This window comes from Ahaetulla prasina, chromosome 5 (genome assembly GCF_028640845.1).
Source record: "Ahaetulla prasina isolate Xishuangbanna chromosome 5, ASM2864084v1, whole genome shotgun sequence".
In the NCBI taxonomy this organism is placed as follows: domain Eukaryota; kingdom Metazoa; phylum Chordata; class Lepidosauria; order Squamata; family Colubridae; genus Ahaetulla; species Ahaetulla prasina.
The window spans coordinates 100,216,044-100,288,132 of record NC_080543.1 but is presented as its reverse complement, the minus strand read 5'-3'; the positions used below and the strand labels follow the sequence as shown (position 1 = coordinate 100,288,132).

Sequence of the window (72,089 nt, the reverse complement as noted above, 5' to 3'; positions counted from 1 at the left end):
CCTAACAACATAGCATTCAAATTTGGTAGGACTGAGTTGAAGATTCTTTCTCCTCATCCAGGTCCACACATTCTCAAGGTACTGGGGTAGAAACTTGACACTCACTTAGGTACCAAATCCAAACCAATGGCTGACCTTATTCAATGGCTTCATGCACATATTGAATAGGAAGGGACAGAAAATCAAACTTTGTGGCACTATGGTGGAAGATGATTATTTGTAATAATTTTTTTTGTCCAGAGGTAATTTTTAAAATGTGCTTCTTTTGCTAATTGCTATTACAAATGCAGAACACCAGAGTATATCTTTTCACCTTGCCTACAGCAAATAAAGCTGATTATTCATGCTTTGGGAAGTGGGATGATCTTATAACTATTATATTTAAGCTAATGCTGTACAATAAGACTGAACATGTATTTCACTGTATTTCAGATATCAATACATTAGAGAGGGTCCAGAGATATTTTACTAGAAGAGTACTCAAATCTTCTGCTCGAAATAAAATTCCCTATACCACCAGGCTTGAAATTTTAGGTCTGGATAGCCTCGAACGACACCATCTATATTCCGACTTATGCTTAGTTCATAAGATTATTTACCAAAATATCCTACCTGTAAATGAATACTTTAATTTCAACCATAATAACACAAGGGCTATCAATAGATTCAAACTCAATGTAATTTGCTCTAATCTTGATTGTAGGAAATATGACTTCTGCAATAGAGTAGTAAATGTCTGGAACACTCTACCTGATCCTGTTGTTAGTTTCGCTAATCCCCATACCTTTTACCTTAAACTGTCTACTATGGACCTTTCATGTTTCTTAAGAGGTCCTTAAGGGGGCATGCATAAGCGCACCAGCGTGCCTACCATCCCTGTCCTACTGTCCCCATTTATATGTAATCATTCTATGTGTTTATGGCTATGTTTTGCCTATTTATATCCTTTTATTTGTGCCAATTTTTTTTCATGTGTCCATGTCCATGTCTATACTATTACTTGTTTCCTTGTACTAGTTGACAAATAAATAAATAAATAATAAATAAAATAAATTGTAAATAGGCACCATATACTTTCCAGACTTTTTGGCAAGGTTGGAAAATAAATGGATTGTGCAAGTTTTAAAAAAACAAAAACAAAACAAAACATGGAATTTAACATGTGCAAGAATTACTTTTCCTCCTAATAGGACCCATTGTCTTATAATTAATAGCAAGAAATTAGTGAAAAATGGTTTTCATGAATGTCAATAATTCATTGAATCACAATGGATAATGCCAGCATCAATCTAAGTGCAATTACTGAACAAACAAAATGAATCACAAAGAATTATGCAGATTTTTCTACAGGTTTCTTTTAAAAATGTAAATGGTTTATATTGCCCATTAGGACTTTTGTTGTTGATTAAACTGTTATTTAAGACTGTTGCCCAACAGCATTAATAATATAATCCATTTTCTTCATAAAGTCAACTGATTTGATTTCTAAAAATATATTTCTATTAGCAAATTAGTCATTTGCTCAGAAAGCAATGGAACCAAAAATAGCTGAAGTTGCAAGACTCACACAATGCTTATGCAATGTATAACTCATCAAAGTGATTACAACTTTCTAGCTGAATGGCTGATCAGGGGATGATACATATTCCCTCTTGGTCTTGCTGAGCCCATGTTTCAGGATTTGGTATACTATATGTCAAGTGAGAATTTTAAATTCTTAGAGCTTTACTTTTTGATCAGGGATTTGTGATTCTCCCCCCTCCAATATTAAAAAAAATTGGAAAACTCAGGATCTAGAGTCTCTACTCTGCCTTCCGCCATTCTTTGTTGTATTTGCTTTAGCAACAAGGGAGAAAAAGAGTGACTGTGCAGGGGGAATTATAAAGCTGCCCCTCCAATTGCCCTGAGGATAAAAACTGAAAGGGTGGCCAGGTGCCATGTGACTTGCTTTGGAAGAAAAGAGGGACAATCCAGGAGGCAATAATGGTAGAGCTCCCAATTTGTGAGAAACTGTTTGCTTCACATAACTTTAGAGAAAACATGTACAACTTCTTTGCAGGGTTTCCTTTAGAGCAGGGGTGTCAAACTTGATTTCATTGAGGGCCATATCAGGGTTGTGTTTGACCTCAGAGGGCTGGGGGCGTCGTCATGGCTGGGGAGGGCATGGTCACAGTGGGTGTGACACAGGACTTGTGTTGGGGGGGCACCTGCAGTAGCCAAGTGCTAAGGCAGGACTTCCCTGAGAACCTCCCTCCCTCACCCTCGAGGTAATCTTCAAGTTATGAATGTAATAGAGCCTGCCAATTACGTTCGTAACCTGAGGATTTGTTTGTTTGAATCACGTTAAATGAACATGATCGCTCCCTGCTTTCCCCAATGCATTTGTTAATCGACTGTGCAGGTCATTAAATGCACATGAGCTATCTCAGAATGGGGAAGAACATGCAGGGCCTAGTGCTGCAGCAGACAACCCAAGGCCTTCCCCAATCCACTGAGATACTTCATGCTGCCCTGGGGTCCCCACAATTGCTCCCCCCCAATCCTGCCTTGCCGGGTCTCCACAGACTGTGCCTGTTTTGCTAGCATCCAGTATTTCACTTACTCCTCCACACCCCATTTCCCATGGATTACTTACTTTTTGAAGATCTCCAGAATGCCAGAAGAGGCTGACCCACTGGTAGAGAAGCCAAAGTGGGTCAGATGATGGCGAAGCTGTAAGAAAATAAAATCTAAGGAAAACATTTTTGCCAGCTTCTGATAAAAGACTTCCGCTTGGGGCCATGTGACCAGCTGGCCTCTGGTAGTAGACAAGGCCTGGGTGGGGCCACAGCAGCCTCAGGACAGGGAAGTAGTAGCAGCAGCCAATCAACAAGGAATTTGCTTCCTTTGTCTCATCGGGCTGAACTGCAAGTCCCTTGTTGAGTGGCTGCTACACCCCAATTCCTGAAGCTGCCAATTCAAACTAGCCAGTCAACAGCAAGCAGGAGGCTACTTGTCACCCCCCAGTCTGGGCCCAAACTAAGCCTGCAGGCCCTCATGGTGGAGAAGCTTATCTTTTATTCAGATGGGGAAAGCTGTTTTCCTTACATCTCACATTCTTACAGCTTCTGAATAAAAGACTTTGGCTTCTCTGCCACACGAGTCAGCCTCTTCTGGAGCTCTTCGAAAAGTAAGTACAGTAAAGCCATGTAAAATGGGGTGGGGAGGAGTAAGTGAAATCCAGGCGCTAGGTAAAGCAGGCACAGTCTGTGGAGAGGGCTGAACGGAGCTATGGAGGGTCGCATACAGCCCATGGAGGGTCCATTTTAGCCAGCAATGGGCCGGGGGAGGCCTCTGGAGGCTCCTGTGCCCCTATTTGACTGGCAGAGTGCAGCAGGAGTCTGTCCTGCACATGCCCCTGCCGCACCCCATTTTCACTAGCAGAGGCACTGCAGGCTGCTCCTTTGCTATTTCCAGGCTAAATCCAAGCATCCCATGGGCCAGATCTGGCCCACAGGCCTTGAGTTTGACATCCTTGTTCTAAAGCAATAAACTCTGTGCCTTGCCCCAGGTCATCACATTCCCTTTTTAGAACCCTCTAATCCCTTAATTTGGAGTCCAAACATTAATTGACTCAGATGGAGAAATGGTACCAGACCCAGATTCATCAGCCTTTCTGTACTGTCCATGTAACTGACCAAGAGTGGAACAAATCAATGCTTCCATACTTTCCTGAGTTTTATATATCTCCAACTGAGTTTTAGTTTTTCCAACTGTGCACACTATAGATTCGTGTGGATTGACGCTTCCAGAATTTTCAGGCCAGGCATTCTGTGCAGATTTTATTTGATTGGGCTTTTTACTGAATACCCAGAATGTTTTTAACACTTTGCATTAAATACATGATCTGTAGACTTTGGTCACATTTGCTTCTCAAATTTGAATGTGATCTTCAGAGTCTAACAGTTGCAATTTAATTGTGCTTTTGAATTAAGTATTAGATGCAATAATTAAATACATCAGGGTAATTGTATTAATTATAATATTTAAATTTATATTAAATTTAGTTTGGATTATCTTGTATTTCATTTTGGTTCAGTCCTCACCCCTTTCTTTGTTCTGACTCCATCCCATCTTTCAGACGAGAGCCATCGCTTAATGTAACTCTTGAACCAGAAAAAGTTACTCGATCTTATACTCCAAAAATCCTGAACATTCCCAATGAGTTTGGCAATGACAGCAACAGCCCTATTTATCATGTCAGCATGTCTCTAAAAGGGTAGTTTTTCAATAGATTTTATGTCAATGTAGAAGACAGAAGAACCACAGATACTATATGATAGATTGATGAAATTATGAAACTTTGATATAAATTTTGTGGGCCAACTTAGAAAGATCACCTACTATATAAAAAAATCAAGTTCCTTTGAAATTCTGTGTCAGATTTTAAGTAACTATTTGTGATTTCTTTATAATAGGGACAATCATTTTATTATTCTATTTTATTATTTAGCCTTACATTCTATGAATTTATGAAATAAATTATCAACAGTACAGCTAACTCAAGTATGGAATGCTTTGCATTGAAGCTCAGATGTTTTGGTTTTTTGTTACTAAAAACTGAAACTTTCTACTTCCTTGCCAAAATAACATGCATAAAATTCACTGTCTGTCATGACATTTGAATAGAATAGAATAGAATAGAATAAAATTTTATTGGCCAAGTGTGATTGGACACACAAGGAATTTGTCTTGGTGCATATCTTGGTACCAAAAGAAAAGATTACTCATCGGGAGTAATTTGTGTATATCATTCATTTCATAGTCTCAACTGTCTACTTTCTAAGGAGAAAACAATAATAGAACTTGAAATAAATCATGGAATGCAGCAGCAGTGGCTTGATGAACAGTCAATAAATCATTTTTGCATAAAGCTGACCGCAAATGAATTTTATTTGTGTTGCATCAGAGATGTTGATTGCCATTATTGTCACAAGCAGCAGTTTTGAAAATAATCATGCAACATGGACACTGACATTCTATAGAATGACCTGTGGAGCCATTCACTGGCTCTGAGGTAGAATTGGGTACTCATGCTATAAATACCTCAGACTAATATTCTTGTGCTGCTGGTAAATCCAAGGTGATTAGAAAGGTTTTCATAGTCAGATTTGATTGCCTTGAGTTTTCCTTCCCCTCCTCCTGTATAATGTGACAAAAATACATTAGATAAAATATATTGAAGGATGATTATGTGTCATCAAGCCAGAGTTCACTTTTAGTGACATAACGTACATATTATTTTTCAAGAACTATATGTCTCAAACCTGACCCATAAAACCTTCCAATTATACACCTATTGTTGCTGCAATTAAGTCCATCCATCTTGCTGCTGATTGTCCTCTTTAACTTTCACAATGTTGAACTTCCCCATATTCTTGTTTTTTATGTTCCATGTTCCCATTGTAATTCTGTCTTTGCAGTTTCAGATTTTTCTTTTCCTGTATTGCCATATCAGCTATTAGACAAGGCTTTACTCTAACTACACCATAAACACCATTACTACTTTGAAAAATCCTAAACTCTTCCTCAGAAGCATGGTGTGTGATCTGACCTGTGGGACCCATTATGTGGTACTGTATTGTCAAATATTTTATATTTTCTATCGATGTGCTGTTCTTGATAAAAAATATAGAGTAATTATCCATTGCCTTTTCCTGTGCAGCATTAAATGATATCTTCATTGGTTGTCACCGATATCAGTATTTCCTTATATCGTTTCTGCCTGATATAAGTGCCTACTTACTTTAACTGGGAGGCTGAGATGACGTTCCTGCCTTGGGTGACCTTGCCAAAAGTATATATTTTTGGCATATATTCTTAATGTTCATTGTTCAACCTTCACAGAACATGTCTTCAATAGTAACATAAAATTACCTAGAACCCTCATTTACAACTACACCTCAACAGGATGTGCAGCATTTCAGACCTGATATTAAAAATGTACCGTGGTAAAAATGGGAGGAGGGAGCCATGCATACACTGTTCTGAGTTCCTGAATGAAGGACGGGATTTAGATCTAACCATAAAAACCAAATAGATAATTTATCCTGGAAGATGATATTCTGAAACATGGACAATATAGTATTATTATGAAAGCAAGTGAAAATAGGGCATTGTGGAATACGTTCAGTGGAAGGACTTCCTTGTTTCTCAGAGTCATTACTGCTAATAAAAATACACATTTGTTACTGGAGACTAAAAGGCTGTCACTTGGCAGATCAGACACTGTGCAGTGTTTGGTGATTTAAATTGTTAATCAGCCAGTAGGGCCATTTTAGTCATTTAATGAGAATGCTCAACTCCCTAGAAGTGCTTTCAAGCCTTGATTTAGAACTTAGTATAAAGCGAAGATGTTCTAATAGAATACTGCAGAGTTTGACACGAAAGACCCAATATTAAAGTCAAGGCAATTTGCCACTGGCAGATACTGCAAAGCATGTGTTCATTTAATAAGTACAGCATTATAATGTTTTAAAATATTTTAAGTTGTAATCACCTTTATAGAAAGAGTCTAGTTTACAGTTTTGTAGAGGTTTATTAGATTTCAAAAGCATAGTATTGAACAGAATTGTACCTCTGATGTATTTGGGTCCCATTATATTGCAACGTTTTCACTATATACGTAGTGCTACACTCATGTACTCTGAGTACTTAGAGTACCCTTGTGTACTTTTTAAATTATAATTTAACAAAGTTGGAAGGGGCCTTGGAGGTCTTCTAGTCCAAACCCCTGCTTAGGCAGGAAACCCTACACGACTTCAGACAAATGGTTATTTAATCTTTTCATAGAAACTTCTAGTGTTGGAGTATTTACAACAAAGGCAAGTTGTTTCACTGATTAATTGTTCTAACTGTCAGGAAATTTCTCCTTAGTTCTAAGTTGATTAGTTTCCACCTATTGCTTCTTGTTCTACCCTCAGGTGCTTTGGAGAATAGGACTCTGAAGATAATATCAGAGTTTGGTCATGAAAGCAGAGTAGTCCTTACTACATGAAATCTTGTTTTAATGTGGAGTTTTCTACATATCTGAAAATAGAGTGATGTTATTTTCTGAGAAAAGAGTCAGTCTATGAGGGAAAACTCATGCCAAACTACAATGCCACATAACATGAGACAGTGGGAGTGGGAGTATAATGGAATATATACTGCAAACATGAATGTTTACCTGATTGCAGATATCAAAAGAAGAAGATTGCATTATTCTTCTTTTCAGAAGAACACAAATTTAAATATTCTGTTTCTGAAGATGTAACTTTTTGGGGAAATATTTCAAGCTGTCAAAATAAAGAATATTGAAACATATATCTAAAAACGTTATTTCAGCAGAATCTCTGTTTCAAAAAGAATATAGCATCCAAGTAAGATATCAAATTGTAAGTACTACTTGCTTACTATGTATACTCAAAGAGTAAGAAAATTGAGAAAATTGCTGAAGACAAAATTGAACGGTGAAAATACCATCAAAGGCATCAATGGCGGGTCCATCCATACCTGTGATAAAATACACTGCCAAAATTAACTGGATACAAGCAGAGCCAGACAGTTTGGACCAAAAACTGATGCATATTCACTATGAATTATATCCCCATGGTATATTATATACCACGGCATTATAGCTGCCCTGTGGAAATGGAGGCAGACGTTTAGTTCAAACAAAATAAACTGTTGAAAAAAATGCATTGGATGATCATGTAAAAGACAGCCCTAAACAAACATCATTGTAAGTAAAAATTTACTGAATGTTCAGAAAACAAATATTGGATAATGTAGGAATATTGAAATAAAAATTTGAAGAGAATACTGGGAAGGAAAAACACTATGTGGTCAATTTTTACAAAAGATTGAAAGGGAAGTGGATAAAAATAAAACCTAGCAATGACGTACAACTAGAATATTAAAAAAAAAAAGAAACTGAAGATTTGATTTTTTGTTGCTCAAGAACAAGTTATTGGAACTAATGCAATCATGGCTGGAACTGAAAAATTCTCAAATGATTCAAAATGCAGATTGCGCGTTGAAACAAAACAAATAGTATATTATATACTCAGCACATGTAAGAAGATTGCACAAACTGATCATATACAACAGTATAATACCAAAATGATTCACTGAAACATCTGTAAACATTGTGTGCCAGTAACAAAAAACTGATGAGAACATAGAGTTTAAAAAGTTGTCAAAATGACTAGATTAAAATATTGTGGGATTTCCTAATGCCTAAGTCTTGGCATATAACACACCAGCTTTAACTGTGGTTCAATTGATGTGACAATACCAGGAGATAATAGAGTAGAAGTTTACAGAAGGAGATTACAAAGTGTCAGGATCTGAAAATCAAAGTTTAAAAATTATGGTATAAATCAATCTTGATGGTGCCAGTAGTTATTGGCACATTAACTGCCACACAAAAATATATTGGGCAGCACTTAGAAAATCTATGTATTGACAAAATTTTCATCTGTCAATTACAAAAGGCAATGTTGCTGAATCTGCACATATACTGCACTGACACATTACAACCACCTAAATTCTTGGGAGGACTTCAGTGTCTATGAAGGCACAATCTAAAGAACTGGCAGCTGGTATTTTCCATTATTATGTATATAATCATAATGATAAAAACATAACATCTCAGACTTAACAATTGTTGAGGAAAACAAAATATCTGGATAATGGATGTTGCAGAACCTGGAAGCAGTAGAACAGAATTGGAGAAAATTACAAAATAAAAAGACCTGCAAATAGAAATAGAATAGAATAGAATAGAATTTGTATTGGCCAAGTGTAATTGGACACACAAGGAATTTGTCTTGGTGCATATGCTCTCAGTGTATATAAAAGAAAAGATACGTTCATCAAGGTACAACATTTACAACACAATTGATGGTCAATATATCAATATAAATCATAAAGATTGCCAGCAACAAAGTTAAAGTCATACAGTCATAAGTGGAAAGAGATTGGTGATGGGAACTATGAGAAGATTAATAGTAGTGCAGATTTAGTAAATAGTTTGACAGTGTTGAGGGAATTATTTGTTTAGCAGAGTGATGGCCTTCGGGAAAAAACTGTTCTTGTGTCTAGTTGTTCTGGTGTGCAGTGCTCTATAGCGTCGTTTTGAGGGTAGGAGTTGAAACAGTTTATGTCCTGGATGTGAGGGATCTGTAAATATTTTCATGGCCCTCTTCTTGATTCGTGCAGTATACAGGTCCTCAATGGAAGGCAGGTTGGTAGCAATTATTTTTTCTGCAGTTCTAATTATCCTCTGAAGTCTGTGTCTTTCTTGTTGGGTTGCAGAACCGAACCAGACAGTTATAGAGGTGCAAATGACAGACTCAATAATTCCTCTGTAGAACTGAATCAGCAGCTCCTTGGGCAGTTTGAGCTTACTGAGTTGGCGCAGAAAGAACATTCTTTGTTGTCCTTTTTTGATGATGTTTTTGATGTTAACTGTCCATTTTAGATCTTGCGATATGATAGAACCTAGAAATGTAAAGGTTTCTACTGTTGATACTGTGTTGTCTAGTATTGTGAGAGGTGGAAGTATGGAAGGGTTTCTCCTAAAGTCTACCACCATTTCTATGGTTTTGAGTGTGTTCAGTTCCAGATTGTTTTGGTTGCACCATAAATAAAATAAATAAAATGAATAAAATGACTGTTGCAAAAGAATGCAAAGATAGTAATAATCTTTGTAATAGGCCCCTTGGCTAGTATTCTGAAGCAATTGCTGTATCACTTGAATACCATTGGCATTGACAAAATCACCATCAATTACTTACAAAAGGCAGCTTTAGTTTACAACCTATGATGACACAATCAAATAATATCTGCCTATTCCAGATCCTTGGGAAGGATTCAGTGGGTGGATAAAATTGCCACGTCCAGTCTAAACATCTGGCTGACTGTGCCACCAACTAAAAGACAACAAATTAAAGTATTAGGTACCTATTTTCTGCCATCTAATATCTGGATTTTGTAGCCAGTCATAACCATATTCTTTGCATTCATCATTTCTGACAATCTGAGCTGGACTGGGCTGGGCTAAGGGAAAAAAAATCATGACCAGTGAAATCAAGAGTACGTAATTAGGTAGATCAATTCATGCTCACTAGGTTCCTTTGCTAAAGCTGAACACTGGAGAAGAACAGATTATATATGATGGGAGTAAAATATATTGTGTGTTCAGTTGACTTATTAGCATAAGTGAATGAGCTGAAAAGCAAAAACCATCTGTGACAATATTATCACATGAAATTTCGTATCTGATATTGGATCAGATACAACTTCTCCTTTGCTAACAGCTGGATCTATCCTTCTGAAAGTTCTAATGCTATTGAGTTAAAGTTCCATGGATGTTCAGCAAAGTTGAAAGCAAAGTTCCATGGATGTTCAGCATCCTTTCTCTGTTTAAGATGGTGAGGCTTTTAGGGGTCATAGGAATGATGAGAAATAGAGTCTAATACATCAAGAAACATCAAGAAAAAGGGCAGATGGCCTTCAATTAGTATAGATTAGTAGTTTTGCTAAGGACGTATTTCCCCAAAAGAAAAAGTTGGCATAAACAGTTTAAGAATGTAGTTTTGATCAGAAATAATCTTTGAATCCCATCACTGAACCAAACAGATTAGAGAAGAAGGGTGGGGGTGTGCCTTTTTCTTGGATCCAGCCTTATTTTTATATGTAATCTTCTTTTCATTTCATACATCAAATTAAATATTCCAAGAAATAATATCAGAACTACCCCATGAGATGTTTGTCTTTCAGCAAACATAGCAAGATTAATTTAATAAAACCCTCAAAGAATAGCAATTCTGTTTATTCAGTGTGAAAAGATCATGAAGGAACATCAATATTTTGACAGTCTTACTGAAGCTGAACGTCACTGCACTTCAGGCTGAGAGAGGAAAAACGAATGTATAATAGTCAATAGAATACATGGGATCATATTTTGGCTTTTATTGCTATTGAGTAAGTAAGTAAAAAGCGTCTTAGTAGCAACAAGACACTCATGTCTACAAGTCAGCATCCCTGCTGAAGTCCAGCAGAATAAAATTTCACTCTTGGCTGATGGAACTTTTCTCTCATCCAGTCTTTGGTGCATGTTTCATTGTCTGGCTGAAATAACAAACAAGCATAACTGAACTTTGGAACATACACTTGAAAAGAAATGCAATTGTAGGATGTCTTTCTATTTGGTTGTCTGACCCCAGGCAGGCTTTCTGCTTTCATAAGTGATTACCTTATTAAGGCTTCTGCTTCCCAACAGCTCCATGGAGAAACATTTGTCTAGGGACACTTACAGTTTGCAATTGCAAAAAAATAAAAATAAAAATCCTGGCCATCAGCATCTTGCACATCATAAAGGATTATTTATAAGCAGACAACAAAATGCTGAGAAGTAAGGTTTTGTCCATTCTGTGATATCTAAGCTGACTGTGAAAACCAATCAATATTGTTGCTTGTTATATTTCGTTTAGAGTTATATTCCTACTTTCCTCTCTGAATTGAAAGCATTTCCCCTTCTGGTTTTATCTCCACTACAACCCTATGATATTGGTCAGGCTGTAATATTGTGAATGGAATGAAGTTAAGTGAGGTTTCCTGGCTGAATGTGAACTTCATCATGGATTTGATCTTCCTGAAGTAGTCCAACACCCATAAATTATTCATAAAAGAAACAATACTTTAATCTTATATTCTGTATAAAACTTTTTAAAAAGAGAAGTGTTAGTTAAGAGTTGCTGCTGAACTTTGGAAAGTTTGGTTGACTGCAAAAATGAGCTAATCATTCCATATGGAATCTGGAGAACGTGACAGACTGGGGTGGGGTCCATTTGATGGGCAAAGTTTGCTGGGTGCTCCTAGCCAGCCTGCAGATGCCGGCACACCTAACCTTGACTCATCTTCTGGAGACTGATGGAGGCACAAAATAAGTGAATTCAGTGCTGGAGCAGTAGTTACAGTGCTTTGAGTGGATCTGTTGGTGCTGGCTGTGCCAGCCGCTGAGGACTTCCTTCAGGAGCTGCAAGCCTTACATCAGTCTTTAAGAGGATTTACATTATGTCTGACTCATCAATTTTACCTCCAAATTCCACCTCAGATAGAAACCTGGTCTGGGAGGGGCCTGGGAGGCCTGGGGGGATTGGTCATCCTGGGGGGGAATAGTGTCATGGATGGTCCCAGTCAGTGTCAAGGTTCCAGAAAAACCTCTTCTGCATAAAAAAAACTCTGAAGCCATTGTCTTTCAAAGTTCTTTACTAGCATAAGGAAACTGGCACACGATGAGTGAAATTCCAAAACTGAAACTTCCAGATTCTTTTCTCAGTTATACAAACCCCAAGAGTCCCACCCCCCTAACCCCTTTGGTCCAACGTTCTTCCACTTTATTCGAAACCTCTTCTTGCCACTTCTTCTGCAGATGCGAACACAATCTGACCTTGACCGCTTGAAGAATGTAACCATACCCATCACCCCCCTTCTTCCCCTCAGGGGATAAATGTGGGAGCGTCTGGAAACCTAAGGCCTAGTACAGTTTCCAGGCCTGACAGTCAGTCAACAAGGAAGAGCCTGCTTCAGGAACTTGGGAGCAGAGTGTGGTAGAGCATCTAGAAGGTGAGGAGAATTCTGAACCAGAAGTGGTTGAGTAAGTAGAGGTGGAGATACCAGGAACTTCAAAAGGGCCACAGGAGTGATTGGATGAGCTGCTGGCTGACAATGGAAAGTCAGAAATGCAGCAGCAGCCAAGAGGCTTGGAAGGCCAGCCAGAAGAAGAGGGTTGAGAAGGGGTACAGCTACAACTGCTGAGCAGGGTTGAGAAGGAACTGCCGCCTCCACCGGGTCTTAGGCAACAGGGCCAAGAGGAGAGAGGTGCAATGGAGGTCAGTGAAGTTACTCATGAGGAGGTGCCTTTTCCCTTCTAACGAGTTGCACTGGCTGGCAGCTATTTATCCCTGCAAGTGGAGCAGAATGATTCTTAGAATAACTCTTCCATTTCAAATTGTGTGTTTGTTCAACCACAATATACCTTGCTTTGGAACTTTGCCTTTGATTCTGTTTCTGGATTTTGGATGTTGCCTTGTGGACCTTGGAATTCATTTTGGTTTGTGGGATTTTTGCTTTGGATCGTGAATTTGTCTTTCCTGGACTTTGTATTTTTTCTGACATGGGAAACTGGTCTCATTGGATTTTGCTCTGGTTCCTTAGAGGGGAATCCTGGAGAAAACTATTTGGGGCTGGTGAAGCTTCAATAAAGACTTCAAACCCTTATGGTGTGTGCATGTGTTAGTGGGACAGGGAAGACATATTTAAATGTAGTTTGCATTATAGAACATGTAGCAAGAAAAAGGTATGAAAGAAGACGATATATTTTAACTTCCATTATTGCTCTTTGGATATTGTAATGTTGACCTCTGACCTTTGGTCTGGGTCTCCAGGAAAATGAAGCTTTTTATTTCCCACAATGTCCTCTGCTTAATATTTGGGACATTAAATGAAAAGATTGACTAGACCAAATTATCTAGTATTGTTTAGGGCATATTCATCACTGTCCTAAGAACTGCCAAGATTATTCTCAAAGGCAAGATAGTCAGGGTCTAGATTTGGGCCTGTGACATGGCAGATTTTTTGTTTATTGTGTGATGTAAAGTGTACATTGACGGGTTGGAAAATGTGGAGTTTTTGCTTAAAATGTCTGATATGTGGGCCAGAAACATGTAACGCTTCACCTCAGGTTTTGTCATAGAACCACCATTAAAATCTAGCCATGATTCAGTTCTCTTGCTTGTTATATAATGGAGATATATACTTAAAGGGTATTGGCTAAAAATGTATGAGAATGTTTAGCCAAGGCCAGTGAAAGAATAATTGGTTGGATAAACAATTTTCTTCATATTACTTATTTATAGCAGGTCATCGCATATCAGTCTTACTGACTAGATTTTCCTGTTCACTTTGCATGACCAATAAGACCTGTAGCACATTAGCACAAGCTTTGCTTCTTTCTCTACCATTTAAATTGTATTTGGTAATAAGTAATATGCAAATGTAGGATATCCTATTTGGTAATATGTAATATGTAAACCCTTTTTTGCAACTAGACTTTTAGGCTTTGTTACTAACATAGTTTCTGGGGTGAGGGTGGGTGCTAGGGAAGTGGATATTTGTATTAATAAGCAAAGGAAGAACAATCTCTTAATCAGCTGAGGCAAAAATTGGAAGGAGTAAATTTAATGTTATCCAGTATTAACTTCATCAATCCTAAAGGAAAGTATCTTGTTTTTGGGTCATTGATTGCGCCACCAAACTGTCAATGAAGTAAACAATTCTTTAGCTTAAACAAGTTTGAACACTTTATCTATGATATGCCTATTTATATTTTCCTGTGCCAGGGAGCTGCTTCACAACAATGGTGGTCACTACAATGTTGCTGAAACATTTCTTAAATCCCTATCTTCCAATCTCATCCTGAAGGTCCAGAGCCATCTGCAAGGTCTTGTCCTTCTGAATAACATCATTAGGTATTTGTTCGGATTTCTGGTACCAATCTTACGTATTTGCTAAGATATTCCTCAGCCTGAGTTGTTTCCTCATGACTGATTAGAAATGCAGTTTATTTACATACAGATACAAATACATGTGTGCAAAATTCTCTCCGTAACATATCAATTTGTTAATGCAGTTAATAGTTGAACTTCTCCAAAATATCTTCAGGAAAAAAGTTAGGCTGCTGCTTCCATTTACTTGGAAAAGAACCCTGGTTATTCGTTGCATGTCTAAAGAGAAGTGCATTAAGAACCTTGTATCTGGTTTGTTCAGGTTCCTGGCTTAGGTATGAGCATTAAATATCCTTGAGCAAATAATAATTTACTATTATTTTTGCAACCTAACACATTTTACTGGATTTTGTAAGACTACAGAATAATCTTGATGAAGATGGTAATTTTAGGAGGTTCTCTTTTTGACATGAAATATGAGTTGTAAGAGCTATTTGTGATACATCCTGGAAAATTACTAATAATCACATCCTAATAACTTTGCAAATATTTTACCAACAGAGCAATTCAGTTCAATATATTGCATTGTAGAAATCATACACAGTGCACACTGCTTAATGTTAAAATAAATGTATATATATTTAAATAACTGGACAAAAATGAAGCCAAAGTAGACAACATTTGATACTTTTTCCTGAATTTGTGGGTATTAATATACTGCTGTACATGCAGAGAGAAACCGAGACATTGTCAACGGAATCCTTATTTGAGTCAAATACCTTTAAAATATATTTATGACAGACAGCATATATTTATAATATATATTTATAAATAATAACTATAACTATTACCCTGTTTAAATAGCAGACTTACAATTATATACTGACACATTTTACTGGATCAAATCAGCACAAAGTGTAGACAGGTAATTGATCATGTTTCTTCCTATGACTTAAAATATTTTAAATGTTAATGATCACTCTGTGAAATTAAATAACTAAAATCCAACTGTTAGAAGTATTTGATTAATATATTTCAAGTTTACATTCACGTCAGTCTCTCATAACACTCATAACATATGAATGACCGGTCTTGTCACTAATGAAACAAAGTAATTTTTTTAAAACTTACTTAGAATTACCTCCCTAAGCATGGAAGCTATGTAACAGGAGTTACAACAGGATGGTTTTATCTACTTCTGTTATTATTGTTGAGCAAGCAAAGCCTTGGAACTTCAAATTTGTGCAAAATTGTACTGCTGTGAGCAGGTACAATGATCTCATTCTGGAGTTTCATGGTAAGTAAAATGAGCAAATGGCATCTTATTTTAATCTCTGATGCTATTTTGATCTGAAGAAGTCTTTTAAAGGAATATTTTACCTGCTTCATGCTGCAGTCCTGGATCAAAAATAGCTTTTCACTTTTGCTAGAATTTTATGTTAACAGCCACATCAGAATCATGACAAATTTCTATTAATAAATATAGAAATAATGCTGATGAATAAATTTAAGGACACGATCCAATCTTATTATGAGTACAAGTCCAATACAGAAAAAGTTCATAGCTTTAATAGAATTTTGTTTGCTCCCTCCATTTTTCTATTAAACCTCTGAGTTTTCATGCTTGGGTGAATTGAGAACATGTACATACTTGATATAGAATGATGGTCACCTACCAGTAAAAGTTACAGACTTTTCCATCATATGAAACAATAACCCAGTGTTTAATATTACTTTGTTTCTGTGACCCTGACTCTTTTTCCCACCCAATGATCATAGATATGGTATAAGGATCATAAAGATTGCAAATTTTTCTTTTAATGGAAAATTCTGCTTGGACATTTTGACGAGATGTTTCTCCTAAAATTATCTAGTGCAATAATAGATGCTGAGAAATTATATTAAGTGAGAAGTGTGAATAATATGCTGAACCCTCTCCTTTAGGAGATCAATAAGGATATTTAAAACATTGAATATACACTTCCTATACACAAATTTGGTTTATCCTATTTTACAATGCAGTATTGTGTGATGAATTCACAATATGTTCTTCTTTCTTATCTTGAAATCTGAAAATGATATTTAGAAGGTGATCAATGTTAGCTGAGTCATAAAACTTGAATATGAAATATAGATCTGCTGTTGACTATGAAGTGCTACCTGGGTTCCGCAAGATGCAAAATATAAATATTTAAAAGGAACATGTATATACACTATCACTAATTCCTTGCAGAAATTAATATTAGAAGTTGTAACAATATAGCTTGCAGAATACACTTCAGGAAATCTCTCTCTCTCTCTCTCTCTCTCTCTCTCTCTCTCTCTCTCTCTCTCTCTCTCTCTCTCTCTCTCTATATATATATATATATATATATATATATATATATATATATATATGTATGTATGTATGTACACACACACACACACAAAGGTAAAGAAAGGAATACTTTGGGATATTGACCTTTAAACCTAAAAAATAGAAACATATTTCATTAACTGGATACAGTCAGAATAACCCACATGTTACACTGAAAACACTGGATTTAAAAAAAAAATCCAAAATAAAATTTATTTTAAAAAGGCATAACAATATGCTGTATACCAATCATATAATTAGCTTCGGCAAAGGAAAATAGAAATAGAGAAATTTTACATTTCTCCCTCTGTAACCGATGACAGATTACTGGAACTGATTTAAGTGAGGAGCGAAATACAATAAGAGATTAATGCATCTTTTCCTTTGTAAAATCAGGTCATACTACTGTTGTATTTGATAAATTTCATTTCTTGTCCTACCATTTTCCCATGTCTAGCAGTACAGGACTGGAAATAATACAATTAACTAGCTTCACTAGTTAAATACCTAACAAATATGTTGTAATGCCAATCTATGGCTTGTAGCAATCTCTGATTTATAATTTGTTTAATTTGGTAGTCTTGGAAATAAGGCTATATTTTTCTAAACCAATAGAACATATGGTGAGAATGTTTGTTGGAGGCAGTTTGCCAATAATGGTTCAGTTCATAGACAGAAATAAAATTAGTTTTTTAAAAAAAAATCAAATATAAATAGAGCCAATTAAATTTGTTATTTTATATATGTATTAGATTAGTATTAAAGAAAATCTGCATATAGACTGCAAATTAACCTTTTAAAAACTGGTAAAAAATGTAAATATTCAAAATCCTGTTGATTTTTTCTTTTAGCAGCAATTTAAATTGTAGTCCACAATTTTATAGATTTTAATCAAAATATGTAATTGGTTAATTTACTATCTCTTTCCTCCCTCAAGTTTAAAATGCCTTTTAATAGACTAGCAAGAGTATTTCTACACATACAATTTTAGGATTAAATTGTCTTCTTACAAATATTTAAATTTGAGGTGTGTGACAAGGAAAATTGATTTGGTTTCCTTTTATGTTTTTTTAAAACACATGCACTACCTATTTCGCTATGATGTTAATTCTACTGGAGCTGATAGGCTGTCTCTTTCTCTAATGCTCTGGATCAGCAATGCTCATGTAATGGTAGCAGCCATTTTCTATTTAGACTCCACCTGGAAAATACTTCATTGAATTAATGAAAAGTGAAAAAGTAATGGGAAAATGGCAGCTGCTTAAGGAAATAATGGAGTTCATGGATCTCCTCCAATTTTATGATTCACTGAAAATTATCATTCTTTTGATGATTTCGTCATTTGTGAATAGCATAAACTCTCTGTGTGTGTTTCAGATTATCCTTAGTAGTTTTCACTTTCAAGAATACAAGCCATCTTTCCAGCTTTTCCTCTCAGATTGAATTCTCAATTCAAATTATTGCTGTGTTTGTTTTTACTGCTGAGAAAAGAATGTTACACATTAAGATATTTAATTAACTTTTGATGGAGTATCTAATGTGTAATCCACATTTCAAATGAAATTATATTCTGACCAAAATTAATTTCTTTACCACAAATCAAAGAATTGTTGCCACACTAGTATTGTTCTATAAGAGAGGAAAAAATAATGCAGAGAGAATGACTTGAGACTTCCAGTGAATGGAAAAAAAATCACTAGTTGTGGGAAAGCAGCAGGGAGAAAAAAATATAATCAGCCAATGAAGAAAATCTTTGGGGTGCACTGGATCTCAGTTAGTAATGTGACAGCATTTCTCTGTTTTCCTCTACTCTTGAGAAGCTGGCTGAGCACACTTGTAGCACGTGCAATATACAAAACTATAGCTTTATGGATGAGAGTTAAGTGTGGACCACAATTTAAAAGTAACAATTCACTTTTTTTTATTGTATCTGAGAATAAAAAAAACAGTGTCAGCAACCATGCAGGTTTTTATTTTTTTTTTAATTTATTTTTTGCACTGATTGGTCACTCTAGATCACAGGTGTGGAACTATGGCCCTTTTATGCCTTTTGGACTTCAACTCCCAGAATTCTGGGAGTTGAAGTTCACAAGTCATAAAAGGGCAATAGTTTCCCATCCCGGTTCTAGATATTCTGGATGGAGGATGTGTTCTTGTATCCAAAAGGCTAATTGTTCCATCATATATTTAAGGGAATGCATCAAATGCTGAAACACAGCATTTTCTGCTATTTTCTTGTAATAAATTTCAAAAGAGTGCATAAATCCTCTTGCATACATACAAAAGCTTAATAATGGTCTTGCTCAGAGGACAATATACCACATTTATCCAAATTAAAACTGCTCTGGAGAAACATGGATATAATAAGGTGAATGCACGCATGATAGCAATTTATCAAGGCTTATATTGACACTGACTACAAAAGGTTATATGAGAAGCACACGTATACACACACTGAATCCACACTTCAGATGTTGTACAAAGCTATGATTTGAATGCAAGGTCAATTTAGTCTAATCAAGCAGTTAGCTACCTAGCAATGTTCCACAATGAAAAAAAGAAGCAGAAAATCTGCTGCCAAGGAATATCATTTCAGATGACAAAAGGGATATCAAAAGTTTGAACAGTGTTATACATAAAATAAACTCTCTGCACATTTAAAACTAGCATGCTAGGAAGGCATTAACCAGCTAGCTTTTTTTTAAATGACTGTTTTAAAGATAAAAAATGCTGAACAAAGAGAGATGCTAAAACTTTTATTTTCTTCCCAGATCACTTTGAGTACTATTTAGGAATTCTGAATATTTTAAAAAACCCTCAAGGGTACTTTAGATATAACTACTTGAAAACCAGGGTGGTTACATCATGGTTATCATTTTTAACAAGCTTTATAAAGGGGTAACTGCTGAGAGAAAAACCTTAATTTTCATGAAGGAAAAGAATGTTATTAGTAGAATATTTCAATTTACTAATTGTAAGGGGCTGAATCTATAGTTTAAAAGATATAAAATATACATGGTTGTTAGAACTATTACTTTCAGGAGCACGATTTATTGCTGGAGATCATAGAATCTGTTAAGTTCCTCTTCTTCCTTATTGAATACTTTGCTACCAGACAGGACACACTAGCTGATATCGAATACTTGTTTTCTCTTCTACTTCTGAAGGCAAGGGAGCAATCCCTGTTTTTTCCAATCTTGACAAATTCTTTATGTTGATAAAAAAAAAGTCAACATAATTTTTCCTATTAAACTTCTGACACAAATTAATTATAGATTTCAAGGGTTCCTCTATTTGAGAAGATTCCATCCTAACTATAACTTGGACAGCAGTTGATGGTCTCATTTTTTCCAATGACATCACTAAAATAGCAGTGCTACAGATTGGCCTTTGTGTAACTACATTTTGTTTAAAATGTGCATGTTAAAGTGTTAGGATCTTAACACAACATTTGGTTTCATATATCTAAAAAACCCAAGAAAGATTCACTACTAAATATTTACGCTTGAAGTTAATATTCAGTGGTGCAGTTTGGGGAATGCTGCTGACGTTCAGCAGCTCAATCTTGCTCCAGGATGTGCAAAATAAAAGCTGTCAGTTAGCAGATGGAGGAGAACTGGGAAAATGGGGATTCTCAATTTGCAAATTACTTCTACCTGTGCAAATTAGTGATATAAATTTTAAAGAAACCAATGTTTTTTCCCCCTGGATGTTGCATTTTCTCTCTTATTGACATTCAATTACTGTGGTGGAATGAGATATACTATAATTCTACCCAACATGTTTTTGATAATACTGTATAAGAGTTTAATCCAAATTGTTCCTCTTTCAAGACACAAACTAAAAGAGCTGCATGGTAGTGTTTTTTTTTAATGTTTCCATCCATTTCTTCCCAGCTACTTTTAATTTCCCATGGCAGCGTACCCTGTTGCACTATGGGTGAGGCAAAAGCAGTATTTCTCTTCATCTGGGCTGTTGTCATTTCTCCTCCGCCGTGGATACCTCTGGACTTGAATCCACATCGCTAAAGGCCTCTTTGTTTGTAAAAGTAGAGCTCAGAGTCAAACTGTGCCGAGGGTTCACTGGTGCCAGTTCATTTAAAACAATATTGTCACTTTTCACAAGAGTAGCCTTGTCCATGTTCTCTTTACTGTACTTTGCAACAACAGCATCAAGGAAGTCTAGTTTGGGTGGTAAAGTGCCACTTTCAAATAAGTATTTTGCTAGATAGGACACTGCAATGTTTGTAAGGAAAGAAGTAAGCATAGCTAATGTCTTAAAAGGAAATCTCTGAACGTATCTGTCATCATCATGATACCAACCAGGATACAAAATCAAAGGCTGTAAGGATAGATAAGGTTCTCCTCCAGTAATTCGAAGTAGGAGCCCAAGTAAGTATCCTACAATGGCACCATAAGTATTTGTTCCTTTGATAAAAAGAACACATAAAAGTTGGGGGAAGATGATGATGTAAACCAGGTCAGAGCTGAGGTACCAGAGACCATATATGGATTGAGCTACCAGAGCCATCACTGTTGCTGCAGCTCCAAACATAAAAATGGTAATTCGCATGACCCAAACTATTTCGTTGTCTGAAGCCTGTAAAATATAGGAACAGTTTGATTTTGCTTTCTACTACAGGTATTTATATACTACATAGGTATCAAGAGAATTATATGAATTCAAAATGATGAAAAATGTTGTTAATTAGAATACTTATGGCTCATAAGCAATTTGACATCTATAACATAACCAGCAATTAAAGAATCTTAGACATATAAGATATATCTAACATGAACAAGGATTTAATATACTGGATCATGATAATATCCTTCCCTTCACAATTCTGTTCTGCTATGGCAACCAATTCTGGTATAAAAGGAATTTTTCCTGAAAGATAGGAAAATATTATTACAGTATTATGGTTGGTTACACAGTCATCTAGACTTTGATTAGAATGGATTTGACATTTTTTATCTGTCTATCAAGTCCTTCCCAAGGACCTAGGATAGGTAGATGTTGTGTGAATTATTATTATTATTAGTAAGTAGTAACAGTAATATATCCTGAAATTAATTAATTAATTATATATATACAACTTAAGACAGCAAACTATTCTCTGTTTGTACAACCTGGAAGAAGAATATTATATGTAACTTTTTCCTCCTGTAAACTGTTGGGAAAATTATCTGTGCTATTTCTGATTGTGAATGTGGCCAGCAGAAGAAAATCCAAATTACTGGACACTCCTTTGAATACATGCAGGAGAATCATTTTCAGCTGCATTCAAAAAGGGACTTTTAAAATTTTATTTTAAATGCTGTATCTTCATATATAGTAACATTGCATTTAGTGCAAGTTATCCAGCTGTGGAAAAGTTTTCACTTTGCAATTCTTTCCTTGGTCATAAAGCCAAAATCCTGTAAATTGTAATTCCAATATTTTTCCTTCTTCCGCCTCTTATTTGGAGCATATCTGCCTATCTCACAATTTTCAATGTGAAATGCACAATGAGAGTTCATTGAAAAGATTTGCCTGTATAAATCATTAGCTCAATTTTAAGAGATAAGATTGCAGCTCATCTGCAGTATAAGGTATAGGATTGCTTTTCGCCTTTAAACTTGGAATATTAAAAATTATGGAAGACTTTTGCTTCTAGAACATCCAAAAGTTTGAGAACATCAGAAGCAAGTGAGCATAATTCCTTCACTTCTCAATGATTGTCATAGATTGAACACAAAATGGTTCAAGGTACTCTTTCCTTCCTATATACATGAACGTATCAACTGTCAACTACAGCTCTTATAACGTTACAAAATGATACTGTGTTTATAATATAGTCTTACAGTTTGCCGAAATGAAAGCTGATATATATTCCGTGCAAACATAGAACTTGCTGATAAAATGGAAGAGTCAGCAGAGGACATTACAGCAGCAGACACTGCCCCAAGGCCGAAGAACGAAATGTACAGTGGACAAAGATATTGAAGGACAATTGGTAATATCATGTCGCCTTCATCTTCAGTTTTAGGGTCATGACCAATATATTCAGTCTGATTCCAAGCTGTAACATAAATATACACTAATTACGGTACTAGTGGATAGACCTGTACCTGAAAAAAGAAATTAATCATTAGAATATTTATGCTCATAAACAATCTGACATCTATTACATGACCGGCAATTAAAGAATCTTAAACATATAAGATGTATCTAACAGGAACGTTTATTGAATGGACTGGATCATGATAATGCCCTTCCCTTTACAAGTCTGGTATCTGTTCTGGTATCCAATTCTAAAAAACGGTTTTAAAAAAAAGCTGGATTTAATTGCTAGATTCTGTGGTCTATGCCAATATTCACAATCATGTGTTACAAAATATGCCTTTACTAGTTTTAAATTTATGGTTTAGATGCCAAATTTGGCTAGTATTATGTTCAATTTGCAGTTGTGAAATCTAGCAGACTTTAAAAGGCTTCAAGCTAAGCATTTAATTCATGTTTCATAAAGGTCAACTATACATCATTAGTACAATTAAAATTTAAATAGAACAGTTGCCCAAATGGCCTTTCCAAACTTAATTCTAGTCTTCTATGAAAATGTTTAGGATAGTATATTTGTTTTAATACTATTGGGAACCACCATAATGATAAAAATAGTATTGATATATTACAAACATTGTAAGGTTGCTCCAGTTTTGAGATAACACATCTCTTCTCTGGATATTCATTTATTGCTAGACATTCACTTTCAAAATGTGTAGCGGCTCATTTCTTGAGCCCTCAGAACCATTAATTTGTTACTATAATAAATGGTTGATGTACCTGTTGATGCACCAATGGCACCAATAAGCACTGGAGGTATTGCCATTATAAGACATCCAAACGCTGCCAGAAAAGAGAGCATTTGTGCATACGTAGCTGATGAAGAAGAAAGGACTCGCTGGAAATAGGCTTGCCATGGGATTCCTCCTAACATCTACAAATAATCATAAACATCATTGCAGTCATTCATTCCTGGCAAATAGACACTCACATGAATCCAAGCAACATGCTCCTTTATCAATTTGCCTAGCAGCCAATCCTACACCTTCAGCAATAAAGCAATGCTTTAAACCTTGAAGGCATTTTCTTCCTGACCAAAGTATGGAAAGACACCTAAGCTGACCCAGAAAGAAGGTTGTCCCTTTAAGCTAGATTTCCCCTCCAAACCCCATTATTCTTTGAGTTACATTTCAAGAAATCAACAGGAGAGAATAATTTTTCATGATTCCTACATTCTTGGCTTGTCCCTAATTCAGTGCTTCTAAACTTCAACAACTTTTAAGATGAGTGGATTTCTAGTCCCAGAATTCTGGGAATTGAAGTTGAGACATCTTAAAGTTGTCAAGGTTGAAAACACTCTCTAGTTTCTTTTCTTCTGGACAGAAAATAGTTCCAGAAAGGGATCTCCAGTGACAGGATTGGCAAATCTCAAAAAATAACTGTGTATAGAAGCTGTTGTGTTAAGCTGTTTATCCACATAGAAGTTGGTTTGGCTTTAAATATTCACTGGGGTTAAAAACCAATTGCTGATGCATCATTTTTCTGTTAATTTTGCACAAGGCATTCAGACATGTTAAAGAACTTGTATTGGAAATTTTATATATTAAACCAATTTCATACTGCTCTCTCACACACTTTTCTATCCTGCTCTGTAACCCAGAAATATACCTCCCTACTTCAAGATTTTAAGTGTTTTTTCCCCAAATACATTTATCCAATCTTTCAAATATGCATCTATCCAATTACTCTTCTGTTGCAGATACACTTAATTCTATCATATTCACTGTTAGAAGAATTCTTAAGACACTTGCAACAGAGAGCTCTTCTGCTTTTTCACGTCATATAACTACGATTACATATCTTCAGCATATAGTAAAATTTAAAAGGTTATTTGTGCAGTTGTTCAAAGTTATTTTGCTATGGCACATAATTGTATAATTCAATCATTTTGGATTACAACCAACACAATTCCTTGTTGGTTGGAGCTGATAGGAGCAGATCTCCAAAACATCTGGACCGATCTAGGTTGTCTCTCCCAGCATTAGACAATTTGTAGTTTAAGAGTTTGGAAAATAAACCTTAAGTGGTTTGTGGTCTTTCACAAAAATCTCACCAGTAAGAAGAAATTGTCAATCCATATATATACGTCAGGGGATTTAATGGTTCCAAGCCAAGGTTTTTGATATACTTCATGCACAGCTGTGTACCCAATGCTTGTTACTGCAGGATGGGACATGGCAAATGGGATGCTGATCCACTGTGAAAAAAAATGAAGCAGACAGTAAAAGAATGGCGTAAACATTTTTGTGTTTTATCTTCTTCATTCGTTGTTTTTAGTTGCAAAACATTTTTGCAGGCAGGAAAATATAGAAATTGTTTTATTTACATTTCTTCTCATCTTTTTACCAAACTTAACAGAGAAGATTGATAACAATACTGTAAAATGGAAATACGATCACTCAAAAATTAAAATATACCAATTAAAAATGTATGGAAAGAAACACATCCAGAGAAAATAAAACAATTTGTACCCACTGAGTGTAACTTTCTTCTTAACACAAATGAGATCATATCTAAATTATTATTATTTTTTAAAAAAACAATCTTTGAGATTGAAAGACAACAAGCATGGAACTAAAGTGATCTTCTTTGGCAGGGAGTTTCAAAATTGGTAGCAGAAAGTCCTCTCTCTGATTCTACTATGTATGTTTCTGACAGTGAGAGAACAGAACCTAAAACCTAAACAATCCTTTTCTGTTTAACTGGCTTTCCTTTAATTACTTGGGAGAAATTGTAGGCATCTGAAATTATTTTCCTGAAAACATATTGCTCACATTATCTTATTGTGAAAGACAGAAAGGAAAATTTTCTATTTTGAATTCATTCTACTTCTAGAATGAATTTATTTATTTATTTTATTTATTTATTTTGTCACACAGTATATATAAGCATAAGCATTAAATAATTATACAGTATATAAGCATATATATGAGTATGAGTATGTAATAACTATATTAATTGGATATAATGAAAGGAAAAAATAGGACAGGAGCGGCAGGCACGTTTGTGCTCTTATGCACGCCCCTTACAGACCTCTTAGGAATGGCATGAGGTCAATGGTAGATAGTTTTTGGTTGAAGCTTTGGGGATTTTGGGAAGAGACCACAGAGTCAGGTAGTGTATTCCAAGCATTAACAACTCTGTTACTGAAGACATATTTTCTGCAATCAAGATAGAAGCGGTTAACATTAAGCTATTGTGTGCTCGTGTATTGTTGCAATTGAAGCTGAAGTAGTCTTTGACAGGAAGGACATTATAATAGATGATTATATGAGTTAAACTCAGGTCATGTCGAAGGCGGCATAGCTCTAAATTTTCTAAACCCAGGATTTCAAGTCTGGTGGCATAAGGTATTTTGTTGTATTCAGAGGAGTGGAGAACTCTTCTTGTAAAATATTTCTGGACACATTCAATTGTATTGATGTCAGAAATGTGGTATGGGTTCCAAACAGTCGAACTGTATTCAAGAATTGGTCTAGCAAATGTTTTATATGCTCTGGTTAGTAGTGTAGCGTTTTTGGAGAAGAAGCTACGCAAGATTAGGTTTAAAACTTTTAAGGCCTTTTTTGCGATGTAGTTGCAGTGGGCTTTGGCACTTAGATCATTTGATATGAAAACTCCAAGGTCTTTAACAGGGTGGGGGTCATCTGTAAGGTAATGTAGCCTCACACCGACCAGTGCGCTCTCACAGAGAGGGCTTCCTTCGGATACCGTCAGCCAAACAATGTCGGCTGGCGACCTCCAGGGGGAGGGCCTTCTCTGTGGGGGCTCCCGCCCTCTGGAATGAGCTGCCTCTGGGGCTTCGTCAACTCCCCGACCTCCGGACTTTCCGCCGCGAGCTGAAGACACTGTTGTTTCGACGTGCAGGACTAGCTTGAACATAGTTTTAATTTCAGAGTTTTAATCAGGGTTTTAAATGGGGTTTTAAATTGTATTTAAATTTTTAGGTCGTTATTGAATCAGTTTTTTATATAGTTTTTTTAAAATTTGTATTGTATTTACTGTGTTTTTACTGGCTGTGAACCGCCCTGAGTCCTTCGGGAGAAGGGCGGTATACAAATAAAATAAATAAATAAATAAATAAATAAATAAATAAATAAATAAATGTCCCTCAAGCTTGTACTTAGTGTTTGGGTTCTTTTTTCCAATATGCAAGACTGAACATTTGCTGGTAGAGATTTGGAGTTGCCAGGTTTTAGAACATTCAGATACAAAGTCAAGGTCTTTTTGGAGGATAAGTGTATTATTGGTGGTGTTAAATAGTTTGACATCATCAGCAAAGAGAACACAATTACTTGTAATATGGTCACAAAGATCATTAATGTATAATATGTAGAGTGTTGGTCCAAGAATGCTGCCTTGGGGAACGCCCCTTTTAACAGGAACAGGATTTGATAGAGCATTGCCAATTTTGATCACTTGTTGTCTGTTAGACAGAAAAGCAGATATCCAATTGTGAAGGGGTCCTGAAATGCCATAGGATTTTAGTTTTAGGAGAAGTTTGTCATGTACTACTGAGTTGAAAGCTTTACAGAAGTCTATGTCGATTGCATCTATTGCTTTGCCCTGATCAAGATTTGTAGTCCATATGTTTTTGCAGTGGAAAAGTTGTAAATTACAAGATAATTTTTTTCTGAAACCAAATTGTTTATTAGAGAGTAGGTTGTTTGTTTCTAGATGGAGGTTAATGGAAGGTAATGGTTGGTGATAGATTCCATTACTTTGCAGGTGACTGTCGTGTCCCACTCCTCCTCTGACGGCCGGGTCGGGGAAGTCTCTATCAAGCGAGGCTGTGAAGCCTCTGCAGCTTTGCCAAAGTTCTGTCAGAGTTCTCAGGGCAGGCAGGAGACCAGGATGTGACTTCAGCAATCCAAGTTAGACTTTGCTTGACTCAAAGAATGCCAGAAAGCAGATCCTTTATATAGGCCATAGGGTGTGGCTCCATGACTCAGCACTTATCCAGGCCTGCCCCTCCCTTCCTTTTGCTGACGTCGCCTCTCCATTCTCCAGAAACATGGATCTATCCATTGCATCATTTCGTCCCTAGCTGCCGGTAATCCCAGCTCGTGGCTGGCTTCAGGCGCACATGCTATCGGAGGGAGGTTTGTTTGCTCAGTTTGTCCGGGCATGGTGCCAGAGCTGGGGGCTGGAGGCATGCCAGGACATTCTTCTGCACTATAAGTCTCTGGCTGAGATAGCAGGAGATGAGAGGGGCCTGGCTGCAGCGGGGGGGGGGGGGGGGGAGCGAGGCACAACAGTGACACAGCAAAGAGAGATAGATCTGTAATTTTCATCTAGGCTGGGGTCTCCTTCTTTGAAGATAGGGATGACCGTGGCAAGTGACCAAAGTTTGGGAAGGGAACTGGTCATGAAAGCTTTTTCAAAAATTATGCTTAGGGGTTCTGCTATATTAGTGGAAATCTTTTTTAAGAAGTATGCACGTAGTCCATCAGGTCCAATAGATAGGGATGGTTTAAGTTTGCAAAGAGCTTTTTCAACATTATATTCTGTGAAATCTATGTGTTTTAGGTTGTTGCACTCATTGTTGGTACCATTGGGGAATGTCGGGTATAAGTCATTACTGTTAACAAAGACTGTGCCAAAGAAAGTGTTGAAGAGGTTTGCTTTAACTTTTTCATCATTATATTCTTTGTCGTTAGACTCTTTTAGTCTAAAATCCATCTTAGGATGGATCTCGAGTCTTTAAGTTTGTTGTTTACAAAATTATAAAAAGCACGATTGGGATTTGTGCGCAAGATGTCTTCTTCTTGCTTGGTGTGGTAATTGGTGCATTCAGTTTTTACTTGATTGCATATATTTCTGTAGCGGTTTTTGAAATTTGCTACATAGCCCTTTTTATTTCTTCTCCAGAGGGATTTTTTTGGGGTTGAAGCTTTTTTAGTGATATGGGTAATTTGTTTTTTCTGGTTTTGGTGGTGGTTTGTGGTATGTAAAGATTAATGACTCTATTGACTTCAAGTAGGAAAACTTTATAGTGGTCTTCTGCAGTGATTCAGGTTGAGAACAGATTTTGCCAGTCAAGAAAAGAAAGGTCGTAGTTTATAAGGTCATAGTTGGCTTTTTTGAAATCGTAGTTTAGAATACCATTATTATGACAATTTATGTAAGGGCGTATATTGAGACAAAAGTCTATCATGCTGTGGTCGCTGTTGGAAAAGGGTTCTTTTATTTGTAGTGCATAAATTGAGTTTGTGTTGTTGCAGAAGATGAGGTCAAGGCAGTTGTTGAGTCTTGTATTGTTAGTTACTAGTTGTTCTAGACCAAGGTTTGTAACAGCGTTGTATAGAATAGTATGGATGGGTTCAGTTGTACATTCATTTGTTATCCAGTTAATAGAAGGTAGATTAAGGTCACCCAGGAAGATGAGGGGATATGGACAAGAGGTAGCCCATGTTAGCAGTGCGATTAACTTGTTCACATGAGCGATGTCATAGTCAGGGGCTCTCTAGCATAATAAGAATTGAAGTGTGATGTTAAGGGACAGGTCGCATACAATAGTCTCAGGAAGAGAAAGTTTATGTGTAACATGAATATTTTTTAGATTCAGTGACTTTTTGTAATTTTGGACTTTTTCCAATTTTGGGAAAGAATTGGATCGGAGAATGAAAATGGCTGTTTTAGGAACAAAAGGTATGAAATTATAGTCTCTTACTTAACAAGGTAACACAGAACAAATTCAATGGCCCCATCCTGGATCTGGGACTGGAAACTCCAAATAAATAATATGATAATGAGCATCAGTGAATGCAGCTCAACCTACTTAAGCAGAGGACTGAGCTCCAGTTTTATAACAGTATTCAGTTCCCTCTCTCCTTCCATCTCTCTCTCTCTCTTTCTCTCTCTCTCTCCTTCTCTCTCTCTCTCTCTCTCTCTCTCTCTCTGTATGCAGGTATGTTGGAACTGAAGAATGAAAAGGAAACACTATATGAGGAGAACAGAGGCATCTGTCCACATTTACTCTCTTGCACATACTCCTGATACAAAGTCTCCATTGCATTGCACTTATTGATATGACTGGGCAAGTCTTTTTAAGTGTTCTTATAAGACTTGACATCTTTGTCAAGACTTTGGTGCTCTCTGAGCTTGGTTGTTTGCTTGAAGATGTTTTATCACCCAACTAGGTAACATCATCAGTGCTAGTGGGGTTTGTTCCCTGTTTATATACAGCTTGCACTACCATTGTTGGTGGGATGTGGTTTTTTCCCTTGGCAGTTTCTTGATTAGAGTTGTTTGGGTTTTTTTTCTTGATTGTTTGCCTGGTGTTAATCCCTGCTTATTGGGTACAGACTGTTATAGAGGATCCTTCTTAGCTTTTTTTAATTGTCTTTTTTGAATAGAGTGTAAATGTGATTTATCTCTGTGTATCTATTGATTTATCTCTGTGTCTCTGTTGATGACTGATTTGTCTGAATGACAAATTCCCACAAATTCCCTAATGTTTTTGAATTTAGATTGATCTAGGATGCTCACGGTTTCCCAGTTGAAACTATGGTTGAAATTATGGTTGAGCCTATCCATGTGTTGTGAAATTATGGAATTTTCATTGTGTCTTCTGCTTGCTATTTGGTGTTCATGGATGTGCTCTTCCCGTCTTCTGTCTGTCTGTCCTACATAATGGCTGTTAAGTCCTTACACTTTATGTTGTAAATGAATCCTGTTTCATTTGTTCTTGGACTACTGGACCTCTGGTTTACTTAAGATGTTTTGGGTTTTTTTAATTAGTTTGTGTACTGCCATAATGCCACCTGGTTGTAATAGTTTGTTGTTTCTGAGATGTGTTTTGATATATCCTTTTCATAGCTTGTGTTGTGTACTATAGTATTGGAGTGCTCAGGTTTTTTTTAATAAAGTTGTTGCATGGGTATCTATTTTGTTGGAACATATTTTATAGTAATGAAACAACTGAAAGCAAGCAACAAAGCTCAGAGAACACCAAGTTCTCCTCAGTTCATTCCTTAACTAAATATATTCTCTTCTACTGGATCCAAGAATCCTTGTCAGGATATAATGGCAGCATGCAACATTTGTGCTGTTGCACATAGATGCTAACTGGATGTTGACTATCTGATTTTATTATTGAAAGGCTTTCTTAAACATGTGATCAGTCACGTTTAATCAGATAACTATAAAGTTAAGATCAGATACTGTATTTAAAGTCGAAGGCAAGTCTCTTCTATCATAGGACGAGAAATTGAGGGAGGGAAGGGATAAACAAAAGAAAATGGAAGATATAAAGAAATAAAATGTGTCAATCCCCCCAACATTGGGGAAATGATTGTTGATGCCTGGGGTAGGGAGGATTTATTGGGCTTTGTATTTGGGATTTTGCTTCTGTAAGTCACCTGTGACTGAGTTGGGTGGCCATAGAAATCTTCTTAATAAATAAATAATAAATAAAAACCCCATACTCTATAAAAGTTTATTTTCTGGGGGAGATATATTCCCTGATAGGGATCTCTGCCTTTTTTGTGCAAAAGTAGATAGAGAACAACATTTCTTTGCATATATTTTCTATAAACAAAGGCAAACAAAGGTTTCCTCCATCACAGTGCTGTCTTGTGCGTCAAAAAAGGGTATCTTTTGTCTGTGGAAAGAAGATACCTGTTTGCCTCTGTGTGCATAAAGGGAGGCAGTACTGAGGGTATGTTTTGCTGGAGTAAGCAGAGTTTAACTGAGGGGCTGGGATTTTGCTTTCAGTTTTCCTACTGACATAATCTGGATACAATGGAGTGGAAGGGAGATAATTCTGGTCTTGAGCTAAATGAAAGCATTCTCTTCTTATATCAGATGTGTGCACAATGGAGCTAAGAACAGAGGGAGAAGCAGAACCAAGGTTTAGAGAGCAGAACTGTAGATATCACATGCCTGTTATGCATCCTCTAAGGCAGGGGTCCCCAACCTTTTGTACCTCAGGGACCACCAAGTTCATAATTTTAAATCCCGTGGACCACTAATATGAATCCAGCGTGCTGCTTGCTGAAGCGCCTGGACTCCCAGTGATGGGATGGGGTCCTTTAGGCACTCTCCATCCTCTCTCTTTCTCTCTCCCTCATTCTGATTCTCTCTCTCTTTGATTCTCTCTTTCATTCTGTCTCTCTCTCTCATTCTCTCTGATTCTCTCTCTTTCATTCTCTCTCTCTGTCTCTCATTCTCCTTCTGATTCTCTCTCATTCTCTCTCACTCTCTCATTCTCTCTGATTCTCTCTGTCTCTTTCTCTCTCTCTCTCTCTCTCTCTCATTCTGTCTCTTTCTCTCTCTGTCTCATTCTGATTCTCTCTCTCTAATTCTTTTTCTCTCTCTCATTTCATGACCCAGCCAGTGTCTTGGGGCTGAGAGGAAGTTAAGCATCTCCCTGAGAGACTGAGGTATGCGGAGTACCAATAAGGGCCGGAAGAAGTGTGAGAGCAAAGCACTACTTGCACTTGTGCAGCATCAGCATTCTGCCTCACTATTTTGTGCCAGCCGGTGGCACAAAGCAGCCCTCGTCTCCTGTCGCTTGGGATTCGGAGCGGTAAACAGTGTCTGGTCCGGGGAGCAGCTGGGTTTTGCTCTCCATTGCGAATGCCAGATCGGGCCCCTGCAAGCTCTTGTCTCTCAAGGAGTGCTTGCTGAAGCGGCGCGGGAAACTTCGGTCGGGCTCCTCGAGAGATGAGAGCTTGCAGGGGGCTGCTTCAGCTCGCTTGCACCACTCACTCCCCCACCATGGGAACAGCACCATTATTTCATTCCGGATGAGAGGGCTGCACTTTTTGCGTATTGCACCACCTGCAAAGTTGCACATTGCACGTGCTACCCCAGGGCAGAGATTTCCAGCCCCGCCACAGCCAGTCCCATATCCCAGAGCTGTAGCAGTCACACTCACAGGACTGGCCCATTGCACATCCCAAAGCAGCTCCTCCACCAGGATGCACCAGCAAAAATATGAAGATTTCTTCACAGACCACCAACATTTTCTCACGGACCATCAGTGGTCCGCGGACCACTGGTTGGTGAATGCTGCTCTAAGTAAAGATGGTGCCTTCAGAAAACATTATGTGGCCAGAAGTAAAGGATTTAACTCAACCGACAGTCCAATCAGATTCTGGTCTTTTATCCTGGATAAATATTCAGAGGCACTGGCAAATCAAGAACCATCATTATGCCATCATCCTTCCTGGCCATTTTTCACATCTTCTTCTTTTGGATACAAATCAACTTCTCTCATTATCTGCAATCTTTCAATTCATTAGCAACTTTTAAATTGATTTCAATCTATGCTCATATTTGATTCTTATTTAATATAAATCACAGTTATGGTTGGTGCTGATTTATTCTAAAACAATAGTTAAGACAAGAGTAATATAGGCTCTTAATATTCCCTTTCGGCCACAAACTAATCAGCACGTACTTGTAATCTATAGAGACATGAAGCATCTACTTCCTGTGCTTGATGTAAAATACAATCACCTTGGTGTTACATATGGAAAAGTAAATACAAAACTCACAAGTCCTAAGAAAATGCAGAACAGCTGGACCACATCAGTGTAAGCTACTGAATAAAGTCCTCCCACTAAGGTATACAGGGTTGCAATGGAGGCAGAAATAATAATTGAAATGGTGTTGTTGATGTCGATTATCACACTTATGGTGGCACCTGTAACAAGGCAGAGAAATAAATTAAATGTCGGCTAACAATTTGTGTACTTTTCAAAGCATTTCAATGTGACTGGGAAGGTCATTTTTGTACCTTTTTGTCTCTGTTTCTAAAACAAGATTATAGTTTCATGAGGAAAAAAAAGAAAAGGATTGACAATACTTGCAGAAGACACATGTAGTCTGATGTTCATACTATCTTCTCAAGGATATAATGAAGCTCATAACTTTCTAAATTAAATGTCAGTGAAAAGATCTCCAAATTGGGGGTGTGGGTGGGGAGAGAGAAAGAGAGGAGAGAGAGAGAGAGAAAGAGAGAGGGAGAGACAGACAGAGAGAGGGGAAAGGGGAGAGAGAGAGAGAGAGAGAGAGAGAGAGGTGCTCAGTATAGTAAGATATGTGAAATGATACCAGCATAAGAAAGAAAACATGCAGTGACTCTAGAGAAAAGAAATAGGAAAAAAAATTAGGAAGTGTTGAATGAAATTCTGTAGCAACAAACTGGAAGAATATAATTGTTAATTTGCACCTCTATAACTGTCTGGTTCGGTTCTGCAACCCAACAAGAAAAACACAGACTTCAGAGGATAATTAGAACTGCAGAAAAAATAATTGCTACCAACCTGCCTTCCATTGAGGACCTGTATACTGCACGAATCAAGAAGAGGGCCATGAAAATATTTGCAGATCCCTCGCATCCTGGACATAAACTGTTTCAACTCCTACCCTCAAAACGACGCTATAGAGCACTGCACACCAGAACAACTAGACACAAGAACAGTTTTTTCCCGAAGGCCATCACTCTGCTAAACAAATAATTCCCTCAACACTGTCAGACTATTTACTGAATCTGCACTACTATTAATCGTTTCATAGTTCCCATCACCAATCTCTTTCCACTTATGACTGTATGACTATAACTTGTTGCTGGCAATCCTTATGATTTATATTGATATATTGATCATCAATTGTGTTGTAAATGTTGTACCTTGATGAACGTATCTTTTATGTACACTGAGAGCATATGCACCAAGACAAATTCCTTGTGTGTCCAATCACACTTGGCCAATAAAATTCTATTCTATTCTATTCTATTCTATTCTATTCTATTCTATTCTAATGTTGGTACATGCTGTTTACACTGAAATATATTACTCTAGCCATTGTTTCTAAACCAAAAGTTACATACAGTATGAGAATTGTAGAGTTTGCTCAGCATATTGGAAGTGAACATGTGGTATCCAGGATACACTCTTGATGATGTTACTTAACCATTCAAATGATCCTGTTAATATTCAAAGTTTCATGGACAAAGCATAGTGCTTATGCTTGAATATGTTGCTGTCCTTGGTCCTGACTCAATATGCATATAAGTGGCAACCATTCCTCAGCATCTAAAGCAGTAAAATCCTAGTTCTTAATTATAGTTGTCTTTTTGTGAGCATAACAAGCTTTTACAATATTTGCTTCCACAATGTGAAACACAACAGAAAGCTTTCACATATAGTAACTTGTATTAAAAGAGAACTTGCATATTAAATTCCCTGAAAATTGTTTAAGCCACTCAGTTTCCATCACCTCAGCATGTAGATTTCTTGAGCACTTGCAACAAAATTATAGTTTAAAACCTCCCTGTTGCTTTCCAGATAATCAAAACACAGCTGGAAGTAAGGCTGATTATTTTATTTATTTTAAAACATGTCACTGGCAACCAACTCTATATACATAGTTATTGGTTGTTAGGTGACAAAAGTTGCAAAGGACAATTCAGAAATTTATCGGAAGGATTCCCTCTCCACTTACATGATTTATTTATTATATAATTTTGTATATTGTCCCAATTCAAGCTGTACAACAGTACATAAAGACCAATTATTATATTTAATTGAGTTGATAAAGTGAGTTTGCAATGAGAGCACAGGAACCTGTGGTAGCAATTGTCAAGGTTCCAGAAAAACCTCTTCTGCATAAAAAAACCTCAGAAGCCATTGTCTTTCAGAGTTCTTTACTAGCATGAGGAAACTGGCACACGATGAGTGAAATTCCAAAACTGAACTTCCGGATTCTTTTCTCAGTTATACAAACCCCAAGAGTCCCACCCCCTAACCCCTTTGCTGGTCACATGGTCCCACGTTCTCCCAGTTCATTCGAATATCTTCTCGCCACTCCTCCTGCAGATGTGAACACCATCCAACCTTGACCGCTTGAAGAATGTTACCATACCCCTCAACCCCCCTTCTTCCCCTCAGGGGAAAAATGTGGCAGCGTCTGGAACCCTAAAGTCTAGTATGGTTTCCAGGCCTGACAGCAATCACAGTAGTGGTGGGAATAGTAGATTGGTATTGGAAATTGTTAAATTATTATTAGGAAAGAGATATTAGAACTTTAAGGGCTATTTTGTCTTCTCATAGTCGTGTCAGCTTTTAGAAAGTTTCCAGCCCTCCAAAGAACCCGATTTTCCTTCTATGTAATACAGTTCAAAATAAAACAAATCATCCATCATGGATGAGGTGGCTTAAGAAGGCAGGTGAGCTGTTGAGGGTTTAGTTTCTTCCTGCACCATCTCACTAGAGGGCAAGTGGGAAGGCACATGAAGCAATTGTCATCATAAAAACTGTGTGTACTTCAGACTTTTGGCAATTTGGATACCACCTTGCAACTTTTTTTTTTTTATTTGCATTTATATCCTGCCCTTCTCCGAAGACTCAGGGCGGCTTACACTATGTTAGCAATAGTCTTCATCCTATTTGTATATTTATATACAAAGTCAACTTATTGCCCCCAACAATCTGGGTCCTCATTTTACCTACCTTATAAAGGATGGAAGGCTGAGTCAACCTTGGGCCTGGTGGGACTAGAACCTGCAGTAATTGCAGGCAGCTGTGTTAATAACAGACTGTCTTACCAGTCTGAGCCACAGAGGCCCTATTAACTATTAACCTTGATGATTGATAATAACTTCTCTTGCATTGTTAGAATATATCAGCTTCAGTTTGTGATGTTTTGTATTGTCAGTTGTAACTGGAAAGCTATTACAGATGCCTTAGTTATGATAAATGGATCCCTGAAGGAGATCTTTGTTTAAAGGATGCAATTCTTAAACTTCTTTTGAAAAGCCCATTCCAGATACCCTGGAGATAAGGAATTATAGGCCAGATTTAACTCCTTTTATTTAAGATGATTATTTAAGAAGATTGAGACAATGGTGGCAGCTTCTTACCTGCAGGAAAGATTTTCTTGACCCATTTCAGGTTGACCTATGGGGTTGAGATGGGCTTAAATTGGCTTGAAGAATGATTTTAGTTTGGAGACTGACAAAGGGTACATGACTTTCTTGATACTCCTGGACTTCCTTAGTAGCTTTCAGTACTAATGTACACGCTAACTATGGGACGGATTTCTCATGCTGATCCCGATAAAAAGGAATAATGGCTACTAAAATAAAGAATAGGTACAGATTGCCTCACTTTTTACAGAAAAGGCAAGTCTTATCCCTTTGATAAAAGCTGTATAAAAAAAGCTTGAAGAAAAAGGGCAAGAGTTTCACTACCATAGGCTGTTGATATATATCTGTTTTGTTTGAAAGTCCTCACTAGAATTCTTGTGCTATGACCTTAATTTACTGCCTAATAAATACAGTTAATCAGAGTTCTTATATTCTTGTGGTATGAATTAACTGATTTCAGCTAGATTGTTAGGAGAGGAATTTGAAGGAATTCTTCTAGATCACTAGAGAGATTTGGGAATAGAAGACATTACTGCACATGTTTTCCATTTCTATGTTTCAGTTATATTTCAGATGATAAGTTTGCTCAGGACTCCACTCTGTCTTCTGTGTTTTTCAACTTGAAAACGTTGGGGAAATTATCTGATTTTTTTTTTTTTTGCTGGGCAGCGTCAGTATGCTGTTGTATTGAAAACCCAAATGAATTTCTCTGTGACGTTTTAGAAAATTGTATACTTTCCTTCAATGTCTGCCTGAAGTCAGTAATGAATTGGAAGAGGGATAATACACTGAAATAAAATACAGACAGGATGGAGGTGCTCATTGTGAGTGGCCAGACTTCCAAAGTCATGGTAAATGTGTATATTCAGAATGGGATTATACCAGTGGTGAAGTCCAATTTTTTTTACTACCGGTTCTGTGGTAGTGGCTTGGTGGGCGTGGTGTGGCTTGGTGGGTGTGGCAGGGGAAGGATACTACAAAATCCCCATTCCCTCCTACTCCTGGGGGAAGGATTTTGCAAAATCTCCATTCCCACCCCACTCTGGGGCCAGCCAGATGTGGTATTTGCCGCTTCTCCGAACTGCTCAAAATTTCCGCTACCAGTTCTCTAGAACCTGTCAGAACCTTCTGGATTTCACCCCTGGATTATACTCTCCTAAAAAGAGCACATCACAGTTTAAAGGCAAGCTTCTGGAGCAAACCTTTCTTGATCTTCACAGATTGAGGAAATAGCCCAGAGTGCCTTTTATCAGCTTTTGTTGATATGCCAGCTGAGTCCATTTCTAAAAGATAATGGCCTTAAAAATGTGGTCTTTTTATTATATGGGGCAGCCTTTCCGAAAGAGGTTTATACAGTTCCTTTTAAAATTCTTTAGGAAGCAACTCAGGATTGAGCCTTTGCATATTTTTGGATTGTATTTCCTGTAGAATGGAGGGGCCTTACATCTTTATTAGCTATTTAAAAATACTTTAAAGCAATTTTTTTCTTGTATGCTTTTAATAATATAAATACTCAGTAATATCAGTCATTAATGTCACTTGCTTGCTGAAGTGGCATTTTAAGCACTTTTAGCTTCTCAATTTTACATTTATTTTAAATTGAAAAATTGGCATTGGTAGTCAGCAGTGTACCATGTTAAATAAGTAAGTAAATAAGTATCAGGGAAAAGAATCTGTCAGTTGGGGATTTCAAATTGCTCACTTTAGGTAGGAAGTGGCTTTCTTTAGAGCTTCATCTTGGGGTTTGCCTTTAAAGCCATACATAGCCATCTTAGAAACTTCCTATCTTATGAAGAACTTAATTGGTGGGCATTAAGATTTTTAGATAGGTCTGGAAGTTGAGTCATGGCAAATGGACTTAAGTCCAGTTGCCATGACTCAACAGACAAATCTACCTGGATAACTGAAAATCATCATCAACATCTTTAAACAGATTTTTCTGAAAATGATCTTGCAATCAGGAGCTTATTTATCTAGCATATGACTAAAGTCCTTCTTTATATGATTTTTGGGTGGTGTAATGTCTTCCCTTGAAATTTTGTTCATTCCAGCTTCCTTTGCTTTCAGAAGAACAATTTAAAGACATGCCATGTGCTTTGCCAGGCTGTAGGTCATAAATTAAAATTTATATTGATTTTAATAAATATTCAAAGGCATATATTGTTATTGGTTGCCAACCTGAGTGAAAAAATAAAGTGATATTATCACTATTATTATATCAGGGTAGTAGATGAACCATTCTGCTATGAAAGGGTTTTGTAATACCCATATTTGTCTCTAAATTGATTGTATTTGTACTGTATTTATTTTTTGACTTTTATTGTGTTTTATTTTTACTGGTATAATTCACCCAGAGTCATAAATTGTGAGTGGAATGATTTTATACAATTTAAATAGATAAATAAGTAAAATTATTCAATTTTATGTCTTCAGTGGGGCTCAGGCTAGTTATTCACTGGGTACACATTTGAATGGATATACAAGTTTGCAGTGATAAAATTTCAGCATGCACAATCCCTTATGTTGCAACTAAATAGCATATATATGTATGATATATGCACAAGTAGAATATATAGACTTTCAGATAGTAAGGTATTAGCTACATAGGCCAAATGTTTTAAATGTTTAAAAATACATTTTGAATTGTGCCATCCCCACTCAAAATCTCTCTAAATCCAATTGTATAGCTAAATCCTTATGATTACTCTCCTCAAATATTACTATAAAAAAGAGAACACCTGGCTTTTCTACACAGTATTTTACTATCAGTGTTCTGATTAGTACTACCAAACTGTAGTTATCTTTTAAATTCGGGAAGGCTTGTTCAATTTTTAAGCATTTGTTTAAAAGAACATTATTATCAATTTGCATATTTCATCCTTATTCAGACCTATTTTATACAATTTATTTGTTTACAGAATTTCTTACCTAGTGCAGAAAAGATGGCTGCTGCCCAGAACATTTCTCCCATCAAGGCAGGTATGAAGATAAGCCCTCCCATTCGTTTTCCATAAATTTGCTGAAATGGATCCAGCATTGTCACATACCCTTTGGAACGCATGGGCTTTGCAAAAAACATGCCACCTAAAAGAGTCATTAAAAAAAAATTGGATTCTAATTATTTTTCTGGATCAAGTAGCCAGCTGTAAAAACGGAGGATGTTTGATTTAATATATATAATATCAATTTATTTTATCAGAGACATAACTGATATCTAAATAATTTTCCATAATATAACAATCCAATAAGTCTTCTCAATTATTGTTGAAGTGGCTATATAGTAATGGAATTGAGGTTCTTATACTTGTTACTGTTACTGATTGATAGTGCAATGACTAGTAGAATATTATAATCAGTATTAGGTCTTTCAGTACAAGAATAGAAATTATCACTTGGACATAATGTGTGCAACTCCTTTAGTTAGTTTTATGTAGAGCAGTTATCCCAACTGATGAAAAAATCTGCAAAGGTTGTATTCACATTTGCTTAAATGCTTTAATTTGTATTCCTGCCCTGAACAGGAAGTTGGACAATGGCCTAAACCAGGGATCTCCAACCTTGGTCCCTTTAAGACTTGTGGACTTCAACTTCAGCTTTGCTGGCTGAGGGACTCTGGAAGATGAAATCGACAAGTCTTAAAGGGACCAAGGTTGGAGACCCCTGCTTTAAGTTTCCCATATATTTTTAAAAAACTGTCCACAACAAAACCACTAAACACCAGGCTTTGACAAGAATTTTGTATTTAATATCTTGTTACAAGATAGGTGAACATCGGTCTGCAGATACCATCTCTATTGCTGACTCCACCCATCCTCTCGAAATTGATTTACAATGAAAGAGAAACACAGGAAGAGATATTCATAGTTTATTGACTTCAACTTTATCTTTGTCATTTTAACAAGATACGTTTCTTCTGCTTCCATCTTTAGCTTACCTACAATTAGGCTAAGCGAATACCCAATGGGTGCCTGAGCCCAGGCAAGTCCAACGTCTGGAACATACACTGCTTCAGCTGTTCCATTTATATAACCACCTCCAACCCAGGTGGCTGTGGAAGAAGTGAACAACATCCATTACACAATGGATGGAGAAAGCAAAACTAAATAATTGATTTGTACAGCAAAAATAATATAATGAAGACTATTGCACAAAATCACATCTCATCTAAAGACCTATTTGCATCTACATAATTTGTAAATTTACATTATATACTAAAAATTAGTAGGTTTAGTCTATTTAAATAAGTAATGGGAAAGAGAGAAAGAAATAAAAGTAAAAATTAACTGGCATATATACATACCTCTAAATACTAGCCTAAATGTTCTTGTTACTTTGTCTTTGCTTAGACTCTTTTTAAATTTATTAGGCTCTGTATTTCTACAAAAGTCTCATCTTCACTCACAGAAGAAATGACAGTGAAGTACTGTGAAGTAGCTCTTTTCTGAGTACCTAGTTAACAGATTCTCAATAGCATTACTATCACACTGAGCACTTTAATGCAGCTCACAAAGATATGTATTATTAGTCAGGCTGGGAGAATGTTCAGATATTTAGTGAAATTCTGCATTATAATGACAATGATTATGTCTCCTACAGGTTGCCTTCTAAAAGTCAAAAGTTCAAGTCCCACCAGGCCCAAGGTTGACTCAGCCTTCCATCCTTTATAAGGTAGGTAAAATGAGGACCCATATTGTTGGGGGCAATAAATTGACTTTGTATATAATATACAAATGGATGAAGACTATTGCTTAACATAGTGTAAGACGCCCTGAGTCTTCGGAGAAGGGCGGGATATAAATGCAAATAAAATAAAAATAAAATAAAAAATAAATAAAAATATTTTAAGAATAGAATAGAATAGAATTCTTTACTGGCCAAGCGTGATTGGACACACAAGGGATTTGTCTTCGTGCATATGCTCTCAGTGTACATAAAAGAAAAGATATCTTCATCAAGAATCATAAAGTACAACACTTAATGATAGTCATAGGGAACAAATAAGCAAAAGAATTAAGAAATACACCATGGAACCACACTAACTCATAAGTAATGGCCATCATTGGCCCTGTGATCTTCTGAAGAGACATTCAAGATTATCAATAGTATAAAGTTGTTGAATAATAGGGTCTCCTATTCTTGGACTGAAACTGTTGGTTGGACACAAGAAGAATGCAGACTGGTATCATCATGTAGTAATGAGCCATCTCTGATTTCTAAAAGGTAATACTCAACTTACCAAAATTCAGCCCAAACTTTTTGCTGCTAAGTGAAAAATTTGTTAAGTGAGTTTTGCCTCACTTTATGATTTTTCTTGCTAGTTGTTAAGTGAATCACTACATTTGTTACATTAGTAACATGGTTGTTAAGTGAATCTGGCTTCCCCATTGACTTAAACAGTCATAAGTCCCTTTTTTTCAATGCTACTGTAACTGAAAGTCACTAAATTAACTGTTGTAAATCGAGGACTACTGTATAGATATTCCAGGTGAAACCTCTGTACAGGTAGTCCTCAACTTGCAACAGTTTACTTAGTGACTGTTCAAAGTTACAATGGCATTGAAAAAAGTGACTTATGACCAATTTTCACACGTATGACCATTGCAGCATCCCTATTATCCCATGATTTACATTCGGATGCTTGGCAACTGGTTCATATTTATGACGGTTGCAGTGTCCCAGGGTCATGTGATCCCTTTTGTGACCTTTTGACAAATAAAGTCAATGGGGAAACCAGATTCACTTAACAATGGTGTTACTAATTTAACAACTGCAGTGATTTACTTAACAAATGGGGCAAGTAAAGTTGTAAAATGGAACAAACTCACTTAACAAATGTTTCACTTATTTCTCAAAACAGACATTTTGGGCTCAGTTGTGGACTACCTGTATTTCTATGAGCAACAATCAGTTTGGCATTCTCTGACTGTCTTCCTTCTTCATTTCTGTCTCTATATATGGTATTCCACTTAATAACTTCCTTCAGTTGGAAGTATGGTTTTGAGCAAACTGACTCAGTGTAATTCATAAGGCTGCATTGCGTAGCCTTAGCCTTTTCTTGATGATCCCTGGAAGAACTGACCCCCAATTATACCAAAGGTTATTCCACACAGAAACTCAAATTAAAGTCTGATTACATTTCCTTAATCCGGTCCAGGTCATTCTTCCTATGTCCAAATTTGCTAGCTGATACAAGTGACATATTTTTCAGAACATGCTGCTTTAATGTTTAATAAATATACCCCAATAAGCCCAATAAGAATGGTACTAGGTTGGGGGATTTTTAACAGTTTAATATAGATTTAAAAAGAAGACACCTCCCCTTGGGATAGCAAGCAATAAATCTCAATAAAATAAGTGAAAATAGTACAAAATGTACTATTTATTGGAATGGCTTCCTAGGATCATAGTGGAGGTTAATCTATTATCGAAATATAAAATATTGCCTAATTCCTATGCCTAATGATGAATAATACCCCCTATACAGATAAAAGGGGATATTATAAAGCACTTTGGCCTATATATAAGTAACAGAAATGAAAAAAAAAATATTATATAGATATTATTCTGATATTACTTCTTACCAAAGGAATAGGATATTGTAAAATCAATGGCATGTAATCAGTCTGCAAATCGTTAATACTTTACTTCTAGTCAAAGATGAGGATATAAATACTAACAATAATATTAATTTATATCCCTCCTTTTTCTCTGGAAGCTTTCCAGTCAGATTTTTTTTTTAAAAAAAGCACACAATTTAACGAACAATTCAGATAACAAATAGTTGAAACTCACTGTTAACTAATTCGAAGGGAAAGGCTTGGTTAAAGAGAAAAATCTTCCCATGAAATAGAAGTAGAAGTAAAGCATATTAGAAAGCTATGACTATTGAATGAGAACAAAGTTCCTTTTGTTTATTCTGCTTGTGTTGATGCCACATAATATAGTGAAAAGAACATATAACGGAATGGCTCTGAAAAGCCAATGAAAGCTAACAGAATTTTAACTGCATGATGGCTATGCAGATATTACAATTGGATATGGCTATGCAGACAATTGATATAACAATTGGATATAATCATGGATATAGAATAGAATAGAATAGAATTTTTTATTGGCCAAGTGTGATTGGACACACAAGGAATTTGTCTTGGTGCATATGCTCTCAGTGTACATAAAAGAAAAGATACGTTCATCATATGGTCTGGAACATTCAGGTGACTTTGCTGGCTTTTGTAGCAAACTTCACATTATCTGTACTGCGATCCTGTTCTAGCCAAAGTAGCATTTTCCACACACAAACCAAGAATAATATAGGAAACAAAAAGAGATTGTCCTCAAATTATGACCATTTATTCAGCAACCATTCAAAGTTATGGCAGTGCTGTACCAATTCTATTTATGCCCAGTCTCCTAAGTTATGGCCATTGCAGTGCCCATGAAAACTTGTGATCAAAATACAGGTATTTGGAAGCCTACCCACACTTACAATCAAAGGGTTGCTTCAGCTCTCCCCACCTCTCTATTCCTCCCCGATCTCTGGTTCTTTGCTGCCCGGCACAGTAGCACCCCGTCAGCAGTCTTAGCGTCATTACCATAGAATGCTCCTTGAAGCCCTGCGGGGCTGTTAGGGCCAGTAAGCACAAGGCAGCAAGGCCACCAAATAATGTGAGGTAACAGAAAGGACAGAGTTATTGGGGAGGGGAAGATAGTTGGATTTTTTTATTTCTGTGATGAAAGCATCACTGTTGTCTGGAAGACACTCAGTTGGGGGCTCCTTTTGTGTCCCAGTGAAGTTGTCCACTGAACTAGTGCCCATTAATCTACTTGTGGTCACTGCTTTAGAATTGTTGGGTCAGCAGGAGCTGGAGCATGTGATGGGAGCTCACCCTGCCCTGAGGCAGCAGCGGATCTTGAACGCAAGCTGCTGATCATCAGCCCAGCATTCTAATCTCAGAAACCCCCACGCTCCAGAGAGGTGAATGAGGACAGTTGAAGAAGAGGCAGTCCCTTGTCTTATCAAGGCTCAAGTCTGGGAAGGACCAATCCAGAAGTGTTTTGGATTGGGAAAGGTCCTTGTCTAATGATTGGTCATATTTAGTTAATGATAGCAATGTGTGCTGCTGGATTTCCATTGCTAAGTGATATGGTCAAATGTGGGTTTCTGATCACATTGCTTATTGATAGTCGTACCATTCTAACCTGTAGAGCGATTATAATTTAGCACACTCAGTTGGAACTTCATGGGTAGGATAGGAAAATATTATGTAGGAAAATGAAATAGAAAAATCCTGCAAAAGAACATAATTGACATCACTGAAGAAAAAAAATTCTATACTCCAACCCAAGTTTAGCTCCTATTGGTATAGATTCCTTTAAAAAAGAACATCAACCAGAGCATTTTCACATCACTGTACACCTAAACTAATAGAACTATTTCTTTTTCTAAATATTATTATTCACATATTTTTGTGGAATCTATTCTCTTTCAGTAAATTGCAGATGATTTATTTATTATGTTTTCAAATTCTCCATTACCAACATTTTCTGGGCAAAGAATAAATAGTGAAATCTAAGATATCAACACCATAAAAACAAGATCTCATTTAAAATAAAAATAAATAACAATTAAATAGCACCTCATGTAGCAATAAAAAGTTATTTTATTCATTCATGTCCTTGTTTTACATCTGTCACCCCAATCTTATATTCCATTCCTTTACACCTCAATACAATACAGGATATTTATATTAGGGAGAGTCTGTTTTCTATTCAGTGCTATTATAATTGTTTCATTCATACATTAATGTTATATCTCATATAAATTTATAATTTATAAATCATATAAATTAAATTGTACCCTATGACCATCATTTGTGTTGTAAATATTGTACCTTGATGAAGGTATCTTTTCTTTTATGTACACTGAGAGCATATGCACCAAGACAAATTCCTTGTGTGTCCAATCACACTTGGTCAATAAAAATTCTATTCTATTCTATTCTATTCTATTCTATTCTATTCTATTCTATTCTATTCTATTCTATTCTATTCTATTCTATTCTATTCTATTCTAATTATTTCAGTCATACGTACTTACATTAACAAACTGTGTATGTCATATTAGCTCCCATCATTTGGACCTTGATGGATGGAATATTTTTCATAAGCTTATGGTAGAAAAGGTCACATAATGTCTTTTCCCACCCTTTTGGAACTAGTTTTAATTACGTTGAGCAGAGAGTTTTGATTTTAGTTTCAGTAAATTATTACCAGTTCTTTTTTTATATATAAAAAATTGAATGTTATTTTGAATTAAAATTTAGAAATATAAGCAAAACTTGAATAATATACGTCATAGTAGAACTCAAAAAAGGAAAACAAGGGAAAATTAAGGGAAAAATTAAATTTATCAGTTATATTAAGTTTATTGCTTAATATAGATTACAGATTTAATTGTCCTAATTTCAGGACAACTAGAGATCAGCTTTTTAAAGCAAATTTGAAGGCACAGAGTAAAACCAGATGTGTAATTTTTGTATCAATATAATTCCATAATACTAGAATGAAATCAAATATTAACATATGTACACACACAGCTATAAAATAGGGAAATAGAAATATGGTGTTGCTTATTTTATTTTCATTTTATTGCTCAATGTTTCTAGATTGGTCTCTGTAATTCCTTGTTAACTATGTCTTTTGTGAACTAATATATTAATTAAAAATCTTATTTTTACCACTAATTGGTTGAAGAATTTATTTTTCTATTATAAATATTAATGTAGATAATCTTAGACAGTTGCAGTCTTCGGAACAAAACAGACTGCAAGGTTCTGATTGTTCTCAGGGCTAGAATTCAGTTTATTGAGAAAATTAAATGCAATTTTATCATTTAAATGGTTATCTTACATATTTCAATATTTGTAAGTCAAAAATCATTGTGAAATTACAGTTGATGGCAATAAATACTTATGGGACTGATAATGTACTAAATAATTTTCCTTAGTCCATATGGCTTCAGATCCTAGCATTGTAAAGTGATGGCAGCTGTATCTCTGAATGACTGGAAAAAAGCAATCCAGTGGATGAAAGCAACTACCGTACTTATAGTGCATATTTATTTATTTATCTTAATGGAACTCTAGATTCTTGCAACAAAATTTGATGTTGTAAAAAGCACAGGATTTTAATGATTGAATTAAATTAAAATTACATATTTTCCTTATTATAAATTTGTACTCTTGCCTGTACCAAAATGTCATCAAAATTATGAATACTGATATAATATTGAAATTAATTCTTCAATTAAAAATAAAACCCAAATAATGTGATTTTGCAAAGCATTAAAAACTCAAAGATAAATAAAAAAAACTATAAAATTGGGGACTCGGGTAACTTCTTCAGAAAACATTAAGCACATAAAAGACAAATCCTTTTGTTTGTTTGCAGTCATTTCTTATCTCATTGAATTTTATACAATTCTTATGTGACAGTTTGTAACACTGCCATAGTCTTTTTATATATTTTAGTGCATTTAGTGCACTGTGACTCATCATTTGATATTATGGAGTCCAAATATTTTGAAAAAATAGAGACTTCATGATCCATCATTTCTGATATCTGTGAAAATAACATTAAGGGGAACTCTTATGTAGACAATCAGGCCAATTCCACTTATGAAAAATCAATTACATAGAATAATAATTTCTGATGAAACGTTTGGTGGTTTCTACTTTTGGTGGTTTAACTACAAATATTTAATTTGGGAATCACCCTGTTCAAAATGATCTGACTAAATCATGATGAAGAAGTTTCAATATATTTCTCAGTAATTATGTTGAAATGAATAGAGATATCTGGCTGGGACTAAAGTGGTATTGATGCATTATATTCCCATTGTGCTCATTATGTAAATAGCCATGACTTTTTTGTTTACATTACTTTCTTTTGATTTTACCAAAAGTGATACAAAAACAGGAAATATAATTCATTCACTAGATAGCTTTTGTAATAGATAATAAGAGGATATATAGAAGAAATGGCTCTATGTTTATACTGTTCATGTTGCATTATTAAGCAAAACTCAGTGGGTTGTAATTTTCAAAGACAGATATACAAATTACCATTTTCAGTACAAATACTTGGAAGCAACTTGTTGAAGCCTTTCAGAACTATTCAGACCTTCTAGTTTAAGTGAAAACTAATAAGCATTTTCTCTGATTACAAAGTTTCATATTTGGAAAGGATACATTTCTGTCACCTTATAAACGACACACTTGAATAATAGTTAAAAAGCATGAAACATACCAGTCATGGTAAATCCACCAACTAGCAAGCCAATATCTCTTCCACCAACTATAATAGCTTCTCTACGATCTCCATCACTCCCACTGTTTTTTGTCTTCCAAGCAGCCCATATTCCAACAAACAGGATGGCCAAGTAGAACAAAATGATAGCTATCAACCCTTCCACGTGAAAAGCCATTTTGAAGTCACAACAGGTTTCTGGATTGCTATTTCATAATATGGGAACTATAAAAAAAATAATCACATATTATGTACTTGCTGAACCTCAATTGTACATACATAGCAAATCACACCTTATAATATCTGAATTCAATCTACAATTCTTTGCAGTATAATTTTTTATTTTAAACGTAATCTTATCAATGTTCCAGACAATCAGTGTCATATTAATATATTATTAACTATTAATATATTATTTCTAAGTTTTAGTCTCAAGTTTAAAATGATGATTTTGTTCTGATTTGAGCAAAAGAAACTTTAAAAGCAAAAGAAAGCTTTAAAAATTGTGTAAAACCAACTCTAGTCTTTTACTGTGACAAACCTTTCTTTACTGTCCTTTTGGTAAAATTATTTTTTTTATTAAACACATTATGCAAATTGAAAAACTATAAAAAGTAAATAACAAAATGTGAAAAATAATATTTTCTATTTTTAAACCAGTAATCTTTTCTGACAAAAATGATATTTCTATCCCCACACAACTGTTTCAAGTTTGCTATTATCATGATAAAGTCAGCTTCAGAACAAGAATACTTAAAAAGTAAATACAATCCAGTGCAATCAAGAACCCCAAGAAATAAACAATGGAAGTGTAGAACTATTGCGAATATATGATGTACTTTTTAATTCAATATTTGGAATTCATTTAAATTTACGATTAGTTTCAAGCCATACTGTTTTATCAGAGCAGAAAAAATGTGTTTTTCAATAAAAACAACAGTGTGTATGAGGCTTCTATGTATCATAAATATTTATATTTCCATAATAATGAAAAGAAAACCCAAACTATTACTACAGCACTAGGATTCAGCTGGAGAACAGGAATTTCTCTTCCCAGTCAATCTTTACTGACAATTCTCTTAGAAATTCATTTTTTTGAAGTTCAGGCATAATAGGTGGCTGAGAATGCTATTTGAGTTTACACAGACAATTCTTAACTCCCAGAGTAGCTTCAATAACAAGTTAGATTAATTTTATTATCCTTCACCCTCCATGAAAACACAATTATTCTTCCTTTGACTATTAAACAAAAGCTCTCACCTCCCCCCAGGCCCTGTTGCCTTTATTTCACTTATCTTCATTTCTGCCCCAATTCACCTCTTTCTTTTTTCCAGCAGGTTTTCCCTTCTTCCTCCGTCCACTGGATCGTCTTTACTCTCTCTCAAGCGGCTCAATCTCAGCACCTTGTGTTCACCCACAGAGGCAGAGTGTGAGAAGCAGCGTTCCCTTTCTTTAAAGGGACAGGCACATTTACAAAGCACTTTTGACTTAAAAGACCCCTGTGCAGGTTAGTTTAGGCTCACGTAGGATCTGGTACAGCACTGAAAGAGAGCTAGACATCTGGCTTTTCTCTGGGGTCTTGAGAACTGTTGCCTTCCTTGTCATTTTACCAGATTCTCAGCTGCTTTTTGAGACTTCGACTATCACTATCCAGGGAGGCAGCCAGCCAGCTAACAAGTCAGCCATCCAGACATCACCACTGGGAAAGTGATCTTGGGTTCCTTTTTTCAGAAAGAAGAATTGCCTTGGGGAAATAATCTGTAAATCAGAAGTACTTTGGTCTGAGTGCCCTGTTTTCCTCTAGTCCACTGTGGAAAAAACTTCCTCCTTCTCCTCCTCCTTCCCTTCTCCTGTGCTGATTCTCATACTGGGGCCTTCGGTTATTACTGGTTTCAAAAAGGAGATTCCATTATAAAAACATTGGTTGAGATGACTATGCCCGTCAGAAGTGGGAGAAGTACGTCACCGGGGAAAGAAAGGTCTGTGGGGATAAAGATGACTCAACAGACGGTCATCAATTTAGGGGGAAAAGATTGGGGGTGTGGGAGAAACAAAGAAGTGACAGGGAGAATTAAATGTAGAGACAAAACACTGAGCAGTTTCTTGTCAGTTAGTAATGGAGATCAAGATTCTAAGCGAAATGCAGCATTAGTTCCATTTGGAATATTGTGCTTTTACATTCAAGATTAATTAACTGAAACTTATAATAGTTTTGTAAAATTTGCTTATAGAATATTCTAAATTGCCTGGATAACTGAGTCCTCTTGATTTCTCAACAAATTCATGCCGAACTGCTTTTCTTCCATTCTACTTAAATCAAATTCTTCTACCAAGATTCGAGTATGTCTTATTCAGTATATCTTATTCAATACATACCATATTTACTCACAAGCTATTTCTTTTCTATTAACTCTTATATACAGATCTATCTATCTATCTATCTATCTATCTATCTATCTATCTATCTATCTATCTATCTATCTATCTATCTATCTATACACACACACACACACACACATGTAGGTCTTGGCATATTCGGGTCTTTTCCTGTGTAAGGTTGAGAGTATCTTGGCGACGTTTCGACGAGGTCTCACTCATCATCTTCAGGCTGGTGCTTTCGGCTTCGTGCTTGTGCGAGTCACAAATCTTTGTGACTTTCCTCAACGTTTTTCCAAATCTTTGGTGCCTGATATGGAATATGGTACTCCAAACAGAACAGAGGTGTGTGATTTTACCTGCTATATAACATACAGATAACAATTTTCTTTAGTAAGTAATAACTAAATAATTTTTGTGGCAATTCTATTTATTATGAAGATCCAATTCTAATCTGCAATCAGAATTACATTTTATCCAAAGAATTTAATCATAATTGGTTAAATAATCTTAATCATAAGAACTGCATTAAGCTTTTAGCCACTGCAGCCCAGTGGCACACCTCAGAGCTTTTGCACATGTTAATTTAAATAGGCATAGGACTAGCTTTACAGATCTGAAGTGATAGGCATGTTAAAGCCTATCGCAAAAATACATGATAATTACAGTTGCTATTTACATTTTGGGTCTCTTTTACTTTTGCATTTTATCCAAAACAGAAACATTTACTGTATTCTAGCTTAGAAAACTTGGATGGCTTCATAAATAAATCTTGCAATGCTTGAATAAATATCATTTGTTCCTTATCTTTAACATCCTCGTGATTTTAAATGAACTCTTGCAAGTTAAATATTTGGCATATGTGGCATAATATAAGTCTTTGGTTTGTCTGTCTATCATCTATCTATCTATTTCTCTATTTATCTCTATCTCTCTATCAACTTATCTATCTATCTATCTATCTATCTATCTATCTATCTATCTATCTATCTATCTATCTATCTATCATAAAAATCCTCATTCTTCAAAGCTCAGGTTGTTGGCTGAGCTCTGTACACCATTCAGGAGATGTAGGTCAACATTATTATATCCATATTGCTATTTTTTAAATAGTGATGCAACATCACATATGGTGTATGTTATAAAATGGCAGATGGCAAAATTTTTGTCCAGGTGTTTTAATTGCTTATTTAATTTTTTGTTTAAATGAAGTGCTATAGTGTGATTTCATATGAAGTATAAAGTCATTATCTAAATGATAAAAACAAAGCAGCTCTCATCTGTTCTTTTTGAGTTTATGACCAAAAACATCATCAGTATGATATATAGATGTTCTGGGACCTGGAGGAGTGCAACTGTAGTGAATTTTTTTTCCTTCAGAGTAATTCGCAATTGCTGATTTGCTTATGATATATTTGCATATCTGCATTCCCCTGTTCCCAATTCTAGATAGGCAGGAATTTTGTAAGCAGTGACTGAATAATGTCTGTGGTGATTCCAATTATAGTAAATATCCTAGGAATTGCAATTCTAGTCTGCAATGACAATTTTCTTTTTATCCTGACAATGTAATTATAACATTAAAAAAAGTACCCAAAGAAGAAAATATTTGTAGCAGAATTTAAATTTGGTTAGATGAGAAAATACCAGGAAAAGTCTTTTTTTAAGACTTGACTAGATAAACTAAGACCATTGGCTACTTTTATATTTGTTTAATTACTCTACAGGAAATATTTTTTGTAACTATTTGTGGAAAAATTAAGATTCAACAGCAAATGCTGCATCCCACACTGTTATAAGTGAGTCAATTTTAAGCTTGCATAATTCAAGTCCCTCTGATGGAAGGATTTAGGAAGGATCATGGAACTGTTGAAAGACAGTTCCACACCTATTTGCACTATTCAGGTGTCCCTGAAGGTGCGGATAAATCTCCAAGTGGCCTCAATGAATCTCAGAAAGAATGCTAATGACCAAATGAGTGTACTGCAAGGAATATAAATCCTTCCATCCTCCACCATTGAGTCAGAACTGAAGAAGCTTCTTGAATGAGAGGTGAAATATCTTCAAGGAAAAACAAAGTCCAGTTGCCTTTTGAAAAAGTATCTTTGGGACAACCATGACCTGGATAACTGAGAATCTCCATAGACAAATCTGTATGTTCAAAATAGTTTTATATGATGAATGAGAATCTGCACTGTAATTCAGCTTTCTCTCCCTTGGTAACTGAAACATCCATCACTCATACTCCATGTAGAATTTTTGTCCTTATTCATACAGACTTTAGGATTTATACAGAAGTAGTCTTGTGCACCATCTCTTTATATGCCTAAAAAAAGTGAAGAATTAATTTTACAACTGCTAGATCTAATATTAAATTCTGTAGCTACGAATCTGTGGTTTCAAGTTTTGTTTTCAAACATCATAAAACAAATTATATTAAAATCTTTCTTCTCCATGTAAACTTCAAAAAAAATCCTTTTAAAAATGGTTCAAAAATAATAAAGTATACACCTGAGCTAAACAAGCTAGCAATCACCATAGCTGTTATAGTTAATAAAAAAGCATCAAATACCTTTTACAATTGGAATAAGATACCTACAAGAATCTGATATGCATTCAACTAAAACTAAGGAAACTCATCAAAGTAAACATCTATTAAGATTTATTACTGTATTCCATCCACATTAACTTCTTTATTCTACTTATCAAGAAAATTTTCATATGATATGGTGATCTCTTTTTATTTAGAATGTTCTAGAATTGGGAAAAATTCTGTGTAGGAAAATGCTACAATAAAATTTGCCTTCTTTTTTTTAGTTCAGAATAAAAAAAATGATGAGATAAAATAGTCCAAATCATATATGGTATCAAGAAAATAATCGCACTCTACATCTTTAGAACTGATCATGTAATGAAGCTGAGTGATTGAGGATTTAAACTAAAAGAAGGAAATACTTTCATGCAACGTATAATTAAATTCAGGAATTCACTATCAAAGGACAAAGTGATGAATATAATCTTGGATGCTTTTAAAGGAAGTTAGAATTAGATCATATCACAAAAAATGACCGTGTTATGAGAAGTATGTATTACCTCCAGGAAAAGAGAGACATTTTGGGAACATAGTAGGAAAATCCTATTGTTTGCTGCCAACATCTGGTTGACTATTGAAGGAATGAATAGTTGAACTGGTAAGCTTTCATTTAAACCAGCAAAACTTTTCTTCTGTTTTTTTTTATAGCCTCAACCAAAGTCTAGCAAGACAGCTCTAATTTGTGGAATTTTATTTTATTTTATTTATTTATTTGTTTATAAGACACCCAACTCAAACATATTATGGGTAATGTAGAACCAGAATAGTCATTTAGCATATCATGTTCATCACCATCTTCTTCATCATCATATCATTAAAAATAATACGATATCTAACATGACAAGTTGAACAAAATGTTGAGCTTCCCAGGAGAAGTTGCTTCAACTTGGTCTCACTAGTACTATTACACTTTTATTTTAAAACAAAATGATAGTGCTAATGGTCAATATTAAAAACTTTGTATATGTTGGTTTGGTTGGTTTGTATATGCAACTTGGTTTTAGTTTTCCATAAACTAAATTTTTTAAAATTTGTTTTGCTACTTCATGAAAACCTTCAATGCATGTGGCCAAGATAACTGTTTGATATGATGACCTTCTTTTGGCAACTGATCTTTGTTGGAACCTTCATTTTCTAATGCTTCAGTTTCAGGAAGTGAACTGCCATAAACAATGCCTGAAGTGCTGGTGGAGGAAAATGAACAGTGAATTAGGTACACTGAGCACAGGTACCTGAGCACAGGTACACATCCTCATTTAGACTTCCACATGATGAGATGGTAGGCAAAATTATTTTACACTTACTGTGTTGGTGAATTTTTTTTCATTGATTTTATTTAAATAACCAACTCCCTTCTTGGAAGAGCAACATGCAAATGTTCTATCTGGCATCTGTGACTGATTTGCACAGCATTTCCCTGATAAAGTTGCTCAGATTCCTTGAGCCTTGGCACCAAATGGGAAGAATCCTTAGTGGTGATTTAAGTACCATCTTATAATATTACACAGGTTCTTTTCATCTTTGGTTGTTAATAGGTGTGTCTATAACCACCTGCATCTAGAGGATCGCCAATGCCTCGTTGTAGGAAGGGCAGTTTTTGGCAGCCTTGACGGAAGCTGTGGTGAAGGACACATACCTTCTTGACTCCAACTTTCCTTCTTTAGGGAAAATTGTTAAGACATAGTGGTAATAGTGGATTAGTATTGCAGTCAGAAACAGGACTGATTTTGATGATCTTTGTTAGGACGTAGATAGGAGTAATTTACTCCACCTTAAATGATTTGGAGCTTTGGATTGCCTTAGCTCATGGTATCTTACTGGACTGCATACAGCAGAGCTTCAAACTCGTGACCCATGGGCCAGATACGTCATGTGCTGGCCACACCCACATTCAGTTTAGCAAAGGAAAACAAATCCCGATAGTCACATGACACTGCCATGACGATGCGAGTTTGATATCCCTGGCCTACAGGGACTGGGAATTGCAGATTATATTTTGCAGTAATTTTGCTCTTTCCCTAATGGTATTAATTTCACCATCTTTCCCTAATGGTGTTTCAGTCAGTCATGATGAGGCATGCAGAGTGTCTTAGAGATTGTCTCCCCTTTGTTAAATAAGGACTATAATAACAAATTTTATAATGCATCAGCTTTGGAAAAATGAAAGCTTAAACCTTTTAATAAAATCAGCCATCAAAAGACACATAGCTGTTAACAACATCTATAAACGATGCAAAAGAAACAATCAACCAGCCCAAAAGAGAAAAGACTTTAGCACTTCTCCACCAGTAATCAGCAACCACTACAACATAGTTTAACTCAGGGGTGAAATCTAAAAATTTTCCCTACTGGTTCTGTGGGCGTGGCTTAATTGGTGGGCGTGGCTTGGTGGTCAGATGACTGGGTGGGCGTGGCCAATAACAATAAATAATAAAAATAATAAACAAAGTATACAAAACTATAAGAGGTACCAAAAACCAACTTTCACACTTTACACACACACAACACAACACAATACAACTGACTCACACACAATGTAAAAGCAGATGCACTTCACCCAAAATGGCCCCTGCAACAAGCAGGAACCTCACACTTTCACACTTTACACACACACAACACAACTGACTCACACACACACGCAATGCCACATACAGCTTTGTGAGATTTTGGGTGTTTGTGTAGTTAGAGTGAAACACTACAGAAACACACCAAATTTCAGAAAGCTGCACAAATATTTTATTTTATTATTTTTATTTATTTTTTTAGATCAGGGGGTCTCCAACTTTAGTAGTTTTAGATTTGTGCACTTCAACTCCCAGAGTTCCTCATTCAGCAAAGCAGGAAGTCAAAGCAGGCTGTAATCAGTAGCTGAAGTAAGCATTGCGTTGCCAGCCCGAAAGGAGCAGTATGCAGTAATTATAGGTAAGTGAGGAGGGGGCATTGGGTGGGCATGGGTGGGGGCTCTTGTAAGTGGGGGCTGTTAAAAAGTGATTTTAAAAGCCTGCTAGGATCAGGAAACTCCTCTGGGATCGCCAGAGGAAAAAAAGTTTTAAAGTCAGCTCCTCTGACGATCTCAGCTGAAGTTCCCTCATAGCAGCCCAGAACCTCTTAAAATAACTGTTTTAACATGTAGAAAATATGTTTTTTAAGGTTCTGGTGATGAGGAACTCAGCTGGGATGGCCAGAGGAGCCTTTTAAAGCCCCCACCCACCCTTTTTCCTTTTTTTCCCTTTCGGCTGCAGAGGCTTTTAAAAAAAAAACAACTTTTAAAGTGTTCTGATGATCTCTGCTCAGCCCCGCGATCATCAGATGGTTTTTTTTTTTTTTACTTTTAAAGGCATGTTTTGGCTGAAGAAAAACTTTTAAAAGTAAAAAAAAAAACCTCTGCTGATGGTGCGGCTCAGCAGAGGCAGGGGGCGGGGCCACGGATTTTTGCTACCGGTCCTCCGAACCAGCAGCTGCCATTGCTACCTAATCGGTGAGCCGGTGCGAACCGGGACCATTTCACCCCTGGTTTAACTCCAAGGTTAACTTCAGATCAAGTAAAAACACCAGAGAAATTGCCAAAGAGCTACCAGTAAACAGCCCAACAACCAAAGAATTTCTAAGATCACCCACGCAGAGAAGCAAGTCCACCAGAATATAAACTGACAGCAAACAGCCCTCCTTACTAGCACTGATGATGTTACCTAGTTAGGGTAATGAAATGTCTGCAGGAAAATAAGCAAGCTCAGAGAGAACCAAGGAGCCCTAATAAAACTGGTTAGTTAGAAAATGTACTACACATATTACACTCCTAATTAACATAACTCCCCTCCTACAATATATTTGAAGTTTTTGTTTAGAATAGAATGAATTTTCTACATGCCTCCCACCGACCCGTGCGCTCTCACAGAGAGGGACTTCTCAGGGTGCCTTCCGCCAAGCAATGTCGGCTGGCGGCCCCCAGGGGAAGATCTTTCTCTGTGGGGGCTCCCACCCTCTGGAACGAACTTCCCCCGGGTTTACGCCAAATACCTGACCTTAGGACCTTCCGCCGCGAACTGAAAACACATCTATTTATTCGCGCGGGGCTGGCCTAAATTTTATTGGTTTTAAATTTATTACTAATTTTAATGGGGTTTTTAGTTTTATATATTTTTAAAGTTTTTTAGGCCACCTATATAATAAGTTTTTTAATTTGTATTTTAAATTGTATATTTTTGTATCGTTTTGTTTTATCTTGGCTGTACACCGCCCTGAGTCCTTCGGGAGAAAGGCGGTATAAAAATTGAATAAATAATAATACTAATATTATTTGATAGCAGGCTAAACACATACTCAAAAATCCAAAACAACTGTATTAAACTATTTAGCTTTGAATGGGACATTCTGCTACTTAATTGCTCAGTATCTTACAGCACCCTGCTTGTCTTCTAGAGCGCATCCTCTAACAAGGGCTCCTGCTGAAATTACATCTCCAGCAATCAAATGGAAATGTCTCTGCAGAGCTCTACTGATAGCAGCTGCAAATATGAGGACTCCATTTCTGGAAAAGCAGGATCTCTCATGCTATTATTAGTTTGGATCAATTCAATTCTGAGGCACATAATTTTTTAACTTGCAAAATTAAGAATTAGATTCTATTGATCCCAGATGACTTCTTGGCAATGTATTTAACTCAGGCATTTGTTCTTTGTTCCTGATAGGATTGGTGGTGAAAGGTTTTGCAGGAATAAACAGTGACCTCAAAACTAGCCATTATTTTAGGTAGGAGAAGAAAGACAGAAAGACAGTTTGGTATTGTGATTAAGGCATCATGCTAGAAACTGGGAGACTGTGAGTTCTAATCTTGCCTTAGGCACAGAGCAAGTTGGGTGCCTTTGAACCATTCACTCTCTCAGCCCAAGGAAGAATTAGGCAATGGCAAATCAATTCTGAAATTTTGCCAAGGAAACTGCAAAGACACAAAGAAACAGTCTTCCAACACTCTATAACATCTCCCAAAACACTGGATACCCATGCAAAAATACCTGACTATTCAACCTACTACATCAAAAGTATGCAAAGCTGTGAAAAGGATAACAGGTAACATATTTCAAAAGCATCTCAGAAACAACCAACACTTTCAATTATATGACATTAGCCCTTCAAAACATGACTTCAGTAAAATGAAAGAACCAGGAAGAAAAAAACAGGAGTCATCCACAACAGCGTAACAGCCAGTGAGTAGGATAGACGGACAGAAGCTTAGTAGAGCACATCCATGAACACCAACAAGCAATCAAAAGACACAATGAAAATTAATTTTGCAAAACATGGACAGACTCAACCATAGTTTTCAGCTGAGAAACTGTGAGAATCTAAACTAAGCAAAATCCAGAAATACTAGGGAATTCTTGGAAGGTTGGCATTCAGACAAATCAGTCATTAATAAACACATAGAAATAAACCATACTTACACATTGTTTAAAAGAGACAATAAAAAGCTAAGAAGAAAACAAAAAAACTAGAACATATCTTCTCCAGCAGCCAATACTCAGATAAGCAGGGATTAATTCCAATCAAACAAGAGGAAAACAGTACCCTAATCAAGGAGCTACCAAGGAGAAAACCATAGCCCCACCAAAACTGGGAGGTCAAGCTACTATACAAAAACAGGGAACAAAACCCATGCTGAATCATATTGATGTTATTTTGGGTAATGGATCATCTACAAGAAAACAACCAAGCTGAAAGAGCACCAAAGACTCCATAGTTCAACCCTGAGATACAAATGTTTTCTTTGATTGAAAAGAAATATTCAGCACTAAAAATAGACCCTAATTTTCTGAAATAAATTATCAATATGTACTGTTTGTCAATATTTGACCAAGTCAATTGGTTTTGACCAAGTGACAAGAAAAAGGTTTGAGCAACATAGTTCTCTTTATAATACAATTTTCCACATCTTTTCGCCTTTACTATTGCAATTATCAATGATAATAGTATATGAAATTATTGGCATTGTGTTTTATAGATATGTTTACTCTGTGGATTAGTTTGGTGTAATATTTTTCTTTCAAGAAGAGGGCTCCAATTTTACACGTAGGGATGTTATTCTGGTTATTTTCATTGGGTGGATCAAAGCTCCAAATCATCTACACTGATATCCTCATTCCATTAAGAAAAAAACAGAGGGAAGAATTTTCCTGTACCTTTTGCTCTGGCTGGAAGAACTGCCTCATCACCCCCCTGATGACAATTACAATTACTCTGCTCATTAAGTTGCACTTTATTCCTACTGAAATAAAGAAACCTCAAGTCATTACTAACTTTACATGTTGCTTTCAGAGGGACCTAAGTGCAATTAACTTAATTGGAATCAGCCTATTCAGTGCATTAAAAATGTGACTAATACAAATACACAGACAGTAAATTCTAGTCAACTGTGACCACTTTTTTTAATAAAAAAGAAAGCATCCGTTACTCGAATATATAGCTAAGGACACATTTTTCAGAAGAATTTGTACAAATATAGTTCACAAAACATGGAGAAGACCAAATACTTTTGTTAAAGTATTGTTATGCCTAGGAATAGTATGCTACAATATGGGATATGAAGTGGCCTATTGAGAATAGTTGAAGAGATAGCCACAAGGGATTAATTTATTTAGATGTGGCTTTTCTTATATAGTATTCCTGACTGGAATCGGTTCCAACAATTCTATTGTTCTACTTTTGTTAACATTAATGACAGTTGCCTGTGCTGGCTGGGAATTGCAATCCTAACAGCTGTAGGGCTATGAGATAGGGAAGGCTATATTAGAAAAATATATATTAAATATATTTTAGAATGGAAAATGTGGATTGATTATATTCAAAATAAGTATCAGATAAAAAAATATCGAATAGCATATGAGTAAATTTAGGAAATATTTTGTATTAGATATATTTTTGAAGGAAAGGGGAATTGAGAGTGTGACTATGTGTGGGGTGACTAGAGATTATAATTTAGGAATTATTTTGGATTATGATTGTTAGTTTTGATACCCTGCATTTTGTTCTGGGAAGTCGGGGTGGGGGGTGGGGGGGTAAGGGGGAGGGGAATTGGGGGATTGAGGGTAGAGGATGGAGTGATGGTTAATGTACAGGGATTATTGAAGATGTATAAATATAATTAATGTAGGGTCGGGTCTGCCCAGTTACCATTTTAGAATGATGGGGAGGGAGAAAAGAGGAGAGAGTAGGAGGTAGGAAAGAGGAGAAGAGGAAGGAAGAGGGGTAGAAGAGGGAGAAGGAAGGTGTAGGGTGGAGGGAGGAGAGGATGTAGATAAGAGAAGGAGATGAAGGTTGGAAAGTAGAAGAAGGTAGAAGAGGGAAGAGTGTTAAAAAGGGGGGTGGTGACTGGGAAAGCCCAACTAATTGTATATAACTGTACATTGGATGAGATGTTTGATATGATTGTAAAAATAAAACTTTTTTATGAAAACTTTTTTATTCCGGGGCCGGAATAGCTCAGGCTATAAGGAGCCTGTTATTAGAACACAATAGCCTGCAATTACTGCAGGTTCAAGCCCGGCCCAAGGTTGACTCAGCCTTCCATCCTTTATAAGGTAGGTAAAATGAGGACCCAGATTGTTGGGGGGGCAATAAGTTGACTTTGTAAATATACAAATAGAATGAGACTATTGCCTTATACACTGTAAGCCGCCCTGAGTCTTCGGAGAAGGGCGGGATATAAATGTAAAAAAAAAAAAAAAAGATATAGGGAAGGCTAATATAGTTGTCAATGATTGGCCGTATTATCTTCCCATCAACTCCTTGGTAATTTTTATTCTTAATGTGTGTTCAGGAATAAAAATTCCTGGTTGGCACCCCATTTTTCCAGGTGTGATTGTTACAGAGGCCATATGTCAAGGTGGAAGTTGCAAGCTTCCATGAATAGAATTTGATTCTATTCCATGAATAGAATTTGACTCAGTAGTACATGACAAACTTCTCTTAACACTAAAATCCTACGGCATTTCAGGACCTCTTCACAATTGGATAAATGCCTTCCTATCAAACAGACAACAAGTGGTCAAAATTGGCAATGCTCTATCAAATCCTGTTCCTATCAAAAGTGGCGTTCCCCAAGGTAGTGTTCCTGGACCAACGCTCTTCATACTATACATAAATGATCTCTGTGACCTTATCTCAAGTTATTGTGTTCTCTTCGCTGACAACATCAAACTATTCAATACCACTAACAATACTTCTACTCTTCAAGATGACCTTGACTTGGTCTAAAACTTGGCAACTTCAAATATCAACCAGCAAATGCTCAGTCTTACATATTGGTAAAAAGAACCCTAACATCAAGTACAAGCTTGATGGACATTACCTTACTGACGACCCCCTCCCTGTCAAAGACCTTGGAGTTTTCATATCAAATGACCTAAATGCCAAAGCCCACTGCAGCTACATAGCAAAAAAAGCTCTAAGAGTTGTAAACCTAATTTTACATAGCTTCTTTTCCAAAAACTCTACACTACTAACCAGAGCATACAAAACATTTGCCAGACCTATTCTTGAATACAGCTTATCCGTCTGGAACCCATACCACATCTCTGACATTAATACTATCGAACGCATCCAGAAATATTTTACTAAAAGAGTTCTTCACTCCTCCGAAAACAACAAAATACCTTATACCACCAGGCTTGAAATCCTGGGATTAGAAAACTTAGAACTCCACCGACTCTGACATAATCTGTGTTTAACACACAAAATCATCTATTGTACTATGCTTCCTGTAAAAGACTACTTCAGCTTCAATCGCAAGAATACAAGAGCAAACAATAGATTCAAATTTAATGTCAACTGCTTCAAACTTGATTGCAGAAAAAATGACTTTTGTAACAGAGTTGTTAACGCTTGGAACTCACTACCTGACTCTATAGTCTCTACTCAAAACCCCAAAATCTTCAACCAAAAACTGTCTACTATTGACCTCACCCCATTCCTAAGAAGACTATAAGGGGCGTGCATAAGAGCACAAAAGTGCTACCGTTCCTTTCCTATTGTTCCCTTCATTATAATATTATATGCATTCTTTTACTTATACTTTTACTTATATATACGTTTTCTCTCATGATGGGTTATTGTTTGTGTTGATGATTGTATATACTGTTGTGACAAAATGAAATAAAAAAAAAGAATATACACACACTGATATGACAGTAAGAATGGGTTCAGCAAGTTTCTATTAGTGGGGTTCTAGGCACTATATTGGTGCAGATTTTGTTAATGTCTGGACAATTTAATCTAGATGATATCTTGATTGCATCCCAAGATATTTGTGCCATCTAAGAGCCATGGTGGTGCAGTAGTTAGAATGCAGTCTTGCAGGCTAATTCTGATGATTGGTAACTGTCAGCAGTTTGGCAGTTTGGTTCTCACCGGCCCAAGATTGACTCAGCCTTCTATCCTTCTGAGGTCAGTAAAATGAGGACCCAGATTGTTGGGGCAATATGCTGACTCTGTAAACTGCTTAGAGAGAGAGCTGTAAAGCACTGGGAAGTGGTATGTAAGTCTAAATGCTATTGCTATGTTATGATATTCTAATATTAAATATATAGAAGATACAGGATTTCTTAAAATAAAGATTATTTGTCATTGCATCTTTTGCATCTTTTGTAGTGCTATAGATGCTCTGATATTGGAATGTAATATATCCTGTATGTTGTTTCCAATAAATATTCTTTGGAAATTTCAACTAGAGCAGAATTCAGATAAATAATTGATAAGGGAAGAATATTGTTCCTGTATGTACCGGAAACAGTGGCTATAGTTTTGTGTCTCCAATTTAAAATGCTAATTGTAACCTTCAAAATCTTAAATAGTTTGGAAAAAATTCTTGTTCTTCAATGACCATCTTATCAATAGCAATGTATCGAGCACATTTGGTTATGGACTTTCAAGTTCATCCTGCTCTTGGATACCATGCAGTTAGCCTTTAAATGGTACTCTATACTAAAGAGGAAAAAAAACCAGGCACGTCTAGGAGCAAAACTTGAAAAAACTTTAAAATCTTTTAAAAATAAAAATTTAAAATCTTAAAACAACAAATGCAAGAAAAAGAAGAAAGAGAAAGCATTGCAGTCTGAAAACAGCACTATAGACCTTAACATTGCATGGTCAAATTCTTCAGTAAATGGGAGAGAGGTCTCTGGTGCATGAATATATAAATATAATAAATCCTCTTCCATTCAGAACTACATGCACAATGGCATCAAGTGCAGAGAGCAAGATAAACTCATCCAAGTATGATAAAGAGTAACTGATCACATGCAGCCAATAATGTTCCTTAGCTCATAGATGTAATAAGAATTTTCTTTAGACTCTCAAATGGAGCAATGATTTCCCAGATCAACAGAGGATAAACGTCTCGCCTGGATTACTGCAACGCTCTCTACATGGGGCTCCCCTTGAAGGGCATCCGGAGGCTACAGTTAGTCCAGAATGCGGCTGCGCGGGTGATAGATGGAGCCCCTCGTGGCTCCCGCATAACACCCATCCTGCGCAGGCTGCACTGGCTACCTGTGGCCTTCCGGGTGCGCTTCAAGGTTTTGGTGACCACCTTTAAAGCGCTCCATGGCATAGGGCCGGGTTATCTACGGGACCGCCTACTGCGACCAGATACCTCTCACCGACCCGTGCGCTCTCACAGGGAGGGACTCCTCAGGGTGCCGTCAGCTAGGCAGTGTCGTCTGGCGACGCCCAGGGGAAGGGCCTTCTCTGTGGGGGCTCCCGCCCTCTGGAACGAGCTCCCCCCAGGACTCCGTCAACTTCCGGACCTTCGTACCTTCCGTCGCGAGCTCAAGACACATTTATTCATCTGTGCAGGACTGGCTTAGATTTTAAATTCTATAGGGGTTTTAAATTGATTTTAATATTTATATTTCTATTTTTAATGATAGGGCATTGGAATAAGTTTTTTAAAGATTATTTTAATTTTGTGTATCGATGTTTTATATGCCTGTGAACCGCCCTGAGTCCTTTGGGAGATAGGGCGGTATATAAATTTAAATAATAAAATAAATAAATAAAATAAACCCTTTTCTAAATTAAAAATCAATCAAATATTCCCTGGTTGTCATCTTCTAGTGGTATCTAGGGGAAATTTTATTAAGCTAATAGAAAAAACATGAAATGAATGCCTGGCTTCTGAACACCCCAGGTACCTCTTCAACACAGATAAATAAAAAATAAATAAATAAAAGATTTGAGTGGGAGTGAAAACACAATAAAGAGCATGCTCACAGTTTGGATATTGTGCTTTCCCTACTCATAAATTTATATCCAGGTAGAGTGCAAGGGGAACTCAGAGCAGTTTTTTGCTTTAACTCTTTAAAACAGGGGTCTCCAACTTTGGCAACTTTAAGCCTGGTGGACTTCAAACTTCTAGAATTCTGGGAGTTGAAGTCCACCAGGCTTAAAGTTGCCAAGGTTGAAGATCCCTGCTTTAAAAAGTTGCATTAAGTTCTTTCAGGCTGCTCAGTGTTGTGAGGGTCATGTGGGAATATATTTTAAGAGTCAACAAAGATTTTATAAATCTCAGGACTTTGGTGTCTCTAGAGAAGCTCAGTCTTCTCCCTGGACAAAGTGAAGTTTTGGAGGTTCTTCATTTAGACACAGCCCAGTAACATTTCCTAAAATGCACCATGTACATTGCTGGCCATCATTGTGGCCATTATTGCTGGGATTCTTTATGTGAATTTTTTTTGATTACTGTGAATGAACCAGTGGACTTCTTTAAGTTTAAGATAGAGTCTGGAAGCTTTCAAAAACTTCTCCTGCCAATTTACTGTATTTAAACATTTGGAACCATACCTGACTTGGATGTAGTATGAAGATTGTAAACTCTATCTACAATCATGAAAAAAGTGTTTCTTCTGCATGAGGTAATGCAATTGGAAGTTGTTTAATTGTGGTCAAGTCCTATCTGGCCCCAAATATAAATAGGCATTTCTGCAAAATAAGATTTATTGGATAGACATGCATAAGATTACAGTATATTTAAGGAATGAATAAATACGCAGAATATGAAGCTTATATCATTGGCAGATTTGTATCTATTTAGCAACAGCATTTAGACTTATATACCACTTCATAGTGCTTTACAGTCCTCTCTAAGCAGTTTACAGAGTCAGCATATTGCCCCCAACAATCTTGATCCTCATTTTACTGACTTTGGAAGGAAGGAAGGCTGAGTCAATCTTGAGTTGGCTGAAGATTGAACTCTTGGCGGTCATCAGAATTAGCCTTCAATGCTACATTCTAACCCCTGCACCACCATGATTCTTAGCCATCGTATTTATTCTAATCAATGATGACTTTCCAGCATTTATTTATTTTTATATTTTTATTCCACCTTCATTATTTTTATATACACTGGTAAGACAACAAACATACCTACTACTCCTTCCTCTACTTATTTTTCCCACAACAACAACTCTGTGAGGTGGGTTGAGATGAGGGAAAGTGAGTGTCCCAAAGTCACCCAACCAGCGTTCATGTCTTAACACAGGACTAGAACTCACAGTCTTCTAGTTTCTAGACCAAACTGCCATACTGATACTGGCACTGCTGCTAAATGGGTAATAAGGTTGCTTAACTGAAGTTGTCAGGAAATTGAACCTTTTATATAGAGAGAAATTATTTCCTCTTTTCCTAGTTTGGGGTTTTTCCCAGGATCTCCCAGAACTCTTTAATTCACATAAAAATAAGAACTGCCTTCATTAAATTAGAATGTCTGGCTTATCTAAGATTTTTTAATCCGATGTTGTTTTCATTCCATATTATAGTGAAACAGACACAGACACCTATGCATCCAAATTAAACAAACATAACATTCATATCCAGCTTCACTAATTAAATGTCTCCTCATTGCCCAACACCAATTATTGATTATGCAATTTTGTGTACAGTAAACATGATAGCAAGTTGTAGGAAACTCAGATGAGATCTATTTCTGGGTAAATAAATGCAAACATTGCTGTTGAAGCCTTAATTCTTCCAGGCTCTGATCTAGATGATGACTGAAGCATCTAGTAAGGTATGTCTGCATATGTTTTTTGAGTTGCTGGCTGAATTTGCCATTTTGTTCTCTATTTTCTATCTTGTTCTCTATTTTCTTTCCTAACTAATAACTTTATTTTACTTTGTTTCTTATATTGGAAGCTGCTCAGAGTTGTTTTGGATTTGGTAGCATCTAAAATAATAAATGAAACATTAAAATAAATCCTGTACTCACTTTCTTATATTATAGTCAGCATTTTGTAATATTGGAACAAGATTATGAGTAAGTCTGTGGTCTGGCAATCTTTTCCTAGCTGATGATCATGCTTTAAAGAATTGGTTAGTTCTGGTTTTCCTAATTGGATGCTCTCCAGGGTAATTTAATTACTATTCTTAATAATAATTGCCTGGGAGTTATAATCTCACATCTCTATAGGTTATCAAATTGGAAAGGTCTATATCAGTGTTTCTCAGCGTTGGCAATTTGAAGATGTGTGGACTTCAGCAGCAGCTTAGCAGCATAGAAATGATGATAAATTTACCAAATTTCAATCCCACTGAAATCATTGGTTCTAGATTTTGGATATAGTTTGTAATTAGCCCATTTGAGGATCTTGGTTCAAAGATTATTGTCCTATGATGCACTGTTTTGCCGAGTTAGAGGTTGTAAGACATGATAATTTTAGTACATCATTTATTTATATTTATATTTATATTCATATTCTACCTTTCTTCCAGGCAGCTCAAGGAAGTATACATTCCTCATTTTAGCATCACAACCACAGTCCTGAGAAAAAGCAATTGACCCAGTAAGTTCCATATCTGAATTAGGTAGTGTCTTGGTCTCCTTGGTTCCAGTCTGACAATTTAATCACTACCACACCATTGTTTCCCAACATGTGAAAAAGTCTTATCATCACCAGTGTTTTCATGAGTGTCAAAATGGAAGTTGTGTTAGGGCAATCAAAGCCCTGCCCCTTTTATATGTGCACTGACATTGTGCACATAGGTACAAAGAGGCTTCACTAATCCTGCCACAATGACTGTCATGACTTTTTTAAACTTTTCACACAGAGGTCACTGCTTGTTATTTCAGTTCCTTGAATATTTGCAACATTTGTGTTTTTGTTTTAAATAGTTCACAGGTACAGCAAAGTACTTTAAGCAATTCATCTTTCTTACACATTATAACTAACATGGTGGAATACCAAAAGAAGTATAATCTAAAATAATTATATTTATAATGCCAATACCTTTGAAAAAAATAGGATATGTGAGTGAACTTAGCTAGTAATTTGCCATTACATTTTTTCAATTCCTCTATGTGCATACATACACAAAATGTACACAAAAATCTTGTATAGTCAAGTATGTTAAATGATCTGAGGAAACACAGAACAAGATGATTTCACAGTTTATGACAAGACAAAAGAGCAATAACCTAGAAACCAGCTGAACAATCCCAACTATTAAGAAGAACAAAGTAGGAAGAAAAGAAGCATGGTTGGAGTTAACCATGTATTTTTTATTTATTTTATTTATTTTGTCACAATAGTATACATAAGCATAAGCATGAATTAACTATATAATATATAAGCATATATATGAGTATAAGTATGTAATAACTATATAAATTGGATATAGTGAAAGGAAACAGTAGGACAGGAACGGTGGGCACGTTTGTGCTCTTATGCACGCCCCTTACAGACCTCTTAGGAATGGGGTGAGGTCAACAGTAGATAGTTTTTGGTTAAAGTTTTGGGGATTTTGAGTAGATACCACAGAGTCTGGTAGTGTGTTCCAAGCATTAATAACTCTGTTACTGAAGTCATATTTTCTGCAATCAAGATTGAAGCGGTTAACATTAAGTTTAAATCTATTGTTTGCTCTTGTATTGTTTTGATTGAAGCTGAAGTAATCCTCAACAGGAAGGACATTGCAATAGATGATTCTATGAGTTAAACATAGGCCCTGTCAAAGGCGGCGGAGTTCTAAAATCAAAATTTCAAGTCTGGTGGCATAAAGTATTTTGTTATATTCAGAGGAGTGGAGAACTCTTCTTGTAAAATATTTCTGGACACATTCAATTGTATAGATGTCTGAAATATGATATGGGTTCCAGACAGGTGAGCTGTATTCAAGAATTGGTCTAGCAAATGTTTTATAAGCTCTGGTTAGTAGTGTAGTGGAGAAGAAGCTACTTAAGATTAGGTTAACAACTGTTAATGCTTTTTTTGCGATGTAGTTGCAGTGGGCTTTGGCACTTAGGTCATTGGATATGAAGACTCCAAGGTCTTTGACTGGGTGGGAGTCATCTGTAAGGTAATGTCCATCGAGTTTGTATTTAGTGTTTGGATTCTTTTTCCCAATGTGTAAGACAGAGCATTTGCTGGTTGAGATTTGGAGTTGCCAGGTTTTAGACCATTCTGACACAAAGTCAAGGTCTTTTTGAAGAGTAGCTGTATTGTTGGTGGTGTTAAATAGTTTGACATCATCAGTAAAGAGAACACAATTACTTGTAATGTGTTCACAGAGATCATTAATGTATAATATGAAGAGTGTTGGTCCAAGAACGCTGCCTTGGGGAACACCACTTTTGACAGGAACAGGATTAGATAGACCATTGCCAATTTTGACCACTTGTTGTCTGTTAGACAGGAAAGCTGTTATCCAATTGTGGAGGGGTCCTGAGATGCCATAAGATTTTAGTTTTAGGAGAAGTTTGTCATGTACTACTGAGTCAAAAGCTTTACAGAAGTCTATGTAAATTGCATCTATTGCTTTGCCTTGATCAAGATTTGTAGTCCATATGTTTTTGCAGTGGAGAAGTTGTAAATTACATGATAATTTTTTCCTGAAATCAAATTGGTTATTAGAGAGTAGATAGTTTGTTTCTAGGTGGAGGATAATGGATTGGTTGATGATAGATTCCATAACTTTACAGGTGACATAGCATAGAGAGATAGGTTTGCAATTTTCAACTAAGCTGGGGTCTCCTTTTTTGAAGATAGGGATGATTGTGGCTAGTGACCAAAGTTTGGGAAGGGAACTGGACGTGAAAGCTTTTTCAAAGATTATGCTTAGGGGTTCTGCTATATTAGTGGAAAGTTTTTTTAAGAAGTATGCACATAGTCCATCAGGTCCAATAGATAGGAATGGTTCAGTTTGCGAAGAGCTTTTTCAACATTATCTTCTGTGAAGTCTATATGTGTTAGATCGTTATAGTCATTGTTGGTATGATTGCGGAATGTCGGGTATGAGTCATTACTGTTAACAAAGACTGAGCCAAATAATATGTTGAAGAGGTTTGCTTTGACTGTTTCATCATTATATTCTTTGTCGTTAGAATCTTTTAGTGGTGGGATGGATCTCGAGTCTTTAAGTTTGTTATTCACAAAATTATAAAAAGCACAATTGGAATTTGTGCGCAGAAGGTTTTCTTCTTGTTTGGTGTGGTAATTTGTGCATTCAATTTTTATTTGGTTGCATATATCTCTGTAGCAGTTTTTGAAATTAGCTACATGCCCCCCCTTTTTTTTCTCCAAAGGGATTTTTTTTTGGATTGAAGCTTTTTTATTGATATGGGTAATTTGTTTTTCCTTATTTTGGTGGTGGTTACTGGTACGTAGAGTTTAATGACTCTATTGACTTTGAGTAGGAAAACTTTATAGTGGTCTTCTGCAGTGATTCAGGTTGAGAACAGATTTTGCCAGTCAAGAAATGAGAGGTCGTAGTTTATAAGGTCATAGTTGGCTTTTTTGAAATTGTAGGTTGGAATACTATTATTATTATGATTTTTGTAAGGGCGTATATTGAGACAAAAGTCTATTATGCTGTGGTCACTGTTGGAAAAGGGTTCTGTTATTTGTATCCCATAAATTGAGTTTGTGTTATTGCAGAAGATTATTATTATTATTATTATTATTATTATTATTATTATTATTATTATTATTATTATTATTATTATTATTATTAATTTGAATTATTATTATTATTTGAATTTATATCCCGCCCTTCTCCAAAGACTTAGGCGGCTTACAATGTGTTAAGCAATAGTCTTCATCCATTTTTTTAATATACAAAGTCAACTTAATTGCCCCCAACAATCTAGGTCCTCATTTTACCTACCTTATAAAGGATGGAAGGCTGAGTCAACCTTGGGCCTGGTAGGACTTGAACTTGCAGTAATTGCAAGCAGTAATTGCAAGCAAGTAATTGCAAGAGGCGGAGAAGACGCCTAGAGAGTGTTTGGAGGTCCAGCCGTTCTGACGCTGATCGGACACTAGTTAGGTCTTTTTCAAGGACCTACCTAGTGGCACTGAGGGTGGCGAGGCGCTCCTACGCTTCCTCCCTCATTGCGTCGGCAGATAACCGCCCGGCCGCCCTGTTTCGGGTAACCCGTTCCCTCCTTCACCAGGGGGAGCGGGATGACCCCTTACAGGGATGTGCCGAGGAGTTTAATGGTTATCTATACGATAAAATCGCTCAGCTCCGGGATAGCTTGGACCAAGATTGCGATGATCCAGATGAGATGACTGAGGCGCATCTTGTTGATACCGTTTGGGATGAGTTTGATTCTGTGACTCCCGAGGACGTGGACAGGCTGCTGGGAAGGCTGCATGCCACTACATGTTTACTGGACCCGTGCCCCTCCTGGCTGGTGCTGGCCACACAGGAGGTGACACGAGGCTGGCTCCAGGGGATTATAAATGCTTCTTTGATGGAGGGGATCTTCCCCGCTGCCTTGAAAGAGGCGGTGGTGAGACCCCTCCTCAAGAAGCCTTCCCTGGACCCAGCTATTTTGGGTAATTACCGTCCAGTCTCCAACCTTCGCTTTATTGCGAAGGTTGTAGAGAGTGTGGTGGCGTGGCAGTTTCCTCAGTACCTGGAGGAAGCTGTCTATCTAGACCCGTTCCAGTCCGGCTTCCGGCCCGGGCACAGCACGGAGACAGCTTTGGTCGCGTTGGTGGATGACCTCTGGAGGGCCAGGGACAGGGGTTGCTCCTCTGCCTTGGTCCTGTTAGATCTCTCATCGGCTTTTGATACCATCGACCATGGTATCTTGCTGCGCCGGTTGGAGGGGTTGGGAGTGGGAGGCACCGTTTATCGGTGGTTCTCCTCCTACCTCTCTGACCGGTCGCAGACGGTGTTGACAGGAGGGCAGAGATCGACCGCGAGGCACCTCACTTGTGGGGTGCCGCAGGGGTCGATTCCCTCGCCTCTCCTGTTCAACATCTATATGAAGCCGTTGGGTGAGGTCATCAGTGGCTTTGGGGTGAGTTATCATCTGTACGCTGATGATACTCAGCTGTACTTCTCCACCCCAGGCCACCCCAGCGAAGCTGTCGAAGTGCTGTCCCGTTGTTTGGAGGCCGTACGGGTCTGGATGGGGAGAAACAGACTCAGACTCAATCCATCCAAGACGGAGTGGCTGTGGATGCCGGCATCTCGGTACAGTCAGCTGCACCCGCAGCTGACTGTTGGGGGTGAGTCATTGGCCCCGACGGAAGGGGTGCGCAACCTGGGCATTCTCCTGGATGGACGGCTGTCGTTTGAAGACCATGTGGCGGCCGTCTCCAGGAGAGCTTTTCACCAGGTCCGCCTGGTGCGCCAGTTGCGCCCCTTTCTGGACTGGGATGCACGGTCACTCAGCTCTCGTCACTTCTCGCCTGGATTATTGCAATGCTCTCTACATGGGGCTACCCCTGAGGTGCACCCAGAGACTTCAGCTAGTCCAGAATGCAGCTGCGCGGGTGATTGAGGGAGCACCACGTTGCTCCCGGGTAACACCACTCCTGCGCAGTCTGCACTGGCTACCTGTGGTCTTTCGGGTGCGCTTCAAGGTTCTGGTTACCACCTTTAAAGCGCTCCATGGCTTAGGGCCCGGGTACTTACGGGACCGCCTGCCATTACCTT

At 36.6% G+C, this 72,089-nt stretch overlaps 1 protein-coding gene across 1 annotated transcript; it reads right to left on the bottom strand.

The window, feature by feature from the left end:
* Positions 1–20,868: 20,868 nt before the first annotated feature.
* Positions 20,869–48,359, bottom strand: SLC5A7 (solute carrier family 5 member 7). Its single transcript, XM_058186251.1, has 8 exons — positions 48,182–48,359; positions 40,809–40,922; positions 39,803–39,958; positions 33,501–33,649; positions 25,049–25,192; positions 23,716–23,869; positions 22,737–22,954; positions 20,869–21,489 (listed from the first exon to the last, which is right to left on the bottom strand). The coding sequence occupies exons 1-8, from the start codon at positions 48,357–48,359 to the stop codon at positions 20,869–20,871; spliced, it is 1,734 nt and encodes a 577-aa protein (XP_058042234.1).
* Between the last annotated feature and the right edge of the window lie 23,730 nt (positions 48,360–72,089).

Coding starts and splice junctions, on each gene's coding strand:
- SLC5A7 (XM_058186251.1), bottom strand. CDS start 48,359: ATGGCTTTTCACGTGGAAGGGTTGATAGCTATCATTTTGTTCTACTTG. Junction 23,870..25,048: donor TTGACAATTTCTTCTTACTG/GTGAGATTTTTG, acceptor GATTATTTGTAG/ATGTTAGGAGGAATCCCATG. Junction 21,490..22,736: donor AGCTTTCATTTCGGCAAACT/GTAAGACTATAT, acceptor TATATTTTACAG/GCTTCAGACAACGAAATAGT.